General features: G+C 36.0%; 1 protein-coding gene across 1 annotated transcript; it reads right to left on the bottom strand.

The window, feature by feature from the left end:
• Positions 1-1,293: 1,293 nt before the first annotated feature.
• Pip4p2 (phosphatidylinositol-4,5-bisphosphate 4-phosphatase 2) lies at positions 1,294-48,250 on the bottom strand. The gene is made up of 7 exons (XM_026384284.2): positions 48,111-48,250; positions 24,343-24,491; positions 20,083-20,189; positions 18,865-18,988; positions 12,823-12,875; positions 2,355-2,445; positions 1,294-1,489 (listed from the first exon to the last, which is right to left on the bottom strand). The coding sequence occupies exons 1-7, from the start codon at positions 48,214-48,216 to the stop codon at positions 1,346-1,348; spliced, it is 774 nt and encodes a 257-aa protein (XP_026240069.1). The 5' UTR covers positions 48,217-48,250; the 3' UTR covers positions 1,294-1,345.
• Positions 48,251-55,647: the final 7,397 nt, after the last annotated feature.

The following is a 55,647-nucleotide window of genomic DNA, read 5'->3' as shown; positions in this document are numbered from 1 at the left end:
CCTGAGCTATTGCATTTATACATTTATCATTTACTCTTTGAAGTTTACATGTATTTTGCTCCAAACTCTCTGGTGAGTACATTTTTATACTAATTAGGAACATAAATAATTTAAAATATTAGTCTTATCCCTGGAATCACCAATTAATTTACTCAGATCATCTTATTAGCTAATTCTATCACATGAAAGACTTTGAATATTCTCAATTAAGCAATTTCTTTTTCAAAACTGCAAAGATGGGCAGTGCAAGAGCTGATTCCATAAGTCCTAGTGAATTTTTAGAAAACTATGTTGCTCTTTATCTCTGATCTATTTTCTTAAATTAATTGGGTAATTATCCAGTTATATTTGAGAAGAATGGTAAGAGTACCTCTAATCTTAACATTTTAGCTAGTGCAAAGTGTCATAGGCTTCTTTCATATATAAGTGGTACATAATTATCCCAACAAGAAAAATTCACCATGATCTAATGGAAAGGAGCACAACCCAATATAAATATTTTTGATTAAATGATTAAGTATTATAAAATGTCATGTGAAATACTTCCTCCAATCTCAATAAAGGAATACATACAGTGTGTTAACATTAAATTCCATAAATGCAGACCAGATTTTTATAATTGGTAAATAAAAACAAAAAAAGGGGCAAAAATCCCGTGATCTTTGAGAAAAGACATTTATCCAACATTTCCAACTGTGAACAAATAAATATTTTCATTCTTGTATTTTAAATTACTACCAAAATATTATATCTTTCTACAAACAACAAAAAACAAACATACAGTTATCTAGAAATGTTTCTCTGACAACAATGTCAAGTTTTTGAAAGTACACTCAAATGTTTTTCCTGAATAAGGTCACTATAATCTTAGGTTAAAATTACTGTAAGCAGTTCAAGCAAAAATGCATATTGCTTTGATTTTAAAGCAAGCGATTTTGATACTGTTTAATGAAAATGTAAGTATAAATGTGAAACAATTGTAAAAACATCTATAAACACTTCTTGGAAATACAGATCAGCAATTAATGGAATAACATTTGAACATAAGATAAGAGTGATATTATGTTATATTTGGTGACATCCAAAAATATCTTTAATTGATTTAAAAGAACATAAAACACAGCTTTGTTATTCTGAATTTGAAAACCTAGCAGCAAAACAAACTATTTGCATAAAATGCAGTGCAATGAGCATTTATTTACTCATAAAAGACTCCCAAAGTCTTGAAACTATTACACATAAACTAGAACGGAATCTGTTAAGATATAACGATTTAAAGATGTCCAGAATAGCTTATCAAGAACTGCTAGACCCTCTCACCCGCATCATTGAATCCTAAGCAAGCTTATGCAAAACTGTGTTCTGGATAACTGACTCGTATGGCTCCCCAATAACAAGCTCGGATAAGGCAAATCAGACCTAGAAGATAAGCAATTGCCCAAGAAACATAGGTTGCATGAAATCGTCTTGCAAAGTCTTGGGTGCCAACCTAAAACAAATATAAAAACAAAAGATTAGAAACTTTAAGAAAATATCTGCTTACCCTGTGTCAGCTTATGTGTGATTCATATGAAATACATACCCAAACTAAAGCCATAAATTCTCTATAAAACTCGAGGTATATCTGTTGACTATAACTGACAAACCATACTGCAACTTATATTAACTATAAATTTTATGAAGTAAACAAACACACCAAAATATGTTATCTCTATAAGGTTTTCAATCTATGTGACTCTTTACTATCATGTGACACAGTAGGACATTGCCAATAATATGGGATAGTATACTGAGGAACATAGGAGCACGGAAAGCAAATGACAGCAAAACAGACCAGTTCCTTCCTCTTCTCCTGGCATAATCCCCATGCCAACTGTTTCATTTTAGTGTCCTCTAAAAAGAAGCCATCCTCATATTGGAAATAAATCTCTGCTTGATACAGATTAAGAGAAAAATGATTTTTCAGACCTCCATAGCAGAATGATTGTTGCTTTGAATATAAGATACTCCATGGTCATGCAAAGTTGGTTCTGCCACTGAATAAAAACAAATGGGCTTTTGTTAATGGATGGTAAATCTCCCAATGTTAAGGACTTTCATAGGGGGCCAAAGACATCTTTTTACCTGGATGGCAGAACTTCATTAAAAACTGGTCCATGGAAAAAACAAAACAAAACAAAACACCAAGTCCATGGATGGGGTTTCTGATTGCCCATAGTTCCTCAGAAGTTTCTGGGCCTGGCATGCCAGGGAGGTAGCATTCTCAGAGGTCACTGAAGGTTGTCCCAAGCCTCACCATTGGTTAATGTTGATACACTTAAGAGAAAGAATTCTAACAACAAAACAGTACTCACAGTTAATCCAACTCCAATGAAAATACATATCATTCCAATGGTAATATATGCACAGCAGCGTCTTCGTGGAAGTGCACTACCCACAGAGGAGCTGCACATTCATGACAACAAAAGAGAACATAAAGATTCTTTCAGCTTTGTGAGTTCTTATCTATGGCTTTAGTAACATAAGATTTTATTCATTTCTTCAACTTAATAGATAACATGTATGAAAATGTCATTTTTCAATGAGTGACAAAATCATAAAAATGCATTTGTGAAATTATTGTGCCTTTAAATAAATTCAAGCATTGGTCATTGACAATATCCAACACTGTGATCCCTGATGACATTCCAAGATAGTGTTTGCAAACAATCTCTTCAGGAATGGAAAAGCAGTACCATCTTATACATAGTGTTTGATTTTTTAAAAATATAGTTTAACACTTTATGTTTAGTGTAGAAAAAAAGACAAAAGAATTAAAAAGGAAAGGAAAATTACCTATAAACTCACCACCACAATATAGTCAATCAACAATCTGAGATATTTTCCTCCTGCCATTGTTTTTACTTATCAATATATAGAAAAAGCATTTTCCTATGTCATTAGGTATTCTCAAACTCTAATTCTGATAACTGAACAATTAACCTATTCCCTACAAGTACATACTTAAAGCATTTTCATTATTATAAATCATGCCAGCTAAGCTTCATTTAAAATAATTGTGTCTATTTTTCATCATTTTCCTAATTTTTTTTTTTAGAATTAGGGTTACAAAGATGAAAGAACTAAACTTTTAAAATATTTTGCCAAAAAGCCAGTAGGAAATTCATAAAAGTATACACTGCAATTGTACTCCTCAATTGAAATTCCAATGCAATTGTATTTAGCTCTCCTAATATTTGTATACAAATGATACAAGTATAGCAGAGATCAAATAACCAAATTAGCACTTTTTCCTCTAATTTTACATACATCTAATAACACATACGATTTGCCAGGCATTGTTAGTGAAAGACATAATGAAGTATGGTCTTTGTACAGCTAGTGTCAAAATCATGCCCAATATACTGTAATCTCTCAAGGAATGTCAATTGAATAAGTGAAATACAGAAATGTATCATTCACTAGACATAATTTAGAAATATGCTATTCCAAAGAGGTTAATCTTGTCTAACAAAGCCATTTCCTTTAATATCTAAATATTTTAAAATCAGTGAAATCTGCTGTAAATATAGATCATACATTTTCCTGAACATTTGAACCCAAACATAAAAACTGGATGACCTAGCGGTCATCATTCATTACCATGTTGCAGATTGCTATCTAGAGTTAAGGAGGGCATGCAGAATTCACTGCCTTTATGCTATATTTAGCCTCGGATTGCTTTTGGTTTCAATTCCTATTCATCCATTTAGTGGTTTTTCCTGCCTTACGCCTTACAGCTGGTGGTTGTTTCTCATTACCATCTATACACCTGACTCTGGCAGTCTAATCTACCATGCATCAGAAACCACCTAAGCTTCTTAGAATTATGTCTGGAAAAATCAAAGATTCTAAATGAATATTAGAGCATCTTTTCTGTGGACCAAGAGAATAAACTGAGTAGACCAATTTCACTGTGTGAATTCTGCTTAGAAAACCTGTGCCCTCTTTTTCATCACTCCATCACTACTTCTGAAGTCTTCATTATGGTTTAGATGTGAAGTGTCCCCTCAAAGATCCTGCTAATGCAGGAATATTTGAAGGTTAAATGATCAGATTATGCGCTTTGTAACCAGGAAGTGGGTCACTAAGGTGTGATGTGAAAGGGATCACTCTCTCTCTCACACACATACACACACACACCTTCCTGACCATGAGCTGAGCAACTTTTCTCCAGTGGGCCCTTCCCCAAGCTGCCTCAGCTTGAATCCAGAGCAATGCAGTTGGCCATGTATGAACTAAGAGCTCTGAAACCATGAGCCCCCAAAACATTTTCTCTCCTCTAAGTTGTTCTTGTTGGGTGTGAAACATAAACTAAAACAGTCTACCATAAAATAATCTATTCCCATTCCACAACCAAAGTGCTATCTCACCCCAGAGATGAGGCTATGACCAACAAACACTATGGCCTGAATAACAGATCTCTTACACATTTAATATACATGTAGAACCTGTATGCAATATACAGAATTGTGTGGGTAAAATTTTGTATGTGTGTTGAACTGTATGCATCTGTGATTTGTCCTTTTTATAAGTAAGTGTCTCTATATAAGACTTCCGTATTGGCATATGAAAGTGTAGTTCATTCATTTCCACAACTATCTTCATTTTATGAATATCATGTAGTTTAATCATTCTCCCTATTGATATATATTCAGGATATTTTCTTAATATTTTGTTAATGTAACAACGTTGCTTTATAAATAGTTTTTAAAATATTTTTGAGACAAGGTCTTTAAGTTGCTGAGGCTGGCCTTAAAGTTGTTATCCTCTTGTCTCAGCCTCTCAAGTCACTGGGATTACAGGTATCTGCCATCACACCCGGTGACCATGCTAATTTGAATACTCTTTGATGTTTCTTCATTTTATATCTGCAGGCACTTCTCAAACTTATACCTAGGAATAGAATTTCTGGGTTGTATCATAGCATATCTTTAATAAGTACAAAATCCCCAGAAAAAGTATGTGAGTGATACCATTGCACCACACAAATTCCCATGGACACTTCAACACTCATTTTTTTAAAAATTCATGGATAAAAATGACATTTTATTGTGACTTTAGTAGCCCTGGGTTTTTAGCAAGGTTAACCATGTTTTCAAATGCTAGCTGACTATTCCTTTTTTTTCACTGTTACTTGCTTATTTATATCTATGGCTCCTTGATTTGTGTTGCCTTTTGTTTACTGATTCATAGAGGACATTTGTATAATCTGGATAGTATCCAAGGCAGCCTTTGTATACTGGATATATCTTTTCATATACTGTTTTTTTAAAATTCACTTTAATTACATATTTTGATGAAGGTTTTATTTTAAAAATCAACATAATGTAAGGTAATTAAAATATATTCAAAATTACTAATCTTTTTCTTTAAGGTTTTTGACTTTTTATGCCTTATCAAGCAAATTCTTTCCTACATCTGTCATAAAGAAAAGTTTCTATCTTTTAAAAGTATTAAAATTTTGCTTTATGTATTTGTCTTCATCCACAATAACATAGTCCTTGTAACTCCTAGTGTTAATTTTACACATTTTGAAGGCATAGTATTTGGTGTGCTCAAGTTCAGGTTTTATCTTTCACAATATTCCATCCTTTTATTTTCATCTTATATTCTCATATTTGTATGTGTTTCTTCTTCAAATTTCATATAGGTCTTTTAAATCTAGTCTGTTAATTTCTAGTAAATTTTACTGGCAAGATTAGTCTAATGTATGGAGTATTTCTGTCATCTTATTTTGCTTTTGATTCTTTCTGTATTTCCTGTGCTCTTCCAATTTTTTGTTTTTCAGACATTTTTTGGATTAACTATTATTCTTCTATTTCACTTTCCACTTACTACTTTGAAAGTAAGTTTTACAATTTTATTCATTTAAGTTGCACTTAAAATTTTAACAGTCACATCTTTTAAAAACTAAACCATCTAGTAGGTACCTTTATAGTAAATATAAGGATCTTAGAAAGCATGACTTGAAATAGTCCAGTCCCAACTTGCATATTATTATTATCCAATATTTAAGTTCTATTGTGTACTTTTCTCCAAATTTGTTAGTATTGATATTTTATGTTGTTTTTACTATTTTGTACAATAATGTTCCCAGTAAATATTTATAATTTTCTGGTTTTGCTCCTCTTCTGCCTTGCAGAAATTTCTTCTGGAATATTTTTCCACTTTCTCTTGTTCAACTTTTAGAAGATTTTTTTTTAAGTGATGTATCAAGATGCTATATTTTCTGAGTGTCTTTTTTGGTTGGTTGATTTTGCATTTAAAAAGATCTTTATTTTAGCTGGGCACAGTGGTACATGCCTGTAATCCCAGTGGTTGGGAAGGCTAAGAGGAGAATTGTGAATTCAAAGCCAGCCTCAGCACTGGCAAGGAACTTAGTGACTCAGTGAGACCCTGTTTCTAAATAATATGCAAAATAGGACTGGGGATGTGGCTCAGTGATCGAGTGTCCCTAGTACCCCCTGCCCAAAAAAAAAAAAAAAAAAAAAAAAAAGATCTTTATTTTACCTTCATTATTCTCTATGGCTTAGATAGTTAATCCAGTTCAACATATACTTTCTCAGTATTTTTAACTTGTTCTCTGGCTTCCATTTTTGTTGTCGAGGTGTTTGCTGATATAAGTTTTCATCTCTTCTTTTGTGGTGATTTTTTTTCCTGCCCTACTCTTTTCTTGAAAAATACCAGGAGGGGGCAATGTTCCAATCCCTCCACCTTCTGTGAGCCCAAGGCCACCTCTCTCATTTTTACTGGAACACCAAAACCTTCCACATAATCCTAGTTATCATTTCATCTTCACTCTGGGGCCCTGGAATCTTAGCTCTCATATCAGCTAAACTATGCATCTTGATGTTTGTCATAGTTTTTTTTCATATTATTGGATGTGAAAGGCAAAAGCATATACAAAATGCAGACAGTGAATTTCCAAGAGGAAAGGTCATTCAAGACTCTCAAACATCCAATGATTCGCTCTTCCAAATTACTTATCTTCCCATTCATGAAAACAGCCTACTGAACTCTAGGATTACGAGGGAGCCCTGGAAAATGCTAGTGTGGCTAGGGCAGTAAAATTGATAAGGAAAAAGGTAACATATTCTCCTTGTATTCAGATGTGAAAACCAAGGAGGCTCCATTAGGTGGGTGCTATGGTTTGCACACAGTTTATCCCTCAGAAACTAATGTTACACTTTAATCTCCTGGTGTGGTAGAAAGAAAGAAGGTATAAAGTTAATTTGAATGGTGTGCAGAGTCAGGGCCTTTGGGAGGCAATCAGGTCTAGACAGCGTCATCATAGTGGAACACTATAATAGAATGGTAGCTTTATGAAGAGTGGGAGAAGGATGGGGTGCACCTTGGTGGTAGAGTGCTTTCCTAGCATGTGCAGGGTCCTGCATTCAATCTCCAGTACCAAAATAAATAAATAATAAGAGGCAGAAAAGTCAGAAAGATCAGTGAGACCTCTCTGTCCCTTGTTGTGTGATACTCTACACTGCCTCAGAGTTCTAACAGAAAGAGGGCCATCCCAACATGCAGACTCTTGACCTTGGATCACATCTGTGAGCTAAAGTTTATTTATAAAGACTAAAGTCTCAAGTATTTTGTCATAGTAATGTAAAACAGACTAATACAGTAAGGTTTAAGGACAGAGCAAAGTGTGAATAGATGGAGGAATAATGCTAATAGTAGCACTGTTCAGGAATGAAAAAAAAAATTTTTTCAAGTAACAAGCAGTAGAATAACTTTTTGGCCAGAGGAGGTTTCTTAGCTGAACAGTAGAGGCAAGGGATATTTCAGCTAATTGGTGAAGTCACATGTGTGATTTCTAAGTAGGCAGAGGTGAGGAAGGTACTTAGGGATTAGCCAGGCTGTCTCCAGCCTAGAAGGATGAGATTACAGGACAAAAGAAGGAAACTGTTTAATGTCTCCACAGAAGTAAAAAAAAAAAAAAAAAAAATGTTGAGACTGGGACACAGGGGTTGTGTATAAAGGTGGAACAAAGCAAAGATACCACTAGGATAGTCAAGCAAAGTCCTAAACCTGGAGAGCTGTATATGTCTGAGTTTAATTTTGGACTTTATACAATATAGTTATCACACAACAGATAAAACATTTCTTCCAAAAAATAAGCTTTTTTCTTGAAATAATTTATGTGCCATTAAATAGATAATCCTAAGATAACAATGAAAATATTGTATTCTTGGTTTATGCAATATGCAACCTGCATAACTGTATGCCAGAGTCATCAACTTGGAAGCTGCTGAAAAATTTGGAGCTATATGACTATGCAGTTATTTGGGTGTCATTATTCTAATAATGGATTAAGAACTTTAAGAATGAAGGCCAAGAGATAATTTAGAAAAAGGATTGTGTTAGTCCTAGTGAGAGATGCTGAATGCATGAACTAAAGTAGGAATGGCAAGAATAAGAGGACAAAAGTAAATGTCAAGGGACAGAATTGGTAGGACATTATCATTTGGATATAGGCAATGAAGAAAAGATACACCTAAATTTCTTGTGTGGTCATCTAGGTAGATGGGAAATATGTATTAATATAACATATTCATCAATACCCAAGGAAGATGTTTTGGAGAATAGGGTAGGGAAATTGTCCACCGTGTGTTTAAGATATCAGTGAGATATCAGGTTGAAATAAATACAGGCAAGAAAGTGAATAGAGATGGTATAGCTATATCTGAGTTCCAGAGAGAGATCTAGAATTATGTGATGGCATATAAGTGACTTAAGAACATGAGAAAATCCAGAAACAATGTGATCAAGCTCCAAATTTGGAGAACAGCAGTATTTAACAATGTGGAAAAGAAAACCAGAACAACAAAGGAAATAAAGAAGTGTTCTGAGAAGTGGAAAAACTTAGGAAAAAATGGTATCTGAAAACCAAGAAAGGAACAAATTTTAAGGGAAAAAAACAGCCAGGGACCAGCTGCTGGCCCCATCCTGATGCCTGATCTAGAAAGAACTTGGAAGGCAAGATTGGGCCAGCAACCCAGGCCAATCCAGCTCGATGCTCCTAGTAGCTAACCACCATAGCCCACTTCATGATGAATTGTGACCAGCTGGTAAGGAACAGACAAGCCAGACCTGCCAGAGGACAACCTGGCCTGTAAGACACTGATACTGGCAGTATTAAAACTTCCATCCTCGGGCCCTGACTGGCCACTGGCCCTGGACAGCTGAATAATGGTCAAGGCTTAGAGGGCAGAATTCTTAGAGTCAGCCTGCCCCCAGTGTCAGGGGTCAGTCCACTCTACCCAGGACCATCAACAGGTTCTCAAAGCAAGCAAGCAAGGTAAGGACTGAACTACTGGACCTTGCAACTGGGATGTGAATTTCCTCAGGGCAAATTCAGTGTCCTAGTGGCATTTTGCTCCAAAGTGGGGACACAATCAAACAAAGGCAAAAGCCTTATAGAGAAGAAACTTCCTCCGCCTGAGAAGAGGAAATGAAGTGAGCACAGACAGAATTAGGTTTACAGGTAGGAGTGAGAAGCTGTGTGAATCAAGGAGAACCCCATCACAGAGCAGTAGGAGGCAACTCACCAGCAAGGACAGGGAGAGCAGAGGGACTAAGGGGAAGTTTAAGAGGAAGAGTAAATATTTAGAGCTAGCTGTTTGAGGAATGGTGCAGAGAGTTAATCAAGAACACTTTTAAAAAGGAATCTAGAGCAAGGCATTAGCTAAAATTAAAACTGTACTTTTATAAACAACTGATCATTACCAAATTTTTCAGTTTTCAGTTATCCTGTTAAAGAAAGGGATCATTGTTATCAACATAGATATTATGCAGAAAAGAAAAGAATATGAAAAGATAGATAGGACAAAGACAATCTAGCAAACCTAGAAGACTTTCAATATCTATGTTCAAAATGAATTTATCATCCTCAGCCAAACACATCTCTTCTAGATCCTGAATTCCCTATTTTAGTGGATGGCTCCATAGCCTGTCTGAAATAAGGTCATCCTAGACTCCAGCTTCTTTCCACTATGCCTTCACATTCAATCTGATCCATTCTGTTTCCTTAATAGCACACCTGCCATTTGACTCTCTGTGCATTTGCACAGCAGCTCCTTTTGCAGCGAACCATCTAGCCCTCCATTTTACATGATTCCCCCTCATCTTTTGTAACTTAGTTCATACATCACTCCCTCATGAAAGCCTTCCTTTGCATCCCTTTTCCTCTCATCTTCAGAGAAGAGCATCCTGGCCATATCTCTTTGAAAACACTTAAAACACTTTACTGTAATTGTCTATTCTCCCACTTTGCCCATAAAGCTAAGTTCCTTGCCAGCAAGATTATGTCTTTTATTTTGAGCAACCAGTATCTAGCACATAAATGTTTGTTGAATTAATGAATAATTCTAAATTATAGCACTGAAGTACAAAATAAAAGACTAGCATTTGAGAGTAATAATTGTCTGCTGTTGGTCAAAGTGGCAGGAGGCAATTCACAAATGAGTGCATCAATGATGTAGAAGAAACGGTATTCAAGGAGAATTATCATGGATTAAAGCAACATTTCTGTGAGTCTTAGGTCTATTATGTCATATGCATGGTTGTATTTAAGAATGCTAATGCTACCTCTCCAGTGGATAGTGGCCACTAGCTGCCCAATAAAAAGACAAATATCACCTTCATCAACAGCACCCCAGCCATTGTGTGAGGAAGAAGCAGTGATTGAAGAAATGCTTCTCCATCTCTGGAGCTTTGGGGCAAGCTTCCCCATGTCTTCATGAGACAGATAAATGACACAAATTTCGAAGTAATGATTTAGGACCTCCTAGAACTCAAAAGTAATTTTAGGATATTTGTGTTAAAGAAATAAAATTCTGTCTCATATTCTTACTCCAACTGACCCATCCCTTTGTTATGAAGAAAAACACCAAAAAAGAAAAGAAATCCAAATATTAGCTATGAGTGTTCATGTGATAACAGCATCTATTCTCATACAAGTAATGACTGCCCCGAGTCCTCCCATGCTTAGCATGTGACTCCGAGGCCACAAACCTTCCTCTTAGAATGATATGTAAGCTGATTTATTCCATGTGGATTTCTAAGAAAGTTGTTCCCTAATTATTACAAATTCTTCTTTATATTAACAACACTGTCTTGTAATCAGAGCATCGAGACATTCAATACTTGTTGTTGTTTTTTTTTTTTACCAGCAAAATATTGCCATTGTGCTAAAATAATTAATGGAACAATTTCCTTGAATAACATCTTTAACCTCTCTTAACAGTTCCTCATCTGTAAAATGAGGATGAAAATCACTGCATCCTGGGATGGCTATAAAGATTATAGCTAGTGTTTATGTGTGCAAAAGCAACTACTGCCATGCTTGGCCCAGACTCTGCTAATCACAAGAAGTCTCTACTTTCTATTTTCTATCATTTTTTTTTATCCAATTTGATGTTTTTGGTGCAGATATCTGAAATTTAGTTTTGTTCATTTTTGTGAAAATACAGATAATAAACAGAAATATGTATCATTCACATGTATATTCATATGTGTTGAGGGGAGTATAGGTATGTCCCTCAAATATGAATTTTTCTGTGTACTTATTTGGGGTCATCTCCATGAACAGATTTCAACTGAACTCAATAAAGTTACTAATTTGAATGATTAATTTTACAAATGAAAAGGAAATATCTGTTCTTTGAAAGTTAAAAATATGCTGTATGGGGCTGGGGTTGTGGCTCAGTGGCAGAGCGCTTGCCTCGAACATGTGAGGAGCTAGGTTCGATCCTCAGCACCACATAAAAATGAATAAACAAAATAAAGATATTGCATCCATCTATAACTAAAAAATATTTAAAAATATGCTGTAAAGAAGACATTCTCTTAGGGCTATATTTAGTTGGAATCAGACCTAACAGATAAATGGAAGCATTTTATTACATATGCTCTATACTTCAGCCACTTAATTATATTTTTCTAGGAACCATTCTTGGGATTTCTCTATTCTCAAACTAGATAAGGTATTCATATATAAAAGGTAAGACAAAAAAAATATGATCCCTATATTCTCAATTTTTAAAATTGAATTTTCAAAGCATTCCAATTTAATTTCCCTTGCTTAAGCTATAATTCACACATATAAGTGGAGGATAATTTAGTTCAAAATTCATGATCCAAATACAAGCTGTGCATAAAGGATTAACTTAGCAGGCCTGAGTCTGCTGTCCTTAGAAAGCCTTATGCTCAAGTTTGGCCCTTAACTGGCATCCAGGAACTTAAGATTTTGAGAGTTCCCACTATTCCCTGACTGACAAACTATGTGTAAATTGTTTGTATAAATAAACAACATGGCTTATGCTGAACATCCACTTTCCTTCGGGTAGCTGGAATTTTGGTATGTGTAAGCATTGAGTGTTTATGTGAGCTTCCTCATAGAGAAGATTTTGCACATAGGATAAAAATTCACCACTTTTTTTTTTCTTATTTGTTTTTTATATTGTAACTTACTAGGACATTTGAAAACCCTTACCAGGTAACTGTCAATTTATCAATTTTAGTTTCTTAGAAACCAATTTCTCTTTAGAGAATGATAATCAAGTATAAACATTTTAATTTCAAAATGGAATATATTAATTAGTTTAAAAATAGCATCTTTAGTTTTGAAAACCATCAATATATTAAGCATGCACTTATTTTGTACCTTGACTTAAAAAAAAATCAAACTCTACTTAAGTGACTTAAATTCTGAACTCCTTAAACTATTTTCAAGTACTTCCCAATAAGTATCTCCAAAGGTAGAAAACTTACATTTTTTTGCAGTGTGGGCATTTTGCCAGAGTGTTGAACCTCAGTTCCATCCACTGTAAAATAAATAAAGAGGGATTGAAAAAAAAAAAAAACAGCTGGAAACCATCCAATCTGATAAAATGCTTCTTTTAGTTTAAATGTCATCAGGGACGACAGCAGAAGCGATTGCCTTCTCGTGGTTACATGAGTTTTTTCCTCCAACACTTCTCTCCTGCCCTCAAAATACAGTTTGGGATCTCCCTCTAAAACAGTTCCCATGACTTTTCCAAGGCTCTGACGCAATCTAGATTAGTTTTACAATGAAAACTGAATGTAATGAGGTAGTTAGGGTCATCTCCTTGCTCCTCACATTTCAGTTCACTTCCAGGGTATTTCATAGACCTTCCAAATTGTTTTTCCTTTAGTCTTGAAAATCAGACTAAAGGAAAAGAGTTAGATTTATTACTAAAATGCAACTATTTATTCTAGTTATGTGAATAGCCACAAAATACATAAACCACACAAATGAGATACTGGCCAACTGAAACCAAAAAACTACTTCTCCTTTGTCATTTTTTGCACCATGCAACAAAAACACAGTACTTCTTGGTACACTTTTCTTGTTTTCTTTCCTATAAATGTAGGTGACAGAATGTACTATCTTCTTCATAGGAATATTATTCAGGTATTCAAAATGCCTTCCTGATAGTAGGTTAAAGTCTTTCAAAAATATGCAATGAAAATTTAAATCTTTGCCCCATAATATGGATTTTTAAAGTGATTTTCTAATGTGCTGTGGGTGTAGCTCACGGTGGAGCATAAGCTGAACATGTGCAAGGTCCTCAGTTCACTCTGCCGCACTCTATGTGACCCCCCTCCATTAAAAAATGGCTTTTAACTTTCCATCTTGTTTATTTTTCTATATACCTTCTAGAAAAGGTAAGAGTATTATTTCCTTATAATTTTAGGGGAATTTCTCTAAGTACTTTAGTAGTTCATCATCAAACAACTTTTCCTCTATCAAAATTAATTTTATATAAAACTCTAGGTCATCAATTTTTCTTTCTAGAAGATTCAAATTGTAGGCATCGAGGTTTCAAGAACTTATTCATATTTAAATATTTTCCACACAATATAATTTTCAGAAAATATGTGAAACATGCTTTTTTTCTAACAAATTTGGGTTTCTTGGACTCCTTTTCTTCATCATTATGTCAAACATCATGAAATTTAGTGAACTTTGATAATTTCTCTGTCACAATAGGAACATAGAGTCTTAAGACAGGGAAACTAGAAATAAAAATTCACATGACTGTTCACTTTTTTTACTTTCATTTATTTTTCAAGATTACTGTTTTTCAACATCTGAGAATATCAACCCAAGGCAACATCATCTTTGAAACAACAGCAAAACTTCCTCTCATTTACTTATACTTTGTAACAACTTGAATTATTTTGAAGTTACTTTTATCAGTAAAAGTTTTAGAAGTAATGTACTGAATAGTTTTACGTAGATTTTTACAGAAATCGGAACAGAACATTCGGTAGTAGAAGGATATAGAAATATTAAGTGTTCTTTTATATTTCCGTACGTTTAGCATAGTTGCTGAATTTGTAATGTCCTTTTAGATATAACCTATAAGTAACAAATTTCAGTTTTTCATAGTTAAAAGAAGCAAAAAGGATTGAAGAGGCATCTGCAAAACCCTGGGTCAAGAGTAACTCAGAATTCACACATTAGATTTTATTGTTATCTACAAGTACTCCCTTAAATGTCACAAACTAAGAACAGAAAGGCATTCATTATTAAAAATGATTTTGTCATAATCTGCTCAATTCAAATAACTGCTTTTGAAAAGAAGTTGACTTATGACTGTTCCTCTATTTAAAACATTGTTTCTTACACTTAGAATTTTGTTGCCAAAACTTGCAGTTTCAATAAACAAACAAAACTCATTTCTGTCAAGAAAGATCAAGAGCAACTTCCCTCAATCACAATCATTTCTAGAAGTCTTCCCATATTTTACTTATTTCTAAAAACCAATGTATTTAATAGACAAACTTAATTTCCTAATATATATTTATTTAAACTTATCTTAGAAGGCTCAAAAAATATATATTACCTAAAATTAATAATTCAATAGTACCCTACTGGAATATATTTTTAATGGATATAAAAGACAATGGTTAACATTGACTCTGAAATATATGTACATTAAAGTTATTGTCTTTCTGGGTATGGTGGTGCACACCATAATCCCAGCAGCTTGGGAGGCTGAGGCAGAAGGATCAATAGTTCAAAGCCAGCCTCAGCAAAAGTGATCTGCTAAGCAACTCAGTGAGACCCTATCTCTAAATAAAATACAAAATAGAGCTGGGGAAGTGGCTCAGTGGTTGAGTGTCCCTGAGTTCAAACCATGATAACCCCACCCCCTGTTACTTCTCTTGGCTCCTAGAATGCTGTCCCCTGGACTATCTATCTATCACAATATATTAGAGGATCCTTCCCCAGAGAAATTTACCCCCACTCCAAAAAAAAAAAAAAAAAAAAACTTAAACTGTACTCTTCATTCCAGCCAGACTGTGCAATAAATTGTATGAACAGTGCAAAGTCCTTGTCAGTTTAACTTTAGCTTTATAATATTGATGTATTAAAAGATTATAGGCTAAATAAAATACAAAATAGGGCTGAGGATGTGGCTCAGGGGTCGAGGGCCCCCGAGTTCAATCCCTGGTACCAAATAAATAAATAAATAAATATAGGCTAAATAGAAGAATGCTGTTGAAAACACAGCACATGATATTATTTTATTTTAATACATGGGACAATTCTTTTTGATGTCTCAGTATTTCAAAAATAGATTCCAATCAGTGACTTACTCTTAAATATAAGTGAAATATGATTAAGACTTCTATCATAAAAGGAAAACAAATAGAAAAAATGAAAAGAAAACAGAGACAAGAAATGCAAAAATAATGCCTCAGAAAAACACAATTAATATTTTCTAAAAAAAAATGCCATAAAGAAGAGAATTCTACAAAAAAAAAGGAGAAAAACAGAAAGGGATCAGAGAACAAGGTTTTTCAAAATTAAAAATTAAGTTAGATCATCTAAAATTAAAAGCTTTTATTAAGTTTAGAAAAACTGAAGAATTTTAAATAATGTTGAAGAATTTTCCTAGTAAATTATCTAAGGAGTTCTAGAAAGGGAAAAAATAAAATGGAGTGGGCTATAAAAGGCCTACTGAGGAGCCAAAAGACTCTCACTAAAGTACATCCTCATGGAATTTTTGGACAGTGAAGAAAATGAAAGAAGAGAACAGAAAATAAGAGAAAAAAAAACAGAAAGAAACAGGTCATACAGAAAATATCAGGAGTCATAATACAGACAATTTTCTCTTGAACAGTGGCATAAAACCTTCAATTTTCTGAGAGGAGAAATTGGCAACCTTGAATTCTACATCTGGAAGAACCACAAAGGGAATGTGACATCAGATCAAAAACCATCTAAGAAATAAAAGGGTTAAAATTCATTTCTCTTCTCCTTCTTTTCTCAGAAAGTAAAGAGAGACTTGCTCCACCACAATAAAGGAATAAGCCAAGAACAATCAGGACAGTGTGGGATCTAAACCAGAAAGGAGAAAGAGGAATTTTCAGTTTGATGGTGAAGAATGACAGCTTAGTAGCAGGAAGCCTAAATAAAAGATTACCTGACCCATTGGCCTATGTTAATGGGAAGTTTATAGTTTAATAAAAGAATATGGGAAGAACTAATGATTTATATATTAAAAATTAAACAAATCCAAAGGGGAGGTTGCTGTAGGTATTCTGACAGTGGAAATGTACAGGGAAGCATTCCCCTGGTGAGCAAACTCTGGGGGATGGGGGGTTGGGGGGGTGTTAGTGGTGCCCTGTTTCCCACACTTGGAATACCCAGCAGTTTCCCATTGAAGCTATTAAGGTAACTATGCAAGTGCACTCTCTAGTTTCTATGGTGACGTCCTTGGAGAAAAAGGCTCTGTATTTGTATTAACCTGGACATTATCTCAGTTAGCTAGCACTCAGGGTTAAAGGAATACTAGTTAGAATGTAGTTATAGAATGTAGTTATGGTATTGGTGAGCTACCTAACTTTTGAGAAAAAATAAACGCAAATGCTGGGAGGAGCAGCCACTTCTCTTCTGCATTGTCTGTGTGTGTGTGTGTGTGTGTGTGTGTGTGTGTGTGTGTGCACGCGCGCGCTTTTGTTTGCTTCTTTACAGGTTTCATTACAGGTTACAGTTATCTATAAATCCAAGAAAATGTTTACAGAGCCATATGAGAAAAATGTACTATATTACTTGACTAGGCTGTGAATGTAATTTACCTAATCATAAAAAAGCAAACACTAAATAATATTATAACTTGACTGAGAATATGGAAACAGGTAAAGGAAGAAGAATGGGAGGGTGGTATGAGGGCTAAACTCTACAACTTTACCTGTTTACATGATGTCTAAAATTGCTTAATCAAAAAGAAAAAGGATGCTCTAACAATGCAAACATAAGGAAATATTAGCAGAACAGCTGGAAGAGTTGAAAGTACCTGGGGGATGAAAACTAGAGGTCAGCCAGATTAGGAGGCTGCAGTCCATGTGACATTTAGAATTGTGCATATGAATTACCTTAATAAAAGCAAAAATTTGAAGAAGAAAAAAAAAACCAAATCACCCACTCTTTTCTCAACTCACTCATTCCTTAATGACAGCAGGTCTTTTTTAATTTTTTTTTATTGGTTGTTCAAAACATTAAAATGCTCTTGACATATCATATTTCATACATTTGATTCAAGTGGGTTATGAACTCCCATTTTTACCACATATACAGATTGCAGATTCACATTGGTTACACATCCACGTTTATACATACTGCCATACTAATGTCTGTTGTATTTTGCTGCCATCTTGTTTATACCCTGAAAGGGACCTTTAATACTGAGGTTCTATTTTGTCTCCAATAAAGACTGGACAACAAAAGAAAACCTGTTCTTTTTCTTCCTGATAGGTAGGTCACTATGAAGTTAACTTTTTAAACATCAAACTTTGAGTTGAAATTAGAAGTAGTAAAACAATAAATTTCAATAACTATGGCTCATATCAAATTACTTATATTTTCTTATTTTTTATCCAAAAATCATTAGCAGAATTCATATCTATAATTTACAATGATATAATTATCCATTTTAATCTTTTTGTCAAGCTAGACAAAATTTGACCAAAATCTGTAGAGCTAATTGCTTAATTTTCCTGAGATGTCAATTTATCATTTGTAAAATTGCGGCAAGATTACTATCTTATAGAAATCCTTTATGGGTACCAAAGTTAATTTTTAAAATTTGATAAATTATAAGAACTGTTCTTGAATCTAGAAGCCATGAAGCAGAGCTACTGCATGAGATTGTGCACTCTGTGTTCTGCCAAGTAGGTGGGAGGAGAGCTAAGATTCTTTTGCTCACCATGTCAAAATAATCACAGATTTAAAAAACAAAACAAAATAAAACAAAAAGATACCATAGAGCTAAACCTGAAGAGGGCACTGTTTTTCTTATTGACTTATCCAGAGAAGCCCCTCTTCTTTTGCAATTAGACCAGAGGATGGATCTTTTGTCTAATTCACAAAAGATGCTGTATATCCTAGCTGTGCCTTTGATCATCTTCTTTTTTTTTTGTTTGTTTTTTTGTTTTTTTTTTTTTAAAGAGAGAGTGAGAGAGGAGAGAGAGAGAGAGAGAGAGAGAGAGAGAGAGAGAATTTTTATTATTTATTTTTTAGTTCTCGGCGGACACAACATCTTTGTTGGTATGTGGTGCTGAGGATCGAACCCGGGCCCCACGCATGCCAGGCGAGCGCGCTACCGCTTGAGCCACATCCCCAGCCCCTTTGATCATCTTCTAAATAAGGCTCTTTTTTATTTTGATCAATTTGCTCATGGGCAAACAAACTCTAAGACTATGAGCAGTTGTGAAACCTATAAGATCATGACCCCCTTTTACAGATTGATGCCCTCTGACGAATGTCCAATTACTTACCAGGAATGTGTTTCCACAGTGTCCACACACCACCCTTGTTCCTTCTGGTTGGATTGGCAATGCAGGCTGAGCTGGCTGCTCTTCAGAAATAAGCATTACTGGGCCAAGATTAATTATGCGTCTACTGTGGAATAAAAAAATGTAAGTATTTCATTATCCTATAAATGGGCTAAGGGTTCAACCTACAATATACAGCCCAAAATATGGAATATTATAGTGAAAATATACTTGTTTTGTAAATTAATGTCCAGTTTTAGAGCCAAAATCACAGAAAGTAGTAATAGTCACAAAAGTTAAAAAAAAAAAAAGTCTTTTTATGCTTGGAATAGAAACAATGTTATTGCACAGATTCAAATCAATGATCTTGGGAACAATTTAACTGCCATTTCCAAGATTTTGTAAGTTTAAATCAGAGTACAGTTCTTATTCTAGAAGACAAATTAAGTTTTGTAGAAGCCTGAGTAAGTTATATTCTACATCAACAAAAATGTGTATGTCGTAAAAGTATCGAAGTGCTAAGTTACGACTAAACTTCCCTGAGCAATCCAGTATTCTTTGATGCCTGTTTAATCAGAGATGGAAAGAAAGCAAAATGAGAGCCACTTTTCCTTTCTATTTTTCAGACTGTCATCAGATGGGCCTGTAATGATTCATGCAATGATCAAAGAATCAGAAATCACAGAAAAAACAGGTTAAAGTCTCTGTGTGTGTATGTGTGTGTGTGTGTGTGTACCTATGTCTATATCTATATCTGTATCTAAGCATATCATCCATAATGGCATTTGGCAAAAGCAAATAATTCCAGAATTTATTATATATATATTGTGCTCATCAAAAAGTAATGTAGCATACAATGAGATATATACAATAACAACCAATACATTTCTGGGTTAAAATTGACCACATCAAAAGTAAACCAACTGGTTCTTTTTAAATAGGTTCAATGAGCCATTGGTTTGTTATAGTGCATTAAGTACTTGCATACAAAGAAATCATTCATTGCTCACTCAAAAAATTATATCCTACAAATACCTATGACCATGAAGTTCTAAGCATGTCATTTCATTAACAAAAAGCAAACAACAACAACAACAAAATACTAATCTAGATGCTATAATCAGTTTAAGGGCAAATACTGTCTAGAACAAAGCCTGGCATATAATGAGCCTTTAATAAATAGTTGTTGAATGAACAAACGAATGAATCTTTATCTCTTACCAGTTGGGTCTCGGACATCCTATTCGCCGAGATGTGTCCTTACAAATGAGGAGACAATTACAAGGGCATCTAACATATTTCTTCCCTGTCGGGGGGTTTTTGATTGGCTACATAAGGGAAGAAAATGCAAACACAGCAAATTAACCAAGATACAGATTGTCAAAGCTTGTTTGTGTTTAATAAGGAAATGATTCCTTTAAAACTAAAGCTCCCCAAAGTGCTACCAAAGTACCAAAGAAAAGGTGCACTGCAAGTGGTTCAAATAGCACACATGTTGGCAAGCACTCTATGATATTTTGGGAGCTGGTAGAGATTAATTTTTAAGGGAATATTTCAAAATGAGTTTGTACTGACTTTTTAATATACGAGGAATATTTATCACACACCAAGAGTTGTTTTCCCTTTAAATTTCACAAGACAAGGTTATCTCTCTTTCTCTCTCTGGCCAGGTGCAAGTATTCATAGAAGATTCCTGCCCCTGTCCAGGAAAAGCAAGCTCAGTAAGAACAAGGGGGAAAGTGGAGTTCAGAACACATTTGAACTTTTCTCAAACTTCATTCAATAGAATATAAATGATTAATTTTATGACATAACTTTTTTAAAAATCTTGTAATTGCTCTTAGTACTAGCATTTAAAAAAAACTTTGGAGTAAAATTAAAAATGAGAATAAAAAAATCAAAGGACATATCACTTGCAATAACTTAAGCTTGTTGAACTAAATAATCTGTGAACAGAACAGAACATCACTCCTGCAACATTCCTGCCAAAAAAGTATAACCTGAAGCTAATCATGTGGAAACATCAGACAAACCCAAAACTGAGAGACATTCTACAAAATATCTTGCCTGTAATGTTAAAAAAATAAAAGATGAAGAAAGAACAAGTTTCAGATAAAAGGATAATAAAGAGATATGACAACCTAATACAACAAGCGATTCTGGTTTGATTCCTGGAGTAGAATATTTTTTTTCCTCCATAGAGGACTAATAAGACAATCAGGAAAACATGAATTAGGTCAAAAGGTTAGATAACATATTGTATCTATATTAATTTCTTACATTTGATTATTTTTCTGTGATTATTTAAGTGAATTCCCTTGGTTTTAGAAAATCTAGACTAGAAAAAATTACTTAGGAAAAGCTAATGTAATATAATACTAATATTTGAGGAATTTTTAATTAAGAGACACATGGGAATTTATCATTTACCTACAGATGGCTTCTGAATTTCAACAGTTCTACTTAATAATTTTTCGGTGATGTGAAAGTGATGTGCATTGGGTAGAAATCATATTTAGAGGTTTGAATTTTGATCTTTTTCTGGGCTATAGATATGTAGCATGATATTTCAAGATGCTGGGAAGAGGCAATGAGCTGCAGCTCCCAATCAGTTAGGCAATCTCAAAGAGAAACAATCTACATTGTACAGTGGACTGTGCAGCTGACCTGGGATGTTTGGTAGGGTAGGTATACATTTTCAATTGACCATATGTTCAATTTACAAAGGGCTAACTGGTACAAAATCCCATTGGAAGTTGAGGTTATATTCAGTATTATTACAAAAATAATACATAGTATAATTTTTAACTATTTAACCTTTTTATGTGTAATATTTTTTTAAAAAGATGTAAAAATTTTAAAGTAAATAACCTTGATAAAAATATATGAAAGTTAATAAGCCACCTATGATTTACTAAAGTGTAGATGTAGATAACTAACTCCAAATATCTCAAATTCACAAACATCTAGAATGTATACCTATAATTTCTGAAGTATTGAGAAAAAATAGAATAGAAGAATTAATTTGTGTATATCCAAAATTTGCCATTAAGAAACTGCTTGACAAATGACAGGATTTTTTAAAAATATCTTCTTCCTATCTCACTTCTACCCCTCAATTCCTTCACTCATGACACCAAGTAACTGAACTAGATTTCAAGCACTAGTGCTCAGTGCTAGCCTATGCCATGTCATGTTCAGTCTTCAGTGAAGAAGAAAAAAACAAAACAAAACAAAACAAAACATGTCCTTATGTACAAGTTTGAAGATTCTTACTTAGCAAAATAGATTTACAGGTACCAGGCACTATGCTAGGCTTTTAACCACTGTATCCCAACAGCAAACCTATAATGCAGGAATTGCTATTAATAATGAGAAACCATAGTTTAGAGAAGTAACGTCTCCAAAGAAATAGAGTTACTAAATGACAGAGCAAGGACTCAAACCTCAGGCCTCAGCCTCTGAATCTCAGTCTCTCCATCAGTTACACAGTCATCTAGTGCCACTTTTTCTCCAGGACATCTCAGATTTTCCATTAACTTGTACTAGAAATCATTTCTCCCTTAACCTTTAATTCTGTATTTCTCCAAGTCTTGCTAGCACATGTGTGCACACACATAACACACACATGTGCTCCTTACTTCCCAATTCAGTCTGTTGAAAAAGGACATCTATTATTAACCTTAGATTTCTTTCTCTCTTTTTTTCTTTTCTGTTTTTTAATCGGCATAGGTGTATCAGGTTTCTATCAGAGTGGCTGTCATTAAAGAGGACAGATATACTGATACCCCATTTTAGATGACATGAGGAGAATGAATCACAGTGAAACTCAACGGGGCACAGAGAATAATATATATAAGTGACCATTGGACCATAGCCCATTATATTTGTATTTTCAACCTAGAACATCTCCAAAGAAGCTCCTAATCTCCTAATACTTCTTCATTTAGAATTTAAGATCAAGTCACATTTTAAATATTAGCAAGTTGTATGCTAAGATACTGCTCAAGGTCTTTTTTTTTTTTCTTTTTCCTCTTCTGTAATGTTACTGATACCAAACAAGGCAATCTGATTAAATACTATTCACTCTCCCTGGAATCATCACAATTGTACTTTACTCCACAGGAGGCAATAATCATGTAACAATTTCAGCAAAATTTCCCTTACATTCAGAGGTAGTTTTCTTACAGCCAAACCCCACTGATCCTGTTGAACTTCACTTCTAAGTAGCCAGATTGATCCTGTTTGCTAAATCTGCATGTTGAGATTCCTACACAAATGACCAAGGCTGTTCCGTTCATCTCCATGAGTTATAAAACTATATAACTTGCTTTGTCTATTCATTAAAGAACAAGAATTGATATGGGTGATATTAACACTAACATCGAATCCAAGGAACCATTGAAGGCACTGTTATTTTAATTGCTTTTATGACTCATGAGACTCCCAACTCTTACTTTTCTTATTCCACTCACAACTCTTACTCTCTTGCCAACTCTGCAAAGAACACTAAAGAAGTTAATGCTAATTCAATTCACTACTCAGCATTCAACTTATGAAGAAAACTGCTAGTTTTGTAGGTATCACCAATTTACACAATAAAATTTTTCTCCAAATGACATCATTTATGGAGAAAAAAAACTATTGACAAAGAAATATATTGCTTTATGACTTCAGGTTTTATTTTAGGACTTTTCTATCAAACATATGAAGGCCAGTATCCATGATTTGTAGTTTTTGAGACACAATAATCACTAGCTGAATTTTTTAGACTTTTCTAAAGAGGAAAAAAGTACAAACACCAAAAATTAAACTATTGAATTTTGCAGATTTTGAGAAAGACCAGAATATTTAAAACAAAACCTAATGATGAAAGTAGAAACACATTTCATCTAAGGCAGTATATGATTTACCAGTTTATGATGTGAAACTGTAAAATGTTTGCTTAAAATGTATTTGTTCTTCCCAAAGTTCAGTTTAAAAAAGTATCCTTCAAATTTTTTAACATTTCACTGACTTAATATCTAGCAAATGGAATAAAATGTCAAGGTATTTGCAAACACTTTGACACAGATTTTTAATAATAATCACATAGTTATAAAAGCTCAGAGAAAATAATATTGACATCCTGCAGACATAAAATAAGTTAAAAATTTTTCTACATATTAGGGACAAAGTCCACATTTGCCTTAAAGTCTAGTATATTTTCAATTTTTGTGAAAGCCAGAAGGGATTTAGTTGTGATGTAAACAGATACTTAAGATAATCATAAATACCTGCCAGTCTTATTTTAGAAAGTAAATTCACCAAAAATATGATTTAACAGGGTTAGCTCAAATAAGGAGGCATCCTTATATGACAAAAGACAGAAAAAGACAAAAAAGATCACTCTATTTATAACCATCCACTCTTAAGTAACATTATCAAAGAACTTCCTTTAGATAATAATGTATGCTTTTGTTAATGGAAATTTCCACTTACCGTAGCTTCATTGCAAACTGTACACTTAACCACATGCTGGTGAAGTTTGCCATCCAAATTAATTAGCGATTGGCACACGCGGCAGTTGATTACAGGAATACCACTGGCATCCGGGCTGGCAATAGCGGTGTATGGAGGTGGAAGTTCTGCTGAAAAAAGAAATGAATTGCTGAATCAGAGTTGCTGAGAAATGGCTAGTTTGATGTATAAGCAATAGAAGTAGAAACTATCAAAACTTTCCACCATTTTGTTTTAAAACTGCTCAATTTGCCCTACTTTCAGGGCATAAACACACATGAACTATGTTGTCAAGTAGAATAATACTTAATGCTGATAAAATCTCAATCTTGTTTGCTTAGGTTCTCCCCAATGACCCAACTTCCTTTTACTAACATACACTCAAATCTCCACTCCATTCCTTGGGTAAATTCATAAAGGAGAGCTTTAGGCCTAAACTAAAAATCTCACTATTAATCTGACTACCAAAAAATAAAAGTGGTCACCAAAAGTGAAGTTTTAAAATCACTTATACATGTATATATAAATTGTGTACTACCATGCTTCTTCTCTGTTCTGGGCCCAGAATGGTCATGAAAAAAATAAAATGAGAATTTGGAGGCAGACAAGGAGAGACAAAAATAAATCTAGGAAAACTAAACCAATCAGTGGGGAACAAAAATGGAACTATTCAGGCTGGAGATATAGCTCAGTTGATAAAGTGCTTACCTCACATACACAAGGCCCTGGGTTCAATCCCCAGCACCACAAAAAGAAAAAAAATGAACTATACTAATTTCAGACATAAGACAGAAATAAAGTAAATTTAACAGTTTTTGCCTCAAATTTCTCTCTACCATTACAGATCTAAGAAATGCACTTAAGTATTTATGGATAAAAAATATGATATTGGTATTAAATATTCCAGCAGAATAATTACAATGAAAAGAATGCGGAACTGATGAAACAAGAGTAGCAAAAGCTGATAATTTATGAATATAATAACACAGAAGGTCGTTTCGTTCATATTACTTTTGCAAATGTTTGGAAATTCCCATAACTCAAAGATGCACATATACTAAGTTTGTCATTGTTTGTTTTGTTGGGAGGTTTAAGTGTGATAGAGTGGGTAAGGGTGTGACCTGGTTTCAGAATCAAGTGTGCACCTGGATTCAAAATCAAGTGTTCATCCGAAGCATCTATTGTTAGAAAACCAGAGAAAAAAGAACCCCTGATATACTGCTCTAACATGTGATTTCTAAAGGACACTGTCTAATCCCTCTATGTAGACATCTCAGTTATAGGTAGAGAAAGCCCTTTTGATGTAAGGTATTAACTTAGGACATTTAGAAAGGGTCACACCCTTACACATGATTGAAGCACCTCTAAAAAGAACTGATATCTCAAGAAGAGTTTATAACATTACAAAAAACAAGCACAATAGCTAATTATGAAAAAAGCTATTTGTGAAATAGTGGTTTTTGTATCCACTGTATTAGATTCTGAATTCTGTAATATTTTAAACAGCATCAAAGCATAGCACAACATTTAAAATCTACATATTATCATGAGGTATTCTTGGGGTTCATCACACACATTGTTTTTCAGACTACAAAGGATTAGCAACAAGTGTTATTCATTCAAATGATTCATAAGCCAAATTTCTGCAACAGCCAAGGCCCTGAAAGAGGCCACTTTGAAATGATAATATGCTTACATTTCTGGGAAGCTTACACCAGAACACTGCCAAACACTGAATTTGAAAGAAGCTATACATGCCTTAAATTATAAAAATAGCTTTAAATCCCTTGAAAGAATGTGAAGTTGATACAGAATAACCTGTAATACATTAAGAAGACAAAAACAGGTTAAAGGAACAATGAGTCAACAATACTTTTAAGATCTTGCAATTTGCAAATTGCTTTATCAGATCTCACTAAAGAAGCCATTATTCTGGAGAATACATACGTCACTAAAAATTCAAGACACACTGATTCATTTCAAAATAATTATTAGCATTATTAATAAACCTTAATTTCCTCTCTTATTTTTTCTTTGAGTTATAAAGTAAAATGAACTAGTTCTCCCATAATCTCAGTACTCTGTTTTACATACAGCATAGAACAGAAATTTAAAGTCAGAATGATTTTACTAAAAAAATAATGATAATAATAATAATAACAATAATAATAAAGCCAAGTACACTGGGGGTGAAGGGAGGAGTTAACACATGGCAAGGACATCAAAAGACAGTAAAATCCATCTAGTCAAACAAACAAAACAATTGCTCAAAGCACCCTTCTAAGAAAACTTCAGATGGTGATCCTAAGAATCATTTGATTTGTATCAGACTCTACAAAACCTTGTGGATATTTCCTGTAAGATTAGCACTACATAATTTTAAATCTGCCAAAACAGAAAAGCCTTTAATGACAAAAGGGTGTTCAAATCTACTCTTTTGGAGACTTTGGAAACGGAGGAAGGTGGATGGGATAATCAGGAAAGAGTGGAAGTATAAAATGGGAGAGACCTTAAGCCCCATGAGGCTGAGGGCATACCTGGCACTTGTCATAATGCCTACTCTATCACAGATGGTTACTAAATATTTATTGAATGATTGAGTGAATCACTGAAATTCTTCAGACACATCTATGCCTTTTCCAAAAATAACACTAAGAATATTACAACTAATCTCCTTGTAGAGGAGCTGAGAACCTAGCAAAAGAGGGAAGCTTGACTCAAAACATGGCTGCCTCCTCCATGGAAGAATAATTTTTCAAAATGTGCACTGAAAGAGGTGAGGTTGACAGGGGATGTTGGTCTGGCTGACCAGACACATGGAATCAATCCAAGAGATCAATAGAATGACAGATGTTGTAGCCTAATTGCTCCACTAAACACTGCTTCTAGGCCTTCCATTTCAATTTTCTGCCCATTACTTCAGCATTAAGACGATTTAGAGATATTTCTTATACTGGTCCTGCCCTACCACTAGGACTTTATCCCAAGGAAGCCTTCACCTATCTTCCCTTTAAAGGACTTGTAATTCCAGAAATTGCTTCCAAAGTTATCAGACCTACAATAATCAGCAACTGAGATCCTTTCATGGTTTATGTTTTCACTTTAAAACAAGACAACAGATCACCAATACAGTCCTATTTAAAATTTTCGGCACTAGGTGGAAAGTCCACTGCAATCTCAGGATTGGGTATCACTAGACAGTAAAGATTCACAAAAATTCTTCATTTCGAAGAGTCTTAATTGTTAATTAAACAATGGTCATTTTTTCTATGGAACTGAATAAATCTTAATAAATAAATAAAATAAATGAAAAAAAAATGTTTTCCTCCCTGTGGGTAGTGTTTGTTAGATTAATAATCCCTTATCCTAAAACACTCCCTCAAATCTCCAGAATTGTACAATGTTAGGCATTGAAGCAATCTTAGGAATTATATTGTCCAATTTGTTTATTTTATGGAAAAGAAACTAAGCCCAGAGCCCAAAGTCCTGACCTTCTAAAGGTTACACAGACATTCAGCAAAGCCAAGATTTGACCCCTGCCCCAGAGATCTCTGCACAGCGACCACCTCCCTTGGTGAGTAATGACTTTAACACGGGGGAAAGTGTGAGGACTAATGAGACTATTCTGTAGAATCAGGTAAGAATTCAACAGTGAATTTCCAGATCTAATTTTTTTCAGATATCTGAAAAAAAAATAGATCTGGAAAATCAGAGCTGAGGAAAAGAAAAAAATAAGCAGAGTATGAAAAAAAAAATCATGTGACAATGAAAGTTCATTGAAAAACTGAGACTCATAAAAGAGGCAGAATGAACACATATGGGTCCCAGGCATTCACAGTGGTCTTCCTAAAACACTCAAAAGGAAACATTACTATTCTATAAACCCACAAGTGATCAGATTACATTTTCCCGTCATCACAAACATTAATATAATTTATCTGTTTCATGCCAAATAGCCCCTTTGTCTTGCTAATTCATCCTGGAATATTAATCCATAATTCATTTTTTTCCCACAGATATATCCTCCAGCATTTTAAAGGTAGAAATACTTTTGCTGGGTTGCTCTCATTCTTATTAGTCTCTTCGATGGCAATATTTGCCAATTTAATTCACTTACTTCACTTGTATACTCTCTCTATTCAGCCCTCCAGGCCCTTGACAAAGTGTATCAAAATGGAAAAATGGCATCAGATTAAAATGAGAAATACTTTAGAATACTGTTATAGAAGGAGCAGCCTGTGAGGAAAGCCTGGCTTTTTTCCTCCTCTAGGTGACTAAGTTGTAAATTCCAATTTTTTTTTTATTGTGGTTATCCCCTCAGCCACAGTAGTGACAGCTGTTTTCTTACTTTTTTTCTTTTATGTTTGTATTAGTGTGTTATAGTTATACATAATAGTAAGGTTCATTTTGATATAATCATACATGCATAAAATATAATTCACTCCATTTCAGTCTCCAGTGCTTTTTCTTTGCCTCCCTCCCTTCCTCCCTCCCCCCATTGCCCTCCTTTACTGGTATTCCTTTATTGTAGGAATTCATTTTCCCTTAGGATCTTCGGGATAGTGTGGGTTAGAGATGAAGTGAGTTTGGCCACTATGGGATAGCTATGTCTAGTGGCAGACCTTTCCAGACCAGCTCAACACAGAGAACAAAAAGCCTAGTTTCTCTTCTTCCCCTTCTCTGAAACCAAAGAAATTAAACTATCCCAAGACACTCTGGGGTTCTCCTAGACCCATGACTCTCTCAGGAGGATCTACCTAGCAATACTCAGATTAGAATGTAAATGTGCTAGGGATCAGTTTCCTGATCCTCAACTCCAAATCCACCCTTCTGTGTTCTGCTTTGGAAAACTGATGCTGGAATACTGCAAACCATGCTTCAGCTTCACCAGGTGGATACTGGTCAGCCATTAATAGAAGATAGAGCCTGCAAAGTTGAAGGAGGAAGAATAGACTTGTCCCTTATATTTGTTGCTTGTTTGCTCCCTAGGAGCTTCCTATCTACCTGTTGTCTATCTGATTGTCACCTCAAGAGTACTACTTCATCCTGGCAGTGGCATTTTGTTTCCATAGCAACACTGAATCCAGTTCCCAGTTTTCAACATTTGCCAGAACCAACTTCACAATGTCCCCTCCAATAAAACCCCAGTAATAGCTAGCCAGTTTTCCTTCCTCAAGTTTAAATCCACTATGGTATATTCATATATGTACATAGCATAATTTCGTCAATTTTACTCTACAGTTCCTCCCTTTTCCAATCTCTCTTCATTCCCCCTCAATCCCTTTCCTCTACTGATCTTTCCTCTATTTTACCAGGACTCACCCCCTCTCCTATTTCCCCCTTACTTCACTGTAGCTTCTGCATATGAGAGAAAGCATTTGACCTTGATATTTTGAGTCTGGCTTATTTCCTTTGTCATGATGTTCTCCAGTTCCACCCATGACCAGTGAATACCATACTGTCATTCTTCTTTATGGCAGAGTAAGACTTCATTGTGTCTATATTCTGCATTTTCTTTATTCCTCTGTTGACAGGCACCAGAGTTGGTTTCATAACTCGGCTATTGTGATTGCACTGCTATAAACATTAATGTGCCTGTACCACTATAGGATGCTTATTTTAGTTCTTTTGGATAAATACCAGGGAGTGGGATAACTGGGTCATATGGTGGTTTCATTCCTATCTTTTGAGAAATCTCTAGTTTGCTTTCCACGGTGGTTGTACTATTTGCACAAATATTGCACCAACAATATATCTGTGTATCTTTTCCCCTACATCCTCACCAACATTTAGAATTATTTATATTCTTAATGATTGCCTTTCTAACTATAGTGAGATGAAATTTCTATGTAGTTTTTATTTGCTACCTCTTTGATACATTGGAATGATATGTTTACATTTCAGTTACCTAGTTAACAACCTTATACCTAGTTAACAATTCTTTACATTAAATTCTATTGTGTAGTTTCTCTCCTCTGACCAGGTCTTTCCTATATAGAAGCTTATATGGAAAGTGATCCCAGGAAACAAGGATGGCACTGAAGGAGTGGTTGGGTTAACTTGAGCTTGAACGTCATGGGGAACTTCTTACCAATGGAAAACAGGATGGTAGTAAGCCATAACATATGGTGCTATCCTGCTGAATCAGGTTATACTTTGTATCTGACTGTGATTTTGTGATTCTTTTACTGAACATGAGGCTGTAAAAATTACTACAAGGACTACGATGTAGATGGATCCTTATGAATGCACTTGGCCCTTACAAAAATAAATAAATAAATATAAGGTTTAAGTCTTTGGACTCTCTATTCAAGTCATAGTTAGAGAACAAAAGAACTCCAAGCAAAGCCTTAAAATTTATCATATATTTCTAATTAAGAGAGGGGTTATACTGTTGGAAATCAAACACAAAATTTCATTTCTTCGAATTAAAAAAATTATCATGTCAGGTAAATATTCACAGCCTTACTAAATCTCTTATTGAAAGCCAAGCCATCGATTGCAAAGAGGTAGAACTCTGGAAATTGGAATGAAGCCATGTGGTTGTACCCAAGCAGAGTAGAAAATCTTGAATTCCTGAGTCACTCTGAGATTCTCTTCCAAGAAGAAAATAGATTTCCCTCTGTATCTGAGAAGTCCAGTCTTCCCTTTCTGGAAAACTCTGTAATGACCTCACTGGGATAGTTGCTTTAGAAGGAGATGGCCATTTTCCTTAAGATCCATCATCAAGACCGTTCATTGGGTTTGGGGCTGGGGCTGGGACTGAGCGGTAGAGCACTCAGCTAGCACATGCAAGGCGCTGGGTTCAATCCTCAGCACCACATAAAAATAAATAAATAAAATAAAGATATTGTGTCCAACTACAACTAAATATATATATTTAAATATATATATTTTTTTTAAAAAAAGATCCTTCATTACCTCAAGATCCACAGTTAAGAGTCAAATCTCAACATGCCCCACACAAAGATAAACACAAAGTCTTAACTTAGGTAGAAGCTTACAAGTTTTGCAAAGTTATTGATAGTATATATGTCTCAAATCTGGAAAATATTTTTAAGTAGATTCTAAGGATGACAAACCAAAGAAAATAGAACATAATACTAGCCAGATTTTTCTGGATTGAATGTTTGTTTTAATAAGAAGTGATCCTCAGCACCACATACAAACAAAGATGTTGTGTCCGACAAAAACTAGAAAATAAATATTAAAAAAATTCTAACTCTCTCTTTAAAAAAAAAGAAGAAGAAGAAGCGACTGTAAACTAAGAACACTGACTCACATGATAAACTGAGCACATGTAATCCCAGCAACTTGGAAGGCTGAGGCAGGAGGATTCTAAGTTCAAAGACATCCAGGCAAGCTCAGAAAGACCCTGTCTCAAAATATAAAATAAAAAGTGCTGGGATGTGACTTTATGATAGAGGGCCCCTGCATTCAATCCCTAGTACTGTAAAAATAAACCAAAAAATAAATAAGTGACCCTAAGAGTTTATTTGTTGTTTGAAGAGACACAGTATCATATTTAATGAGACCAAGATATCAGAATATCCCTGGTATGATTCAGAAGAAGTGATCAAGTGCTTAGGGAATAAAGAATGTTGGAGTGGATTCATCATGTGAAACTTGCATACCCACACACCACTACATCCCCTGAAAAGGCTCAGAGCATATTCCCTTCACTATGTCACCCATAAATATATAATTAGAGGAAAACGTGCATGCTGCTATGGTTGTTCTCAGTGTAGACCAAGCACACAATACAAGATGACTGATATCTGTGGGGATTATGTGATGCTATACTAACGAGCCAAATAACATTTAAACATCAAAGACAAAGTGGGTACATTTCTTATAATGGGAAGTAGTGTACATTCAAATATTTTTACCAACTAGAACCATTGGCAGTGACTAATTAAAATTAACCTGGGATAAAATGAGTAGGTAACCTGCAAAAATGTTATTTGATTGCATATGATAGAAAAAATTCTAGATATATTAACCAGCAACCTAACTTGAGTAGCCACAATAGTCCTAATTTTCAACCAGTTCCCAACAATGAGATCCTAAAGCATCTCTATTTGAAGGGGTGGCTGGTGCCTGTGAGGAAGGTTCCAGCAGCACTGCCATAGTATATCCTGCAAATCTTCCTTCAAACCTTCCCAAAATAGACCTATACTTAGACTGCTTACTGGGGGAAAATATCCAGATCATTCAACAATGACTAGACACTGACTTCAATAGTGCTAACTTCAGACCAGATGGCCATCAAGTGATCGATGGAGTCTTAGTTCAGGTCCAACTCACCTTAGCTCAAGTCCAGCTCTGATCCAATAGATCTTGGGACCCACCCTGAAGTTATTTTCCTTGTCCTTGAAGATATAATTTAAATAGACATTCTTGGTAACCAGTAATATTGCCAACTTGGTTCTGTGGCCCAAGAAGAATGGGGGCCAAGTGGAAGTCCCTGAAACTTATACCAAAAGCAACATTGCATCCCTGAGGTAATGTCAGACATGAGTGCACCATGAAAGATTAAAAAGATGCAGGGGTGGTGACAGTCATCCCATCTTCCTTCAACACACTTGTTATCGTAAATTTGCTGCTGCAAGGCAATCCTTGTTTCTTAACTGGGGAAGTATAATAGGTCGCTCTATGAGTTCTGCTGCCAGACAAAGTTGAGAGGCCTTTAGCTGTAGGCAGGTGAGAAGCAGAGGCCTTCCAGGCACTCCATGAAGGATGCCTAGGAGTGATTTAATGACTAATTAGTGATTTTAATTAGTCATTGCCAATGGTTCAGTGCATCACCAGTACCCAGGCATCTACTCTGTGCCAGCCAATGTGCTAGATGCACATGAGAGATACCATGGAGGATGAGGCTTGCTTTGGGGGATCAGTCACCAGGGCTCAGAGAGCTCACATTCTATAAATGTAATAAAGAGGGTAAAACTACAATGACTTTTTCGTGTGTTAAGTGTCTTCAAATGGACACGACAAAGGGGACTTAGGATATATAGATGACAGCATTCAAATCTAACGAAAGCAAAGCATGTGTCTCCATGAAGAATGGAGAGAAGAAGAAAGTTGTTGGCATCATCTTCTTGGCACAATTTAGCATTTTATTTGAGTACTACAACCCTTCCATATATATTTTACCATTAAAGTGTTCCTCCAAGCAGCAGTTCTAGAAAAATAGCTATACTTTAGTTGGGGTTGTAATATCAGCTTGGGATCAAAAATAGTGTGCATCCTAGCACTTCCAGTCCTGCCTGTAGAAGCTCACATGAACCCAGGACAGACCCTAAGGACTCCACAAACCAGGTGTGCTTAGCAGGCAGTGATGAATACTGAGTACCACTGTGAGCTATTCTTCAAGTTCATTTCTCAACCTCAGTGATCCCAGGCCTTTGGATTGTGTCAAAAACTGCCATGTGTCTGCAGACCCCGGCAAAAAATACACAATGACCTACCAATGGTCAGTTCCTGGATGATAGGAGCTTCTTCTCTGACTTTTCCATTTCTGACCAGGCAATCTCTACCTTAAGACTGTATTTCACCATAGCACTGATTTATATTCATTCTCTCACTTCACCTATTACTGGGTTTGTTTTTATTTTTAAAAATGCAAAATTTTCTGACATTGTCTTATGTAAAATTATATTGCTATTTTGCATGGACACTGTTTTCAGAATGTTTTGAGAAAAATAGAGAGATGCTCATTTTAGTGTAGGGGGAAAAAAGTGCTAGCCTAGAAATTAAGAAGTTGCTCTGATAGCCTGAAGAGGTAAAAAACTCCTATTTTTTCACTCTTCTTAGGCAGCTCATTACACTGATATCACAGATTGTGTGCATATTCTAATAAACAGTGGTTTGATAAAATTAGATATTCACATGAAATAATTACAGGTATTCATAAATGGCAGTTACAAGATGTACATATATAATTGATCACAAATTGTGTGTGTGTGTGTGTGTGTGTGTGTGTGTGTGTGAGGTGTGTGTGTTACTGTGAATCAAACCCAGGACCTTGTGAGTGATAGCAAGCACTCTACTACTGAGCTACAATTTCAACACCCAAATTTGTTTTAAGAATTTTACATTGTATAGATCTTTTACCTCTTTCGTTGATTCCCAAGTATCTTTTTTTTTTTTTGAGGTTATTGTGAATGAGGTAGTTTTCCTCATTTCCTTCCCAGAGGATTTGTCACTGATATATAGAAATGCCTTTGATGTATGGGTGTTGATTTTATATCCTGCTACTTTGCTGAATTCTTTTACTAGTTCTAGAAGTTTTCTGGTGGAGTGTTTGGGTCTTCTAGGTATAGAATCATATTGTCAGCAAATAGTGCTAATTTAAGTTCTTCTTTTCCTATACATATCCCTTTAATTTCTTTCGTCTAACTGCTCTGGCCAGTGTTTCAAGAACTATGTTGACTGGAGGTCTTAAAAACAGCATACCACAGGGACACAGCCACATCAATGTTATAGCAGCACAATTCACAATAGCTAATCCTTCAGTGGATGAATAATTTTAAAAATATGGCATATATACACAATGGAATTTTACTCAGCGATACAAGAGAATAAAATCATGGCATTTGCAGGTAAGTGAAGTTAGCCAATACCCCCAAAACAAATGTCGAATGTTTTCTCTGAAACAAGGAGGCTGACTCATAGTGGAGTAGGGAGGGGGAGCATAGGAGGAATAGATGAATTCTAGATAGGGCAGAGAGGTGGGAGGGAAAGGGAGGGAACATGGGATTAGCAAGGATGATGGGATGTGATGGACATCATTATCCAAAGTATATGTATGAAGATACAAATTGAGAGTCAACATACTTTATATACAAACAGAGATATAAAAAAATGTGCTGCATATATGTAATAAGAATTATAATGCAAAAAACCCCAAAGTACTTGTATAAAGACATGAATTGCTGTAAACATACTTTACATACAAAGATATGAAAAACTGTGCTCTATATGTGCATAAGAATTGTAATGCATTCTGCTGTTGTGTATTTAAAAAAATAAAATCAATAAAAAAACGAATTTTATGTAAGAGAATATGAGAAAGAGACCTCAGTTACGTAGAGAGAGGAGAACAACTCAATGGATTTGTAATATTTCATTTGCTTCAGTTTATGAAACAATATAATACAGTGCCAAGGTCTGATAGTCCTATATGGTAAAATATATGAATTAGTATATTATGATCTGCATTTTTCTAACTTGAAATATTTGACCCATTTTTCCAAATGACTTAAGGATTAATAGATTTTAGATAAAAATTCAAAAGCTTACTAATTTTGGAATTTTAATTATATTCACCATAAATCTGAGTAAAATCAGATACATGGGATCTAATGAGGCTGTTAGAATCAATAATTAATTTTAGGCACATAATAAGTCTTAAAAGATATTTAACAAACAAACCTTACTTACATATTTTCAGTCAATAAGTATTTTAAATTTTATTTCAAAATACAGAGATTGCAAATACAGAAATTAAATTATTACAATGGCAGTTCTCCATTGTAGCCAGCAAGGGATTACAACCACAGAATTCACATACTTCTAAAGGGATCTGCCCCCATGCTCTGCTGGATTGCGACTGTCCTTTGCTCTCCTATTTCTCCAGCTCCCTGTAAAACAATTCCTTCCTGAGTGACTTCACCATCACCATCATGCCATCCTTTTTCTCAATCTATAACTCATTCATACAATGGATATGTGTTGGTCACCTAGATGTAGATCAGATGCAAGAGAGATGAAAGAGACAGGAATCCTATCTCCCTCCTTGTCTCTCCAGGATCATGTGTGCAAACAAGTATTAAGCTACGTGGGAGAAATGTTGCAAGACATCGCTTTGGGAACACGTATCTTTCAGCAACAGAGATTAGAAAATATTACACAAAAGATAAGGGCCTTGAAGAATGGGTAAAATCGAATACCGCAGTTTCCAGAATCCATTCCTGTTTGTTTATCTGTAGGGAGTAAAAAGTAAATCTCCATCTGGAAAAGACTAAAGATGGCTAATAAATGAGACTGGATATGTACCATCTTAGGGAAAAGTGTGTAGACACAGTGATAAGTTTTCTTTTTGGAAACATGATTCTTCCTCTTAAGATATTGACAGGCTGAAGAAAGGGGAGAAATCACAATATGCAATAGGCCCGATTTCAAGGACCTGTACGAAGATGTAGAAACATGGTCTAAAAGTGGCTTTCATTAATGTAATGTATTGCAGGTACTAATCAAGAATAAACCTACAAGGATCAGTAGTATAATTGGACTAATGGAGAATTTATTTTTATGATATACTGAATTTTACAAGTGATATATTTTCATGGCTTAAATCAAAATGTTTAAAAGGTATATGCTCAGAATTGTTACTCCAATGCTTGTGCCTATCTACTGTGCCCTATATCAGAGATTTCCTCTTATATTATTGTCTTAACTATCCTTCCAGTGTTTCTTTGGAAAAGTGCAGGTAATAGACACATACACATATTCTAATTTCCACCTTCTATTTTACACAAAAGAGAGTGTGTCTCATAAACTCTTCTTTATTTTGCCTTTTTACTTTGCAGTATATGCTAGCAATCTTTCCATAACGGTTATAGATTTGCTTCATTTATTTTCTGGCAGCATAGTGTTCCACTTCGCATATCCCCTGATTTTTTGTCACCTGGGTTTTTGTCATTCTTGGTCACTCCTCCCACAGAGAAGTGAATTTGGAATATTCTTCACTTTGAGTCCAGGTGGTTTACAACTGTTTCTACCAATATGTGTGACAGAAGTGACAACGTATTTGATTCTGGTGACTAGTTCATAAAAAACCATATGGCTTCCACTTGGATCATCTTGTATTCAGACACATCTGATAGTATTAATAGTGACTCATGTCAACGTGGGGGCTGGCAGCAAATCCAAATACTATGTTAGTTGAGCCTGAAAAAGGATTCTATATGAAGCAGAACAAGACTTCTGAATATCATAAATTTGGAAAATGCTTTTGTTACAAAATTTTAGAATAATTTTGTATTAGTTTGTAGAATCTAGACAACTTAGTAAAAATCATTGTTTACTAGGGAAATGTCCTATGATATAAGAAGTATCTGAAAGTCCTCTCATTCTAAATCTACTTGCTATCATTTCTATGTATTGTTTTTCCTCTGGATGGTTAATCATAGCACTTTACTAATTCCTGAAAGTATAAAATGTCATCATGTGAAATATATCTTCCCCTAAATTCTTCCATTGTAGAAATCATATGTTCAGATGTTGAACAATTAAGGACTTTCTTGTAAACTATTTTGAAATCCATATTGTCAACCTACCCAATTTAAATATCTCTATAAAATATGGGAGGAAGAAAACTTTTTGGAAGAAGTGTGCTAGGAATTGAACTCAGGGCCTTGTACTTTCTGGGCATGTACTCTCCCTCTGAGCTACACTCCATACCTCTAGAGTAAAGCTTTTTTAGGGGGGCCACAAGGGAGGGAAGCCAGGGCCTCACACGTGCTCAGCAAGTACTCTTCCAATGACCTACACCCCAGTGCTAAGAAGAAAAATTTTTAATTTATTTATTTATTTTTTTTAAGTTATAGATGGACATAATATCTTTATTTTGTTCATTTATTTTTATGTGGTTCTGAGGATTGAAGCCAGGGCCTCACATGTGCTAGGCAAGTACTCTGCCACTGAGCCACAATCCCAGCCCCTAAATTTATTTTTATTGGTTCTTTTTAGTTACATATGACCACAAAATACACTATGACACAACTTTAAATGCATGGAATATACTTTGTTCTAATTCGGTCCCCACTATTTCCACTTTCAATTCCCTCCTCCTACCTCCTGTTCCCTTCCCTTTACTCTACTGATCTTTCTGCTATTTATTTGTAGGTTGTTTTTTTTTTTTAATTAGTATCTTGTGGATGTACATGATGGTGAGATTCACTGTGATATATTTATATATGTACATAAGAAAGTTAAGTCAGATTCATTCCACTAACTTTCCCTATCTCATATCCCCACCCTTCCTTTCATTCCCTTTTTCTACACCTCTGATCTTCTATTTTTTTACACCCCCCCCCCCAGCCTTATTTTGGATTAGCTTCTGCATATCAGAGAAAAAATTTGACCTTTGTTTTTTCGGGGACTGGTTTATATCACTTAGCATGATAGTCTCCAGCTCCAACTATTTATCAGCAAATTCCATAAAGTCATTCTTTTTATAGCTTAGTAATACTCCATTGTGTGTATATATCGCATTTTCTTTATCCATTCATCTGTTGAGGGGCACCTAGGTGGGTCCCATAGCTTAGCTGTTCAAAATTGTGCTTTTATAAACATTGATATGGCTGCAATATTGTAGTAAGCTGATTTTTAAATCCTCTGGACATATACTGAGGAGTAGGATAGCTGGGTCATATGGTGGTTTCATTACTAGTTTTTTTGAGGAATCTCCATACTATTTTAAGAAGAAAATTTTTGACATTGCCTTTAGAAATTATGTTTTGAATGAAATGCCCTAACCAGTCATGTAGGTAATGTAAATACATTCTACAGAAGAATAAAACACTGCATGCTTACTGGACTCTTAATTCCTAAAAAAAATTATGTAACACTCTCTAATATTCCATATACTATCTTTATAATTTCCAAAAACTTACTGGAAGAAATAGGAATTTTCGTGAAAAGGGGGCATTGGAAGTAAAGTAAGACAAGATGATAAGTATCTACATTTTAAAGTTATACAGGTTGAGCCCTGATCCAAAAATCTGAAATCTGAAATGTGCTGAAATCCAAAACATTTTGAGTGCTGACATGACTTTTGTAGTATTTTGGATTTTGGATCTTTAGACTAGGGATGTTCAACCAGTAAAAAGTCTATGCAAATATTCCAAAATCTGAAGTAACTCTGGTTCTGAGCATTTCATATAAGAAATACTTAAACAATAGATTAGTTTCGTAGGTGTATCCAGATTCCTTACAAAAAAACAATGGTGTCATAAAATATAAAAACCAAAAGAAACATAATATAACACTGTGGGAAACTATTCCTCTAGAATATAAAATAACATTCCAAAGTCAAACAGGTAGTAATTAGAAGAGATTAAAAAAAAAAAAAAAGTCTTAGGTCTTCCAGGCCAAACAATACTTGATAGTAGATTTTCTCTGACTATGAAGAGATTTAGTTACACAATGTGTGAGAAACTCACCTGAAGTCCAGGAAAAGGAGCCATGCTTTTCACTTCTTTTTCACATTTTTTTGTTTATTCTTACAGAAAAAAAAAAAGAAAATAAAAACACACTTTACAACAGCAACTGGAGGAAAGAAAAATGCAAAATAAACACAAATTCCTTTGCATCCCCACTAAAAACCAAACACAAACCAACAAAAAACCTCTCAAAAGAACAGAGGGTAGGGCTGAGTGTGTGTAGTTCAGTGGTAGAGCACTCAGTTAGCATGAATGAGGCCCTGGGTTCCAGCACCACAAAGAAAGAAAGGGAGGTAGGAAGGAAAGAGGAAAAGATGGAGGGTGCAGCTCATCTGCAGAGGCCTTTCTTTGCTTTCCTTGCACACATGAGACCATGAGTTTGGTACCCAGTAGGGCCAAAAGACCCTCCAAAACAAAATAAAACATCAAGAGGAATGTATTTGCTTTCAAGAGCTATTAAAGAAATGTCATTCCTTATTTATTCTAAACCTCTCAGTCATTATAAAATGACTGGCTTATTTGGCACAAAACCCAAAACAGCTGAGCACAAAGCCTCATCCAGAATTGTCTCCTTTTCCCCTAAATGGAAAGATTAGGGTTACTATTTGGATCAATTCCCAGACAGTTACTTATCGCTCTCAGGGATACTTAGGAACATCCATCCTGCTGCCTCTTTTTCCAACATCTGTATCCATCTGGTAAATCTTGCAAAATTTTAGCAGAATGCTCTACCCTAAAATTTTGACATTCCTGGAAAGAGTTTGCATAGTCTTTGGAAATAAATATGAAATGGACAGCATACCAAAGGGAAATGTTACCATACATTGAAAATATATTTGTTAAATGAAGTTTACCCTCATACGCCAATGTTTCCTCAGCCTTCAGTCTTGTACATCTAACTGCCTATTTGATATCTTCACTGGAATGGTGACTGAAGATGTTTCAAACTCAATACATGTAAAATAGCTTTGATTTCTACTGTCCATCTCCCCCTCCCCCACACAGGTACCTCCTGTTTGTCTACCTCAGACAAAAGCACAACCTTGTACTTAGCTACTTAGGTCATTGTTGGAAACTTGTAACTCCTTTCTTTCCATTGTGTCAAGCCATCAGCAAGTCCTGATGTTCTGTTTAAAAACATCCTGAACCCATATCTCAGTGCTTCTATCACCTCTTTCCTGGTTCAGACCACCACCACCTCCTGCCCATTCAACTCTGAAGGCCTCCTGATTAGCCTCATGTCTTATGAGTTAGTATCTTCTCATCTTCACCCCAGTAATTCATTCCCCATATACCTACCAGGATGATCTTCTTAAGAACATCATTCTTTGCTCCAAACCCTCCGTGATTCCCTATTATCTTTGTCCCCCTTGCTGATGGTGGCCTACAAAGTTCATCTAGTCTCCCCTAGTCTGCATCTCTGATCTCTTCTACCACAGTTCCCCTCAGTCCCATTAACCCATTGTCTTCCTTGTTTTTAAAACAATGCTTGTAGTCCCCATTGCCTTGAACACTCTTCCCCTAGATCTTTCAGTGGCTGATTCTGGCTCATTTTTCAGGCTGTTGAGCAAATGCTATCTCTGAGATGTCTTTCCTGAACAACTATTTGAAACACTCCTATTTTACACAGTTTGTATCCTTGATCCTGTTTTATTCTCTTCATTCTGAAATTATAAGGCTTTCTGTATGTATCTTTCACTGAAATGGAAGCTCCCAAGCATCTGGCATAGTATAATAGGCACTCAAATATTTGAAAGGAAAGTAGAATGAATAAAACAATTCTTAATTAATGTTTTAATGATGCTTGATAAAGCCAGAAGGAAACATGGCCATTATAAAGCAGAATGAAAGAATCCTGGAGCCTGAAGCCTACAGAACAATGGAAAAGAAATCTAATAGAAAATGGGCCTGGCTGGGCACAGTGGCACACGCCTGTAAGCCCAGAAGCTCGGGAGGCTGAGACAGGAGAATTCAGGGTTCAAAGTCAGCCTTAGCAACTTAGCAAGGCACTAAGCAACTTAGTGAGATCCTGTCTCTAAATAAAATACAAAAAAAGGGCTGGGGATGTGGCTCAGTGGTTGAGTGCCTCTGAGTTCAATCCCTGGTACCCAAAAAAGAAAGAAAGAAAATGGGCCTGTCACCATATTGGAAAAATGGAAGCAGATATACTTCATCAATGTTTGGGCTCTGTTTTCCCTTCATGAAGGTGTGGCCTCATGAAAGAAATTTTGATTTAAGAGCCAGTTTGAAAAAAATTCCCTTAAATTAAGCACTAGCATTAGCTTAGCACAAAATTAAGCTTCTCATATGCAGCAAGACCCTGATTGCTCAGAATTATAGCTAGTACACAACACCCCATTGGGGCCTCAAAGGAGCTTCAGGAAGCAGCTCTCAGATATGTTGCATCTCTCTTGCTCATTGTGACAATATGCCTTCAAGAGGGTCTCAGAATCTTTGGCAAACAGTGTGAAAATTTAATCTATCCTCACAGTGTGCTGTCTGCATGGTATGGATCCTTGGGTCTATATCATCTCTTCTTAACAATTCACAGCCAATCTTAAATTCTTCCAATTTATCATAAGACTCCAATATATATTCAAGGACTCTAAATCAGTAAAAGTCTAGAGTAATGTAGAATGTAATTCTAAGTGAACTAAGACTTTACAACCACTTAGGTTTCTCTAGGTAGGAATGTAAGAGGGTCACCAAACATATATCTCATTTATTATAGCATTTCTTAGAAAGCACAAAGTACAGATTAAATAACTTATCTTTCAAACCAGTAAAATTTATTTTATTTTCGAAATCACTGAAGACATTTCCTTAAGTGACTTCAAATTTATACTTTCAAAAAAGTGAAATAAAGGTGAAAAAGATATGGCAGTGCCTTCTAAAACACAATTATGCTTCATAGAAATCCTAAATACAATGGAATAGTAAACTCTTCTTAGTTGATGTTAAACCGCCTTAAGGTAATTTGCACGTAAAGCAAAGGTATATTACAATATTAACATTATGTGCAAATGAATAATTCTTCATTTTTAAAAAAGGGCTTCAATATAAACATTTATAAACAACTCTAACTAAGGTAACTAATGACCTCCAATGACACAAAGTTTGAAAGACATGTTTTGTCTTTATCTTCTTTGTTGTGTTTTGCAGCTTTTGAAATGTTTGATTTCTTCTTTTTTGAAATATTTTCCTTCCCTTGATTCTGTGATGTTATTGTCTCCTAATTTTCATCCCATCTGGCTGGCACCTAGGTTCCTGTTCCTCTATCTAGTCATTAAACATGGTGGTTCTTCAAAGCTTTGCTGATGCTCTCTACTACTCTTACTTTATCCCTTCCTCTGTAGATGATCTTGCATGAACCTCCCAAACTTTTTCACACTATGGTACACAGAGAAAATGACATTTGTATGGCTACTAAGATCTGGAGGCCACTGGCCTGAAGGTTTTAATCAACATCTTAGCATATGTATGCTGCACTGCAGGACATTCCATGCACACTGGTGAAACCCTGGGAGACTCTAAACCAATATCCATATATTTGGCAAATAATATGCACCAATATGCAAATAATGCACATTTGTATTTTCAGTCCAGGCCTTGTTTCTTTGTACTGCACCTGTAGATCCAACAGCCACATCTCTTTTTGAATATTTGAAAACATTGAAAATGTATCCATGTCTAAAACTAAGCTCATAATGTACTCTACAAAACTTGTTCTCCTTTTGATGATCTCTGTCTTAGTGCAGGTAATCATGCCACAGTCTCCTGTATCAGAATTCTAGGAAATATCCTTGCCACCTCCTTTTTACTCTCATGTCAAATTCATCATCAAGCCCCTTGCAGTCTACTTTCTTAACATCTTCCCTCGGTTCTCCATTTTTTCCCACCAACTGAGTCTAAACAACCATCATAATTCACTAAATTTGCCTGAATTAATACGTCAGCCAAAAAAGACATCCATCCCCATCTAGTGAAACATGGAATTCATTATCTAATCTACAAAGCAATTTTTAAAAAGCATAAAAATCTAATCTAATCATCTCTTTGAAAGGAAAATTCCTTAGCACAACCAACAATGGACTGACTTGGATTCTTTATTCTGGTCATCTGTTCCTGCAGAATGAATCACCCAAAATCTTAATGGCTTAAAAAAAAAATTTACTATTAGCACTCATTGTTCTATGGGTTGTTCAGTCTCAGTTGGATAATTATTACCATGAGCCTCTTATGCAGTTGCAGTAAGAATCTGGCTAGTGCTGGAGTCATTTGAATGTTCAACTGAGCTGGCATGCAAGATGGCACCTTCACCGACACATCCTGAAAGTTGGTTTGGCATCTTTTCTCTCCGTGTGGCCTCTCTACATGGCTGGTTTTAGATTCTTTGAAGCATGAGAGGTTCAGGATATTTCATTTCTCACATGACAAGTTACTTTTTTCCAGAGTGCACTTCTCAAGAGAGACCAAGGCACAAGCTGTAAGACCTCTTTTGACTGAACCTCCTATGTCATTCCACACACCTTCTACTTTATTCTACAGCTCACAATCAAGTCATGGCTTTAATCCACATTCAAGGGGAGAAACCACAAAAGGGCATGAATATCTGAAAGCATAGTTCTTTGGAGGAGAATGAGAGTCTCTGTAGAATATCAACAGTACCTTTCTCTTGAATCCGGTTCCACAGCACATTCCCTATGTGGCTTGCACCTGAGCCAATGGGACTTCCTTCGGCCCTGTACCTGCCACACTTCATCCTTCCAAGGTTTTGCCCATTCTGCTTTCTTTGCCTAGAATGTTCATCCAAAGTCCCTTTTGCCATGTTAATTCTTGCTTAAGTGTCAGATCTCAATCAAACCTCAGGAAAACCTTCCCTGACTCCCTAACTAGGTTAGATTATAATATATACCTTCAAGGTATTGAACAAATTTCCAGCATGGTCCTCATTTTGCATTGATTTGGGAATTATGGAATTTATGTCTGAATACCCCTCACTGCACTTTCGCCACTAACACAGAGATTGGCTAGTGCTCAACTATTTATCTATGGAATGAATAAAAAAAGAGACTAAGTCAACCAAACTATCTTCCTCTGTGTTACAAATTACTTTTTTTCTTATGAATTATAGTGAAGTATATAATCACATTTCCATATTCGGTACTGTGCATAGATTAGATTAGACAACCCCAAATATAAAACATTTTTTACAAAGGAAATCTTATAAATGCAAAGGTCATTTTTTTTGTGCTGGATCTTGCCTATAATATTATGTACATGTATAAAGGAATCAACTAATATACCCAAATGTTGCACAAAATTGTGGTATTTTTTCTAATCTTCTTTCAAATGAGCATAAATCTGTCGTTGATTTTAATTTATAAACCTGAGCAAAAGCAGGTAGATGTACTGTTTTAGTCAGCTTCTTCACTGCTGTGACTAGAGGACATGACCAGCACAATTGTAGAGGAGGAAAGATTTATTTTAGGGCTCATGGTTTCAGAGGTCTTAGTCCATGGAAGGCTGGCTCCATTCCTCAGGGATTCAGGTGAGGCTGAACATCATGGCCGGCCGAGTGTGTAGCGGAGGGAAGCAGCTTACCATGGTGATGAAGAAGCAGAGAGTCTCCACTCTCAAGATACAAAATGTAAACCCCAAAGCCTCATCCCCAAAGAACCACTTCCTCCAGCCACACCCACCTACCTTCAGTTAGTTACCACTCAATTAATCCCATCAGGGATTACTTCACTGTTTAGGTTAGGACTCTCTCAATCCATTCATTTCTCCTCTGAACCTTCTTGCATTGCCTCACACATGAGCTTTTGGGAGACACCATAGCTAAACCATAACATGTATAAAAGAGAACACTATAATCAGGAGAAGGGTAATTCCCTACAGCATGGAGAGATCCAGTGTTGACGGTGGAGACTACTAGAAGCATTCCACTTAGAAACCCACCAAACACCACACATGTTGATTCTTCTTGGATTACAACCTGATGCACAAAGCTAACTGTCCTCACTACAATATTAATAATTTGTCTAGAAAAAAAGCACTAAGCAATTTTCAACTAAAAATGGAGTACTTCATCTTGAGGATGGGAACTAATATTCATGTATCTTATAGGGTGACCCAAAGAGCAATGAGTTGGATTGGAGAAAATGTTGACTAGTTGTGGCTCTCAACTTATTTTTTTAATACAAGGTTTAGTAATTTTAAATGTTATTATAAATTAAAATTTGTTATCAAAAGGTACATTCTATTTCTGGTTTCTTGAATTTCAACTCTGAACTCTAATTGTTTTCAACTATTAACTTCTGGTCTGGGGACAGAGTTAGAATTTTTTGTAGAATTGGAATTAATTCAGTCATGCATTTCTTATCTTTTCTCCCCCACTACAATATAAGCTCCATGAGATACATGGTTGGTCAGTCTTATTCACCTAGAGCATTGTGCTGCCCAATAAATTATTGAATGAATGGATGGCAGCGGTCTTCAATAATTAGATTTTGTGTATTAATCAGAACATTTATGAAGAACTTATTTGTTATTCATTGAGAAAAGATATTATGTCAAAAACGGAAACAAAATGGCTTTACTTCTCATTTATGCTTCTGGTTTTATAGTTTTATGTCATATGAAGATAGTGAATCTAATTATCTAACCTCATTCACCAAGAAAAAATTTATTCTATAGAATACACTTTTTTTTAAACCATTGTAATTCTCTGGTTGTTAGAACAAAATTACTTTTTCTCAGTAGCTGAAAACGGAACTTTTATTTTCTGTGTACTTTGAGGAGTTTGATCATGTTTAAAAAATCTATGGAAAATAATATTAAAGTCAACATGCAGGTCCATGAAAGTTACTGTTTTGTTTTAAATAATGTCACCACTAGTTGATTTTAAGTAAAAAAACATGGATCTAAGAAAATACATAAAAATAGGTTCCAGATCAATTACTTAAATCCAAACTTATTGTCAAATATTTTGTCTTAAAAGATTGACTTAATTAAGTCAAAACAGTCATAAAGAAATTAACAAATAAGGGCAGAGGTGGGGGGGGTGGAGTTTAGCTCAGTGATAGAGCACTTGCCTAGCTTACAAGAAGCCCTGGGTTCAATCCTAAGCACCACAAAAAGAAATTAATGAATAACAATTTATTTAACAGGAAAATATTAAAATCAAATTGACCTACTCATGAAATCCCCCTACCTGGTGTCCTCTGCTACAAGTTTAATTAATGCTGACCAACAGACATGACTTGGGAGTTTTTCACAGAGAAATTTCTGTTCCATTTCGCACCTTACCTCTCAAGCCATCAATCACACTGAATTATTCATAGCTAAACATCTTTTCCTTTGTCTTGCTTCTTGTTAAGTGTGGATTAAGAGCCAGAGAGTTGATTTCTAAGTTTTAATGTGTGAGATGGAAATTTTAAGTTCAACCTGCTCTATATCTGCTCCAATTTCAGACTTGAACATAGAAAAGTTGTGTTACAAGAAACATGACCTGCCTGTATTTTCAAAAGCATTACCTTTTGCCTCCTTGGGTTTTTAAACTTTGCTCACATTCAGCAAAAATAGAGGATGCTCTTAAGTTACATTTGCAAGTGCCATTATTTGATGATCTTCTCAAGCCCTGCCTTCCATTCTCTATAACTCTGGACTCCACCTTATTTCTCCTACAGTAATCAAGCAAAAGGATTAGAACAAAGACAGATCTTTACATAAATTGAATATTTGGAAAACAGATCCTCCTTTCTTCAGACCTCATTTGATGAAATCATTTTTTATTTTATAGTGAGAAGAAAATGGAAATATAGGCAATATTAACTTGGGTTACTTTTTAAAAGTTAATTTCATCCTCACCCAGATATGCATTAAAAATATCCCATCTTCCCTTCTATCAGAAGTAAGCTTCTTTCTTCTTATTCACAGTTAAAACTAACACATACTCCCTACAAGCAGGAGTAATACTGAAGGGGAGGAATTTCGGACATATTAGGAATATTGATTAATTATATGCGTTTTGGTAGGGCAATTTCCTGAGTGAACAAAGTGCTAGTGGGGTGAATATAAGAGATGCATATTTTTCAACCTGAAGTCCCTTCAAGGACAGATGCCAAGGTGAGCAGTACTCCCCGGTTTCTCAGCAACCTGAAAGGATTTGTGAATGATTGTGAAAGATTTGCACCACCTCGCCGCTGCACTTAGGGGCTGTTCTGAAAACAGCAACGCACAGCTTGGGAAATGCATGTCACATCCTGTACCCCTGGGTAAGAAGTGGTGAAATGCACACACACTCAACCACCAGCAGCAGCAGCAGCAGCAGCAGCAGCAGCAGAAAAACCCTGCGGCGAAGCTATCTGACGGGCAGACACTGCTTGGGAGGCATGGTCAGCATCCTCCTCCCCAGCCCCAGTGACAGGCTTGCCTCCACCTCTAAGCTAGAGTTCCCAGGTCTTTCTATATTCTAGGCTTTTCCTTGCCAAGCAGAAGGGTCTACGCTGGCCTTACCTCTGGGGCTGCTTTCTTGCAAGTACGGCGGGGCGGTGGGAGTGACATTTCCCGAATGGGATGCTGACAGCAGAGGCGAGCGTTCGTCCACCCCATCCGCAGCCATGACTGCCGCAGCTGCGGGGCTGGAGGCAGGCTGAGCCCGGGTTGCGGCTTCGATGGAGGTGGCGGCTAGCTCTGCAGCCGCTGCTGCCGCCTCCGGGAGGGCCCGGGATGTGTCACAAGGCAGGAGGCGGGGGGAGGGGAGGGTGCGGGACGGAGAGGCGGGGGAAGGGAAGCACGCCGGGAGGCTTGCTGGGGGAGGGGAGGGGAGGCTGAAAGAAAGAGTCCGGGAGAGGAGGAGGAGGAGGAGGGGAAGAAGTGGAGGGTCTGAAGCTCAGCCAGCCTGGGAAGAAGGAACAAATTAGAACTGATTGGGAAATGCGGGGAAGGGAAGGGGCCAAGAAACCAGGGGGAGGGTACATGGGATTTGGGGATGACAAGTCTTTTTCTCCAGGGAAAAGGTGGATAAAGAGCAGCCTGAAAGGGGCTAAGAGAAAAGGCCTATGACTTGATTACAGGGAAACTAGAGCAAACACAGATATCAAGTTTAGCTTCTCTAGGGAGGAGAAGGAGGAACTGACTCTGCTGTCCAACTTTGCGGCAATTATATAAAGCTTATTGTTAAGGTTATCAATTCCTTCTTAAGGGGTTCTTCCTTTTGTTAGGAGATGATTGTTTCACATGGGTTGTCTAAGAGAAAGCCAATTTTGGTGAGTGTTGGCATTTCCTACTTCCTTTGGCGATTGTTTCTAACAAGGAGTGTTGGCATTACCCATTTGGCACTCTATTAACTGTACCTTACTGAAGCTATGCATATGTATTGCTTTTTCACAAATTTCATCTTGCAAAATAGGTTGCCATTTTAGTTTTGGTTTTGTACTATATTGTTCCTGACATGTGTACAATAACCAGATTTGTGCAAGTAAAAGCAGTTTTTTAAAGAGAGTGAGATTTTTTTAAAATGTGTTTTTAGTTGTCAATGAACCTTTTATTTATTTATATGCAGTGCCGAGAATCAAACCCAGTGCCTCACACATGCTAGGCAAGCACTCCACTACTGAGCTACAACTTCAGCCACTAAAGATAGTGTTTTGAAATAATTTTTTGCTCATAAAAAAAAGTTTAAAAAAAAAGCTAGTCATACTTCTTGCTTTGTTTACTATTTTTTTTTTTCCTTTCGTTATCCCTCCGCTAACCCTCCAGCCTTTTGGTGGTTTGTCATATTATTCTAAAATGATTTACATAAATACAAAAACAAAACAAAGCTTTGAACATGCCAAATAAAAATGTAACAGAAAAATAGTCCTGCAATGATGCTTTTAAGTCACTCAAGAAATATTTATTACTTGCTTACTGGGTCTACATAGATATCTGGGCCATGATCTAATACCTGAACAGTTAACACACTTGAAAATCAAAAATCAGGCTGATGGTCCCAGCTATAGATCTCAGTTGGCATGAGGAGAAACAGACTTGAGACATTTGAAACTACTTCTCCTATTACATTAAAAAGGGTCCTCATTTTACTCTCTGAAGACATACTCTTTATTCCAGAAAATGCATTTAGACACCAGCTGGAAATCCTATGGGAAAATTAAAGAATGGTGTTTTCTCTTATGCAGCATATTTTGTGGGTAAATAGCATGAAGATACAAGGATCCCCATGTGATGCAGCTCAAGGGCATGTATAGGTCTCTGAAACCTGGAGAGTAAAGAAGCAGATGTAGCACTCCCTGCAGTCATGCCTATAATTTACAACACAAACAGCAACATTTCTGCAGTTATAGACTAGAGGCCATTGAGTTAAATTATAAGAAGTATCAACAGAATCCTTGATCCTAGTGTTTGGTTTGGATGAGTGTCCCCAAAGATCTGTATGTAAAAGTTTGGTCCCTAGAGTAGCATTGGGAGTTGGGCCTTTATGAGAAATCCTTAGGTGACTGGGGACATAACCTTGAAAGGGAATGTGGAATTCTAGTCTCTCACTCTCTCTCTATGCTTCTTGGATCCTGATGCGACCATTTGTTGCAACATGTGCTCCTGCCATTGCCACCTGTGGCCTTCATCAAAAGCTAAACTTCTCTTTATAAGTTAGTTGCCTCAGATACTTGGCTATCATGATGTGAAGGTGACTAATCCAGTCGAGTAGTCTATCATGTCACTCATTATACTCCACTGCAACAGAATATTTCTCTTTGTATTACCACTCTAATCTTCACTTCCAAAAAACTGTGAGGTCAAAAACTACAGTATGTAGCATAATACTAGAGCACATTATTGCCAAATAAACAAACAAATGAGTGACTGAACAAATCCCACACAGCCCCAGAATCTTATTAAAATTCCTTGGCATGAAAACTTTTAAGATCGTTACAAGGAGAGTTTTTTTTTTTTTTTTTTTTTTTTAAGAGAAGGAGTCTCGTGTTGTTCAGGCTGGTACCATGAGCTCTTGGGCTCAAGGGATCATCCTGCCTCAGCTTCAGGTGCACATCACCGTGCCCAGTTCATTTCATGCCTTTTTGATTAAGAAGACAGCATTTCCATTTGACTCACCAACATTTTTATTGTTTTGTTTTGTTGTTCTACAACTAAGTTTTCTTTTTCCCAGGTAATGATCTGTATAATTCCCCCCCCCTTCTTTCTCTAGCTTCTCTATCCATAATAGAACTCATTTCAGGCTAACAGCAGTTATTCTGACACTATAAAATGTAGTGGGTATACTAAGGTCATATTTTCAGTAATGGCAAGTTCCACAAAAAAAGTAAAACAAAAAATTAAATTCATTCTAATTTAAATACTATGATTCTACTTTAAAACATAATATTGTGGTTTATGGTTACTCAATATATAATAGATATGAGAAAACAACTAATGGTGGAAAATGTAATACAAGTGATGTTGATTGACAACTAGGACCTAGACATTAAGGGGTTCCTTTTCTTCTACCATCATCCATATTTGGGTCACATTTGAGGCACTTCAGTTCTTAGATGTCCTTTTGTCTATTTAAGGAAGTCTTCAAGTCATTGCCCTGAATTTCTCATGTAATGCCAGATTCGTGGGACCCCAATAGACCTCTAGGAGTTGAATCCAATGAAATCACACAAGAGTCTTTATTGCAAGCTGGAGCCTGGACTCAGTGAGATTTTATAGGTTTTGGGGGGATACTCTATGCATCACAACATCACACAGCAAATCATTCCATACCTAGGGAAAATCAACAACAACTCTTAACATTGATTAGCACATTCACTGGCAGGAATAAGTTAGGTAGGGGTGATTGGCTAATACAAGAAGGGGGTTCCTTTGAACTGATTGGTTTAGGCCACGAGGGGTGTACGTGCTAAACTACATGGTTTCCCAGGTCTTTTCCTTGTCTCATGCTGATTGGTAGTTGCTAAGGGGTTGCTATGCGTCCTCACCTAGCCTAACTGAGTCAGGGACACCTGGCAACACAGATCTCTCCAGTTATTTACAGACAAACAACTCAGCAGGGTGGCTATCTGCCTAGAAAGGCTCTGTGGGTTTTTCCAAGGACAAGGGTCATGCCCCCTTCCTTAGGACAGGCCTTGAGGTAGAAGCTGCTGTTATTTATTTATTTTCAAAAATGGAGTCAATCAGTTTCTCACTCAGAGCCTTCAGGAAGGGGTTACATCCATCCTTGATTTGAATTTTATCCTAAGCCTTTTTTTTTTTTTTTTAAGAGAGAGTGAGAGAGGAGAGAGAGAGAGAGAGAGAGAGAGAGAGAGAGAGAGAGAGAGAGAAAATTTTTAATATTTATTTTTTTTTAGTTCTCGGCGGACACAACATCTTTGTTGGTATGTGGTGCTGAGGATTGAACCTGGGCCGCACGCATGCCAGAGGAGCATGCTACCGCCTGAGCCACATTCCCAGCCCCCTAAGCCTTTTCTTACATTGAGAACCTGTTACTACATGAAAGACCTCTTGGATCCTCTGTTTTCTCTAAATTTGATTACAAATCAAAAGCTCCTTTAGTTCACCTCTGTGGCAGGCAAAATAATGCCTCCCCAAAGATGTCTACAATCTAATCCCAGAACTTGTGTGAAATTTTGCTTTACATAGCAAAAGGATTTTGTAGATATGATTATAGTGTTCAAACCTGCAGATGAAGAATTTATCCTGGATGATCTACATAGACCAAACCTAATCAGATAAATTTTTAAAAGCTGAGAACCCATCCCCAGCCGTGATCACAGAGATTCACAGAAGAAGAGATTTGAAGTGTAAGGGGGGTTTAAACTTGCTATTTCAGGGGTGGAAGATGGAGGAAGTAGACCAATGAATACAGGTGACCTCTACAAGCTGGAAATGACCTTAAGCTGATAGCAGCAAGAACATGTGAGTTTCCGCCTACAACAACAAAGAACTCTATTCTGCAAACAATCTGAATGAGCAAGAAAGCAGACCTTCCCCTAGAGTCCTGCTAATACGTTGATCTTACCCAGTGAAAGCCATATTTGACTTCCTACTTGACTGAACCTCTCTCTTCAAATGCATTTTCATCCTATAATAAATTTGCATTCTTTAAGCTGCTAAAATTGTAGTGATTTTTAATGGAATCAATAGAAAAATACAACCTTTCTCTTACAATACCTTATTAAATACAGCTAGAAGAAACAACTTATCACTTTTTATAAAATTCTCCATGGAAATTAATTTATTAAAATCAACAAGTACATCATTACATTTTCTAACACAGGCAACAGTTAACTGAACTGAGAGTTTTTCTAGCCTCCAGCAGTAATCTTCTTCTGGCTCTTCTTATGTCACTATCTCCTCTCCTTGCCTTCCAGCACTGGCCTGATAGCTGTCCATAAAGACAATGCCATATATTTTAGGTTTTTTAAAGCAATACCAATTTCTGTTACATTTATCTATTAGTTTGTCCTTTTAGTACTAATTTCTGTTGAAGTTATCTGTTGCTTGTTACGTTTAGTACCATATTCTGTTTATACATTGCTTTGTAAGAATCCATTTTCCTAATTCTTAGTGGATTAAAATAACAATGACTTTCTATTCACAATTATGAGGGCTGACCAAGTTGTTTTTTGCCAAGACTCCCCTGCACAGATTTACTTAGGCAAACTGTTCAGTCTGTACATCAGCTGGGCTCTAGGCTCAGCTGAGAAGCCTACTTGGCTGAACCTCTCTCTTCAAATGCATTTTCATCCTGGGCTTCTATTGCATGGCAGTCTCAGGATAGGGTTCCTGGAGTGCAAAGACAGATGCTGCAGGCCTCCTAAGTCCAAAGTTTGGACTATGCACAAGGTTACATTTAAGTCACAGGGCCAGTCCATATTCAAGCAGCAGAAAGATTCAGTCTCTTGATGGAAGTTGTGATGGTGCCACATGTATATAGTACAGAGAGGTATGATTCATTAGTGAACTATCATAGACCCAAATGACATTTCATGTTAAGAAAGCATAGAGAAAGATAAAGGGGCATTATTCATGGGACACCATGGTTTTGGGAAGAAGTTTCATATAAAGTCCCCCTGAGAAGTGTACGCTTAGGAATATCTGTGCAATGTAAAGTATATGTTATTATAAAGGTTATATCTGCTTCCCTCAGTGAATATCAAAATGTAGCTTCTGGGGCTGGGATTGTGGCTCAGTGGTAGAGTACCTGCCTAGCATATGTGAGGCACTCAGCACCGCATGTAAATAAATAAGGTAAAGGTCCATCGACAACTAAAAAAAAAATGCTTTTAAAAAAAATGCAGCTTTTACTTTGTAATCCTGACTTTTCTTTTTCTTATGTGAGGGAGGGTATTTAGTCTTGGTAAAGTCTAAATATAAATTTATATTTGAATCTACTACCTCTGAGAGTAGATAATACACCTCCCTCTTGGGGTTTATGGCCATATAAGGAAATATATGGAATGTACCATCAGTGCTTAGCACATAGATTTTTCTATCTGAAGTAAAACCAGGGGATAAGCATCACTAAACTAAAGTAGAACACAGTGAACTTGAATATGTTCATATTTTTAGCTTACTAATGTATTTATACCTACACTATAACTATATGGTGGATCTCAGTGGGTGGCCTTCATGGTTAATGCAAAAACTAATTTTTCATACAAAGCCTAAGTGGTTGTATTCAATGTGAAGATTTCTTGGTCTTTTGGAAATGCCTATTAAGGAGTCTTGGAGGACATTGCCAAGTCCAGGGAATCAGTAATCAGGGATCTAGATTTCACAAAAAGGGTGAGCTATGCCCCTTCATTATATTCATACCTTAGAAAGGCAAGAAATCAGTTCTAGTCAGGTGCAGTGGCACACGCCTGTAATTCCAGCAGCTCAGGAGCCTGAGACAGGAGGATCAAGAGCCTCAGCAAAAGTGAGTTGCTAAGCAACTCAGTGAGACCCTGTCTCTAAATAAAATACAGAATAGGGCGAGGGATGTGGCTCAGTGTTGGAGTGCCTCAGAGTCCAATCCCCAGTATGGAGGGCGGGGGGAGGGGGAGAAATCGTGTCCAGGATGAATAGCTTTAACCTTTAGCCCTATCAGATTCTATTTACTTGTCCAGCAAACAGTTACAATCCTAAGAGAATAAAGCCAAGTCAGGAGTCAAAAACTATTTCTGCAACATTCTGCAGAAATAGTAAGAAGGTTCAAAACTTCAACTGCAGTCACAGAAATCCCAGGAAGAAGGAGAGAGGGCTAGAGACAGCCTACAGCCTGGAGCAGCTGCAGAATATCCTAGGAAGTGATGCAAGAAGGCTAAGGTACAGGTGTGAAGTGAACCAGTAGTGACCAGAAGAAATGCATTTCCCTGTATTACCTCAAGACTTACTGGAAAAGGCGAGGCTAACAATTCCTTCCCACCTAAGCAGTTCTGCCCAGAGGGACATTGGATCTCTGTTGGCACTGATGTTGTAGGAAATTGCTGAAGAGTTCAAGTTTCTGGTCTTGTGTGTCCAGAGTGTCAGTGTTTTGTGGTTTTACCAGAACTGTAAAGTCTCATATGAATGCTAGGGTTGGAATTATTTTTTTTCTCTGTTCTATTTTTGTGATAATTTTATCATGTTTCCATCACTTAAAAATAGTTGTTATTCTATTTGACATGCATAAGTAGACACGGACTACTCGTTTCCGTCATAGCATTGACAGTAGCACACACACACATAGCTGTGCTTAATAAAATCATTTTTATTAAATAAAATTATTTTATTAAGCTTGCAGCTGCTTATCTCAGTTTTATCAGCAAAATGGGGTAGCTGCCCTATATCTCACAGTATGCTAATAAGAGTAAAATAAAATAAAAGCTCTATAAGAATTCCCCAACAAGGGTGGAGGTCAGGGAGGGAAGGCAGGGCAGAGAGAAAGGTGTGAAATGCAAAAAGTAGAATGCAAAGTTCTATAGGGGATATATAAATGGAAGTTGTTGACTCTAAACACAGTTAGGGGCTAAAGATGAGGACAAAGAATAAGTACCCCATACTAAATTGGCAGAATTGGCACCTAGAT

This window comes from Urocitellus parryii, chromosome 7 (assembly GCF_045843805.1).
Source record: "Urocitellus parryii isolate mUroPar1 chromosome 7, mUroPar1.hap1, whole genome shotgun sequence".
Classification (NCBI taxonomy): Eukaryota; Metazoa; Chordata; class Mammalia; order Rodentia; family Sciuridae; genus Urocitellus; species Urocitellus parryii.
Note: the sequence above shows the minus strand (reverse complement) of the source record. Positions and strands in the feature narration are given on the sequence as shown.

Coding starts and splice junctions, on each gene's coding strand:
- Pip4p2 (XM_026384284.2), bottom strand. CDS start 48,216: ATGGCTGCGGATGGGGTGGACGAACGCTCGCCTCTGCTGTCAGCATCC. Junction 12,876..18,864: donor ACTGTGGAAACACATTCCTG/GTAAGTAATTGG, acceptor TTTATTTTACAG/TGGATGGAACTGAGGTTCAA. Junction 2,446..12,822: donor TGCCCACACTGCAAAAAAAT/GTAAGTTTTCTA, acceptor ATGAATGTGCAG/CTCCTCTGTGGGTAGTGCAC.